This window comes from Girardinichthys multiradiatus, chromosome 14 (assembly GCF_021462225.1).
Source record: "Girardinichthys multiradiatus isolate DD_20200921_A chromosome 14, DD_fGirMul_XY1, whole genome shotgun sequence".
In the NCBI taxonomy this organism is placed as follows: Eukaryota; Metazoa; Chordata; class Actinopteri; order Cyprinodontiformes; family Goodeidae; genus Girardinichthys; species Girardinichthys multiradiatus.
In genome coordinates this window covers 18,388,847-18,460,935 of record NC_061807.1, presented here as the reverse complement: position 1 = coordinate 18,460,935, position 72,089 = coordinate 18,388,847, and the positions used below count along the sequence as shown (strand labels likewise).

Genomic DNA, 72,089 nt, shown 5'->3' with positions numbered 1-72,089 from the left:
TCACAGAGCTGGTCAGCACATGACCTCAGGCAGGTCATGTTAATCAAAAAAAGTGCTATAGTTAGAAATGCTACCAATTGTCCTATAAATTATTTCATGTCCTTGACATAATTTAATGGTACATTGTTCCCTGTCCTTTGTATAATGAAATGTTTCTGTGTCAACAGGCTATATACAGGTCCTTCTCAAAATATTAGCATATTGTGATAAAGTTCATTATTTTCCATAATGTCATGATGAAAATTTAACATTCATATATTTTAGATTCATTGCACACTAACTGAAATATTTCAGGTCTTTTATTGTCTTAATACGGATGATTTTGGCATACAGCTCATGAAAACCCAAAATTCCTATCTCACAAAATTAGCATATCATTAAAAGGGTCTCTAAACAAGCTATGAACCTAATCATCTGAATCAACAAGTTAACTCTAAACACCTGCAAAAGATTCCTGAGGCCTTTAAAACTCCCAGCCTGGTTCATCACTCAAAACCCCAATAATGGGTAAGACTGCCGACCTGACTGCTGTCCAGAAGGCCACTATTGACACCCTCAAGCAAGAGGGTAAGACACAGAAAGAAATTTCTGAACGAATAGGCTGTTCCCAGAGTGCTGTATCAAGGCACCTCAGTGGGAAGTCTGTGGGAAGGAAAAAGTGTGGCAGAAAACGCTGCACAACGAGAAGAGGTGACCGGACCCTGAGGAAGATTGTGGAGAAGGGCCGATTCCAGACCTTGGGGGACCTGCGGAAGCAGTGAACTGAGTCTGGAGTAGAAACATCCAGAGCCACCGTGCACAGGCGTGTGCAGGAAATGGGCTACAGGTGCCACATTCCCCGGGTCAAGCCACTTTTGAACCAGAAACAGCGGCAGAAGCGCCTGACCTGGGCTACAGAGAAGCAGAACTGGACTGTTGCTCAGTGGTCCAAAGTACTTTTTTCAGATGAAAGCAAATTCTGCATGTCATTCGGAAATCAAGGTGCCAGAGTCTGGAGGAAGACTGGGGAGAAGGAAATGCCAAAATGCCAGAAGTCCAGTGTCAAGTATCCACAGTCAGTGATGGTCTGGGGTGCCGTGTCAGCTGCTGGTGTTGGTCCACTGTGTTTTATCAAGGGCAGGGTCAATGCAGCTAGCTATCAGGAGATTTTGGAGCACTTCATGCTTCCATCTGCTGAAAAACTTTATGGAGATAAAGATTTCATTTTTCAGCACGACCTGGCACCTGCTCACAGTGCCAAAACCACTGGTAAATGGTTTACTGACCATGGTATCACTGTGCTCAATTGGCCTGCCAACTCTCCTGACCTGAACCCCATAGAGAATCTGTGGGATATTGTGAAGAGAACGTTGAGAGACTCAAGACCCAACACTCTGGATGAGCTAAAGGCCGCTATCGAAGCATCCTGGGCCTCCATAAGACCTCAGCAGTGCCACAGGCTGATTGCCTCCATGCCACGCCGCATTGAAGCAGTCATTTCTGCCAAAGGATTCCCGACCAAGTATTGAGTGCATATCTGTACATGATTATTTGAAGGTTGACGTTTTTTGTATTAAAAACACTTTTCTTTTATTGGTCGGATGAAATATGCTAATTTTGTGAGATAGGAATTTTGGGTTTTCATGAGCTGTATGCCAAAATCATCCGTATTAAGACAATAAAAGACCTGAAATATTTCAGTTAGTGTGCAATGAATCTAAAATATATGAATGTTAAATTTTCATCATGACATTATGGAAAATAATTAACTTTATCACAATATGCTAATATTTTGAGAAGGACCTGTAGTTGGAATGGACCTAAAGTTAAGTTCTCAGAGATATCTGTCAGAATCAGAGATAGAAGATGTTCTAGCAGAGGTGAGTCTAACCTTTGCTAAAGTTTCTATTTTTGGAGGTTTTACAGATCATTTCACATTAATTTTAAAGACTTTGATAATATTGTTTTGTGGTAAAATAACTTGCTTGGCTTTTATTGTGTTTCAGTTCTATAAACAACATGGCCTGTCGCAGTTTTCTCTGAAAGTCCGTAAGGTCAAGCCATAATGATGAAGAAAGTCAAGGATGAAATCCTGGAGGATCAACCTGCTGTAGTTTCTTTAATCTACCTTTGTCTTGTCTTTGTGTTCTCTTGAATAGAATATATACTTACTCACAGCATGCATTGAATTTCTTTGTATTTTAAATATAGCTAAAAGAAACTCATATCATTCATGATATGCAGTATAATATGTAGTTCATCTATTTTTGTCTAACCGGTGGTTAGGCTTCTTGACCTTTCGCTGACCACAGGCTCAGTTCAATTTTCAGGGTTGCTTTAATAATTTTCATATAAACATAGGGTGTTGGATTATTATTAAGCTTAAAAAAGGCCAGAAACTTTGTATATTGGAGGAAAAAATTGTTAAAACTGAAAAAGATAATAGTTGAAACTGAAATTTAGACCTTGAAACAAAAAAATATATGTATGATAAAAAGAATTAATTAATATTTTAATTTAACTTTTTTATATTTAAATGTTTGCTTTTTTAAGTTTCAAATTCTGAGCTCAGCTCAATCTTCCACCTGTTGCAGCTCATACATGTATCACTGTACAGTGTACACCCCTCATATGTCCTGAAAGTTTTAACATTCTCTTTATCACTCCCAGTCTGTCGCCACAGAAGTACTTGCAATATTATGGCTCCCATTGAAGTCTTTGTCACAGGAAGCCATTGTGGTGCTGTGGTTCCGTCGGGGCTGTCTTTCTCCCACTACACAGCGTCCCTGTTGGCAACCTTAAAAGACTGTTTGAAACTTTCAGTATACATGAATCCATGCAGCAATTATTAAATTCTCACAATTAAATCGGATAAATATAACTCAGTGAATGTTCACATTCTGAAGCTGTAAAGGCTGTGGAGGCCCTTTTGGAGTTATGTATTAATTCTCTTTCCTTTTGCAGAAGTGTACTATTATGATAGAGACTAAAGAGCTTATATTTGATGAAATGAGAAATTAAACTTTAGAGTGTAAGAGTAATAATTATACTACATGAATAAAGATGTGATCATCTCTTTGACAATCATGTGAAACATATCAGTGTGGTGTGATTGAATTGTGATCATATACTGATTATACTGGTGATTGATGAAGAAAAAATGCAATATTTGATCTTTATGATGATGACGTTTTATGAAACTATGTTAATCAAGTTTATACTGTATGTAAGGACGTTGTTAATCCACTGCAATGTATGAATAGGTAACAGGTGACATTTAGACAAGAAACTGCTTTAAAGTGTATCTTTTGTGATACTTATACATTTAAAATTGCATGTATTCTAACCCATTAAAGCTACTGAAAATGTCTCACATGCTTATTAAATAAAAACCAAATTCTTTTCACTTATGCACTAGGATGTTTCAATGTTGCCTACAGGAACCCAAAAACTTCAAAAAAGTCTAGATTATTTTTAGTTAGTCTATTTTCAGGCAAAAACATCCTTCAGTAGCAAAATAATATTTACCATAGAGGCATGATTCATAGCTAATACTGTTTCATGTCTTCAGTGCATTATTGTCTCTTATAATAGCTTGTTTTATAGCTGTACAAATGATTAATTAACCAATGTGGGAAACTACAAGTTTGTAATTGTATATAGCTGTGTAGAATAATTAGGTATGTATAGCATGAATAAATAATAAATCAAATAATAAATAAGTAAGAATAAATAATAAATCGTGCTAATAAACAAAAGATGTAAAAATTAAATATAATCCAGAAATTGTAAAAATTAACAACTGCACTCTGAGGTTACCTGTTACTTTGAGTATTTGTTTTTGCATGGTTTTGTTTAATAAAGCTAGATTTAATCCGATTTCGATTTTGGGGCTTTATATTAAAGTTCCTCTTTCTCATATTTTCTACTACTCTGACAACTGGAAACATAAGCTGTAAATAGAAACATTAAAACTCTCTCCATCAATCCTGTCACAGTGAAATCTGCCTTAGAGGGGAAAATGTTGATGTTTAGGAGGAACTCCAAAAATTATTTTCCTTCTTAGAGTTTTAAAGAAATTTTTAAAGTGGAAAAGCTACTTCTCTGTTCAGCAAGAGACAATCCAAGAGACAGTCTAATAGGACTGGACAATATTAGAAAAACACGGGATGTGTTTTTCTGATATTGTAAATGTAAATATAGTAAATGTTACAATAACAATGTGGCTTGCTATATATAAACAAATTATTTGAAATTGTTAACATCTTTCTGGATTTGGTTTATAGCTCACTATCTAGGTTCTGGAGTAAAAACACAATTCAACATTTCCATCTCAATGACAAGGTTTGTATTAAAAAAGCAGCTTCTGGCCGACATAAACTTAGTTGCAGTTTCTTAATGTTTTGACTCCCAAACCACCTCTTTACCTTTAAAAAACGTTTCATGTTGGATTAAAAAAGTGACAGTACATATTTAACACACGGTACTTGAATTATTAGCCAACACTTATTACAATGTGCAATATTCATATTGCGTACAGGGATAGTGTGATAAATACAAAATGGAATTTAAACAAAAATTCAACATGGAAGACTCACCATCACCTCAAGCTTCATCTAATTACTCCTCCATGGGGCTCTGCTCCACCAATCAATGTTAAGTCTGCATTTCTCCCTGGCCAATCATCCTTCAAGGCTCCGCTTTAAAATATCTTCTTCCATGGAACCCTCCTTTCTGCAGCTGAACTTTGACCCTACTCCACCCCATCTCCATCATTTGGCTTCCAAACTCCTTCCAAATCTCCTCAGGCCTCCACTCCACCACCAGGATCGGATCCCAGTGGGGGAAGACATCTTTAAATCTAACCCTAAGATGTTCATTCAAACACATGTCATTCTCAGCATTCACGTCTTCCACTGGGGTCTGAGCGCCAAAGAAATAAACATTCACAAAGAAACTTTGAAACTTTCTAATTGCATCCCTGTCTTCTCTTTGTGGGTATTTCCAGGTTGAACTGTCGATATGTTGTACAGCCTATGTGGCTTAATAATTAGAAATACTTGAGAAAACTAGTTAAATGAGTTTCTCAAGACACTGATATACTACAGGCTGTCAACACTAAAAACACATTTGTCAAGAATTGTTATTGCAATAGGAATAAGATAATATATAATAAGAAAAATATCTTGCTAACTCACATCAGCTCAATCTGCAGTTAGGGCATATTTATTTTCCTCTGTGTATTGCTGTCTGTTGTTACCCTATCTACATTCTGGTCTCCCATTTCCTTTGTCTGTTGTCTTTGTTGTGAAAGATGAGTTTGTCATTTTACATCTGTGATGTTTATTGGCAAACTTTATTTACATAGCTGCAGTAAAATGTTATGGGCGTCAGGAGAACACAAGAAGCAGGCCCTAATGTTAAATAGTTGCATTTAGGTAGCTGCTTGATTCTGATTTAGTCAACTCTATTTATTATATTTATATACATTTGCAACAAGTATAGGCGTATGAACAAGGGGGGACGGGTCCCTACCAATATTGGAGACAGGTGCATTTGTCCTCCCAAAAATGATACCCCTTGGCTGCTCTGTTTGTAAAGCGGGGCAGACGCAGAAGACTGCGCTATCAGCTACAGTCTGATCAGAGACCTCTGAATGAGCTAAAAATGCTTCAGTCCTGGATGCAGCAGTCCTCTGGTTTGAGTCCCTGTGCTGTATGTCTTCCCCCTGTCTTCAACCCATTTCCTGTCTGCCTACTTTTCATAAAATTACAAAATAAAGGCCACTAGCACCGCAAAACAGTAAAGAACAACACTGACCATTTTCAAGTGGTTTTATTGTTGTAAAATGGTTTTATTAATTTATCAAATTTAACCAAATATTCTATCAGTTCTGGCCACTTATTAAATGCAAGAACATATTGTTGAAGTCAAATTATTGTCTGAAAGGTTAAAGATTATTGTTGATCAAATGAAACAAATGTCAATATTTGTTTCTATTGATTGAAATATACCAAAAGTATACCATAAACTGACTTAAACCGAGGTGCATTCCGGCCTGTGATTTCTGTGTACCATCACACAGCGAGTCTTTTCTTCGCATGTTTTTTCAGGCTTTTGTATGGGGTAAGAACACTGTCAAAAACAATGTGTATGTAAAGACAAAAATGTGTGCATATTAGTCAATAGTTGTGCATAAGTAAAGTCAAAAAGAGGTATTGTATATTTTCTCTATAAGAATACAAAATAAAATGTTACAACTTCAAGAAATGACATATGTTGCACCCTTAAAACAACTTAAGGAGATTCCACACAGATCTTCATTTTTGTGCAACTATATTAGAACAAAACCCACGGTTCGAGCGTACAGCGTGTGTAGTTCTTTTTAATTATCCAACAAAACTGGTCATGAACTTTCTACGTCATGTCGCTCTTAAAGAAATAGTACTATATATCAAAATATATGAAATAGAATAAGGTAACTTAAGTGTATATTTAAACATAAACTAAACAAACTGTTCAGACCACTACTAAATTAAATGAGTGCTTGACCCATGACATCAATACACCATCACTTAGGCATTATTACATTCTGAACATATTTTCAGGGTGTTACACCCTCCCCCACTAAAATAATAAAATGTTTGTAGAACATTTTATACTTTGGAACTTAAAGAAATATATCTTTACCAATAACTCCTAGCACACTCATTCTGGTCATATTCAGCTAGATGGTGCTTTTTCAGAGTAATAACCAATACTACACATCAAATGACTACAATTGCATGTATACAGAAAAAGTAAATTTTACTAATATTCCTGCTTCAGTGTATTATCTTACGTTTTTGGTACATTGGTAAGCCTCCCAAGTCCATTAAGTTACATATGGCTAAAACTGCCATTCCACCTTATTAAATGTATCCACATTTAACATGCCCTGAAATGTAGTACAACTTCTTACAGACTACTTTGACGTTACCTTTTAGAACGCACACTTCCTTCTGTAAATACACCACTGACTTGTAAGTGTAGCTTTAGTCACCAGAAATACATCTCTGAAAAATGACTATTACACATAACTGAATATTAGCACCAAATGAATAATGAAATATTTACAATTAACTTTAACCGCCATGCGAAACCTTTTCCCTATTTCTGCAAAAATATGAATCTAGGTTTCCCTAACTCATCATAGGTGAAGATGGGTTTTGGTTGATGTGTCCTTGAGGAGCGTCGCTCTCGTTCCACCTCCTGATCACTCTCTGAAGACTCATTCGCATTCTCCTCAGGCATTTCGAGCTCTGATGTCCGACCCTCAGTATCCATGTCTGGATCTTGGTCTATATCTTGGTCCTGTATGTTTCCTCCCTCATCTCCCTCACATACTTGACTATCGACCTCAGCGAAACCACTTCCATCCTGGAGCTGATTTTGTTTCTGTCCAAGTCCCCTAGTTTGTGTATCCTCCAGCGGTCGGCTTGGTCTGGACTGAAAAACTGGGGCCTGAGGGTTGAGGCGGGGATTGCCTCCCTGACGAGCAACAAAGACAGAATATTCATCCTCACTATAACCGTCAGAATCCTCATGTACCCTGTCCCAAGTTCGTCATGATTGTCTGTTTGCTGGTTTGTTCTGGATGCATTTATTCTTTGGATCCCCAGCGTTCGGATGGGTTAGACTGTGGATGGTACGGCATTGTCCTCGACGGCTGTATCCCACTGTAACTTTGCAGTTTCCTGAACAGCTCATTCTCAAATTCCTTTCCCTGATCATGATGGATCCTAGCAGGGTATCCGAATCTGGGGATAAAGTCATCAAATATTTTGCGTGCGGCTGTTTTTCCAGACTTATTAGGTGTTGCATAAGCCTGTGCAAACTTGGTGAAGTGATCCACTATCACAAGAATATACTCTACTCCACCTTTGCTTCTCTCGAGATGCAGATAATCGATTGAAATCAGTTCAAAAGGTGTGGAGGTTGTAATCGTTTGTAGCGGAGTTTTAGTTTTCCGGTTGGGTTTCTTTTGTTTCAAGCAGCGACAAACTCTTGTGACATAATGTTCAATCTCTTCCCGCATTTGTGGCCAAAAAAATCTCTCTCGGGCCAACGCGATCATTCTGTCCGCTCCCAAATGACCCATTTCCTCATGTAGCTGCTGATAGATCAATGGCTTGAGCTTCGCAGGAACTACAAGCTGGTTTCTGATTTTTGTTTCTCGACGTAGAACTCCATGTTCATCCAGGTAAAGATGAGGCCACTCCCTCAGAAGTCGTTTAACCTCAGTTTGTTCCCTTATTTTGTCCCTATATTTAAGCCTTTCATTTGTTTGTTTTAATGCACTCACTCTTTGTATCACATGATCCTCTTGTTGGGCAATTTGAATATCTTTAGCTGCCACCGGCTCCACCGGGTTTGCATATTGAACAGTTAGCTGTGACAGTACGTCTGCATTACAGGTGATAGCTGAAATCCATTTAGTATCGCCCCTGCGATCTGCTTTGAGTCCTTGTTGTAGTGCTGTTATGTCATTTGACTTGTATTCCTCTGTACATGCTGACATTATTTTGTCCATTTCTGCTGGTTTGCGGGACAGGAAGTCAGCGTCTCGGTTCACTTTACCAGGCCTGTACTTCAGAGTGAAGTGAAAATCCGCTAGTTCTGAGACCCAGCGATGTCCCACCGCATTCAGTTTAGCGCTCTTCATCACATATGTCAAGGGATTGTTATCGCTGTATACTGTAAAATGGGGTGCATTCAGGAGGTAATCTCGAAATCGCTCAATGACAGCCCACTTCAGAGCTAAAAACTCAAGCTTCCCGGAGTGAAGTCTGTAATTTTTTTCAGCTGGAGTGAGTGTCCGTGAACCGTAGCCGATGACTCTAAGTACTCCCTCCTGCCGTTGACACAAGACAGCCCCAAGACCCCCCTCTGACGCATCCACCTGTAACACAAATGGTTTTTCGAGGTCTGGGTAAGCCAGTACTGGTGGATCTGATAAAGCATCCACAAGACTCTCCAGCGCCTGCTGTTGTGATGCTGTCCATTCCACAGATTGAGATGATGGCAACTGTGAAGAATTTTTTTTTGATGACTTGTTCCTCGTCTTTGGGTGTGCTAACAAGTCATAAAGTGGTTTGGCAATCCTCGAGAAGTCAACAATAAATGATCGGTAGTAGCCTAAAAAGCCTACAAGGGATCTTACTTCTCTGACTGTTTTGGGGTTTGACTTTTTCAGAGCTTGAACAGCTTCCACTTCTTTTGGGTTCAACCGATATCCATCCTTTGAAATGACTCGACCAACATAGCATACTTCCCTTTTAAAGAAATCACATTTATTTGCTCTGAGTTTGATTCCACACTCCCTCTGTCTTTGCAAGACTTTTCTCACATTCTCCACATGTTGGTCAAAGTCTTGGCTAAAAACTAAAATGTCATCAAGGTAAGGCACGCACACTTCATCCCTGAGGTCCCCAAGGCAACTTTCCATATACCTCTGGAAGGCAGCTGGGGCATTTGTTAGTCCAAAGGGTATCCTCAGCCATTCATAAAGGCCCCATGGCGTGATGAAGGCAGTGCATGCTCGGCTCTCCGGACTAATAAAGCCCTGATGGTAGGCTTTGCCTTGATCTAAAACTGTGAACCAGGAGTTTCCACCAAGATTTTCCAGGATTTCTTGTATCCTTGGAATCGGATGTCTGTCAGGGTGTGTCTTTTCATTTAATTGCCTATAGTCCACACAGAGTCGAATGGTAGAATCTTTTTTTCTCTCTATTACTATTGGTGATGAGTACGAAGAAGTTGACTCCTGTATCCATCCTCTACTGAGTAAATCTTGAATGTGTTTTTTCACTTCTTGGTACAAATGTCGAGGGATTGAATTGTATGTTTTTGTCACTGGAACACTGTCTTTGAGATGTATTTTCATCTGCAGGTCGGGTATGCACCCTGTATCCCACTCATTTTGTGCAAAAACATCACTTTCCTCCCTTAGCATCTTTCTCACTTTGTCTTGTTGTTCTATTGTTAGGTGTGAAATATAAACTGGCGGATCCCATGTTTGGTTATAAGGTTTCCCTTCATTTTCTGGCGTCACTTTCATATCTTTGGTATGTGAATGTCTATTTTCACTTTGTGGACTCTTTGTGACTTCTTTTGTCTCTTGTATTTTATCCACTGTGTAAATGGGCCAAGTATTGTCCTGTTTTGTAGTCTCATCTCATTGTCTGTGTTGTATTAGTTGCTGTTGTATTTGTACTCCTTCTGGACATGGTGTGTTTTCATTTGGTTCTAATATTGCGTATTGTCCTTTTAGCACATTCTTTCTGACTTTCCCACCAATCACTTTGAACATTTGACGTTTTGGGATAATAACATCGTGTCTCCCTAGCCTTACTATTTGATTTTCCCACATAGCTCTACTTAACACAGAAAACACTGCTTTTGCCTTTTTGTGACTTACATCTAATGCTGATCCAAGACTACATAGAAACTTGTGGGAGAGCGTTCTATCTGCTGATATGTTAGTCTTGGCGAGCTCCTCTATGACATTGAACCCCACTATTGGCTTGGTGATTGGCTGAGAGCTTACAAGAAATGGCACTAACAGCTCACTGTCTCTGTCCTCTGTAAGGCTGAACTTTACTCCCACCCAACCCTCATAAGGTATCTCAGTCCCATTTGCTGCGGAGAGATCTAACATACCCTCATCAAGAAGCTCTTCCACTGATCGAACCTCGGCGTCCGGTAGATGTTCTCTTCTCCAGTTTAAATCCGCAATTGACACTTGTGATCCTGTGTCTCAGAGGGCTGTGACAAGAACACCTCCAATGTTGCACTGGACAAGGCTTTTGCGTCCTATTAGTTTTGCTGTCTTTTCTTGTTTTTTTGACATGGGCACTTCCTTTTGTGGAACAACATTGTCAATATAATTTATAGTATGGACTTCAATTTTATTGACATTCACTGTTGCATCTTTTTTTTTCCGACAACCAATAGCCCAATGTTCGCCGCTTCCACACTTGTAGCAATGTGTGCATTTTCCTTCTGGGTTTAACTGTTCACATTGATGACATTTTCTCGGGCTCCTTCTCACAACGCTTGGATAGTATTGTTTGCGTTTTATGTCTTTGTCATCAGTTTTCACTTTCGTCTGAGTCAAATTAGCGACTTGTGCGGAAAGATTTTGGATGGCATCACAAATAACTTTGTTATTGGTTTCCAGCTTTTCCACAATAGGATTTGACTTTACTGTCTGGTTTTTGTTTCTTTTTGAGCTCTCATTATTTTCATGTTTACAGTCGTCGCCTTCCTGAACTGAAGCCACTTTAATGTTCTTTTGTCTGGTTGACAATTTACTCCTTCTTTCAAGTTCAACACTGTAGGCTGCACTCATTTTTTCCAATAGTATTTCATCCTCTACAGATATATCCTGTAGGTAAGGTTGAATGTCCATCATCACCGCATCATCCTGCAACCCAGTCAGAATAGTCTGCAAAAACTGTGTCTGCACCAGCTCAGGATTGTATTTCAGTCCAACTTTGGTTCTGTCAGATGCAGCCATCGCTTTTTGCCTAAGGTCCATTGTGCGTATGAGAAACTGAACAGGAGTTTATTTGGGATCTTGCACTGCACGTGTCAAGGCAAGATAGAGTTCTGTTGCATCTTTCTCTATGAAGTGTGTCCTAAGCATTTGCCTGAGAGAGTTTAAGGATAGTTCTGTTCTATTCTCTAGATAACTTTTTAATTTCACATCAGGTGCAATGGCTTGGATCACTGCTTCAACAATTTCATCCTCATCATATCCTTTTTTTAGTCCACGTTCAATTTGTCTTTCAAGGCTTGTAAAGTTCAGTTTATTCTTTTGTCCAACATCACCGATTTGTCCAATAATCCGAAAGTCCTTTCTGTAGATAGGGTGTAAGTTCAGTTTGTCTTTACCTTGCCACGACTCCCTTTCAGAGCTCATTGAGCCACCCGACCTCTGTGGTAGTACAACTGTCAGTGTAATACCGGTTTCTGCCGGCAGAGGTTGCTCAACGACCACTTGTGGTTCGGCCGCGGTGCTCTGTGACGTAGCACCCACCAAGTCGCTTGTGCCAGTTCTCTTGTCCATGTCCTCTATTAAATCATTAATGGTTAACAGCACTGATAATCCACTGTCCTCCAAAGACGTAACATCCTCGCTTTCCAGGTGTCTAAGCATCTGCCTTCTTATTAACCGACATGACGACTTTGCCTCCTCACTCAGCTGTAGGCCTAACGCTTCGCTTAGGGCCTCTAGCTCGTCCCGTGACAAGGTCAAAAGCTTTTTCTCAATGTCAGCCAGTAGAGATTCCCACTCACTGTTCATGGTGCTTTGGCTTTGCTCGATCCACCCCTTGAAAAGATGTATGTCTGTTTCTTCCTCCGGCTATGCGTCGGAACCGCCGCGTTGCTATTTAGCTTAGCCGCTTAGCATATTTGCTTAGCTCACCTTGCTCCGCCGAGTAATCCTCTTCATAAAAAAAAACTTCTCATTACAGAGAACTTTCGCTGAACCGGACGGAAACACCAAAATTTATGTTGCACCCTTAAAACAACTTAAGGAGATTCCACACAGATCTTCATTTTTGTGCAACTATATTAGAACAAAACCCACGGTTCGAGCGTACAGCGTGTGTAGTTTTTTTAATTATCCAACAAAACTGGTCATGAACTTTCTACGTCATGTCGCTCTTAAAGAAATAGTACTATATATCAAAATATATGAAATAGAATAAGGTAACTTAAGTGTATATTTAAACATAAACTAAACAAACTGTTCAGACCACTACTAAATTAAATGAGTGCTTGACCCATGACATCAATACACCATCACTTAGGCATTATTACATTCTGAACATATTTTCAGGGTGTTACACAAACACAAAGTTCAAGTTTACAGTTGTGGTTTATTCTTTATGAATACAATATGCTATAAAAGTTTGTGAATACGATTTCTATGAGAATACGAATTTACATCAGCGACTTGGTGTCACGTGATCTCAGGCTCAGGATATAGTGGGTGGAGTTATACAATGATGTACAATAGGTGGCAGTGTGCACTTCTGAATTTGTTGCGAACCGCCAGCAGAAGAAGAGAAGAAGAAGAAGTAGCAGCACTAGCGCCAAAAGAAGGGACCAAGAGCATATATTAACGACATTAAGACATATATAAACTTTTCAACATTACCTGACTTTGTACCGTAGTCTCTTGGTCCGTTCTTTTGGCGCTAGTGCTGCTTCTTCTTCTTCTTCTGCTGGCGGTTTAGGATTTTACTTATGCACAACTATTGACTAATATGCACACATTTCCGTCTTTACATACACGTTGTTTTTGAAAGCGTTCTTACCCCATACTTTTGCATCTAGATTTTCAGTATTTCCTCTGGTCATTTTTTCCAGCACAAAGCAAACAATTCATATTTCCCAAAACTTTATTTAAAGGCAACAAAATCACAAAACGTATGTATATACATAACCTATGACAATCCAACAAGATCTTAAGTGAAGCTTTGATTAACAAAAACAATTAAAAATGTCCCACCAGAGAAAAACTGTAAATGACAAGCTACATCAATTTCAAAATTTGTACATAATCTAAACCAGTTCAGATTTTATATTAGGGAAAAGAAACACAATAATGTTGATGATGAATTCTCCGTCATTTTACTCTTCCAGTGGTTTCATGGTCTTGAAGAAACAATTTTTAATGAAAACTGTGGCGGCAAATTATATTTTCTGAAGAGCTGGATTTAAAAACACAAAAATACATGGGTCAAAGGGTAATAAAGACATAAACATCAAATGAAGTCAAAAAGTTGAAAGTAATACTGGTCTCACCTCTACCAAAGCATCTTCAACCTCTGATTCTGACATTGTGCTGCGACGTCTTAACCTCAAGTTCACTGACAAAACATAGTCTGTTGACAAGAAAATACACAATTCTAAGTAAAATAAAATTTTATAACATGATAGAAATCCAATAAACTGCATAAAAAAGCATGATATAATAATTGTTTTTACATAAAATATAAATGTCTGCAACTCAAATATTTCTAAATAAAAATATCATTATTTAAATAAGAAAAAGAAAAAGCAAGAAAAGACAACAAATTAATTTACTCACTTGGACCTGTTTGTTGGTTGTTTTTTGTTGACATAAAAAGAAAGGAAAACATTTAGGTTTGAATTCAGATCTTTTTCCTTAATTTAAATCCCAACATGTTAACTAATCCATATTAAAATGAGAATCAATTGAAGAACCACTGAAAGATACTGCTCAGCACATAATGATTGTGGGTGCTGCAAAGAAGACTTTAAACAACAGTTTCTAGCTTCACAAATCATTCACAAAGAGCTACAGTGAAATTCAAGCCATTAAAACCAATTCAACTTTCAATTCATGACAAATAATAATTAGATCTGTTGCACATCATGCTGATGTTAAACATCTTACCAGTAGCTGCAGCAATGCTGACTCCACTGCTACTGATGTTCTCAAACACAGAGAAGAGAGTGAATGTGTAGTTTGTACGAGCAGTGAGAGATGAGACTGTGTGAGTTACTGGTCCATCTCCATCTGGTGCTCTGATGAATGTTTCTGTGCCGTTAAACTGGAGAACAAAGCTGGTGATGTTCACTTTATTCCAACGCAGAGTGATACTGGTCTCATTTTGTGCTGATGGTCTGAAGCCTTTTGCATTTGAAGGAGCTGGAAAAATGATACCCAAGTTACAAACAGATCACCACCATATCTACATTTCTGGTTATACAATAATTTTACTTTGCTGTAGATTGTTTTTAGTTTTTTTACTACCTCCATATCAAAACTAACCGAGCTGTTAATGAACTAATTTTAAACGCCATTATTTCAGGTTAAGATACCTTTAGAATAGAGTGCAATAAGGCTATATATGAAATCAAGTTTAGGGACTGAACCACATGTTAATTGGCTTTGAATGTTGTACGTAAAGATAAAAAAGAGAAAAGAATGGACATACTTATGAAACAATGGTCAGGAGGATCTTACCAGTTACTATGATAATGCTGACTCCACGGCTTCTCATGTTGTCAAACACAGAGAAGAGAGTGAATGTGTATTTAGTTCCAGCAGTGAGAGATGAGACTGTGTACGTTACTGGTCCAGCTCCATCTGGTGCACTGATGTATCTCTCTAAACCGTTAAACTGGAGAACAAAGCTGGTATTGTTGTTGATTTTATTCCACTGCAGAGTGATGCTGGTCTCATTCTGTCCTGATGTTGTGAAGTCTTCTATATTTTGAGGAACTGTCAGAGAAAGCAATAAAACCTGGGATAGTCAGTTCAGCACAAAGTAGGCTAAAAATACATCATGAATCCATTATAATTGTATATCAAACACAAACATGTTGCTGCCATTAAAATGGAAAGTAAATTTACAGTTACTGAAGAAACCCATTCACACATTTTCATATGTGTGATGTGGATGAACCCTTGGAACAAAAGCATTCTTATGAATGACAGCTGCATTAGGTGTGTGTATTATCCATGTGTCACTGTTTGTGTGAATGAAAGTATACACAATCTGTCATTGAATATATAAAGCATGTGCTGAGTATTTACCCCTGGGATAGTCTGAGGAAGGCAATCATGTAATCGTAGCTGAGAGCAGAAATAGTGTGTAAATGAAAAAGAGGACGTAGTAATTAATACACTTAGGGTAGGAATTCAAGTTGAAACCTGGTAAAAATGCAAGAGATGGAAAATTCACAAAGAAGTTGCAATACTGAATTTAAATGCAAGATGATCCTAATAGATATGTATAAAAATAGGGAGATTGGGTATTCAATGCACAAAAGAAGAACTTTTAGGGTTGTGTCACTGAAACATTCTGCCTGTGGTGCAAAGATGAGAACCTGTTAGCGCCTCATTCCTCTAGAAAATCGTTTCTGTTAAATGCCTCTGTTTTTACCACTAATATAGCTGTAAGTCTTTTGAACATTTTTAAGTTCTTATTGGTCCTTGAGCCAGAAGATCTAAAGTGATCTAGACTTAATGCGTGTCCTACAACATGTATGATGGATTTATTGTCATTATCCTACCAGTAACAGCTGGGAGCTGAACTCCACTACTTCTGACGTTCTCAAACACAGAGAAGAGAGTAAATGTGTATCTAGTTCCAGCAGTGAGAGATGAGACTGTGTGAGTTACTGGTCCATCTCCATCTGGTGAACTGATGTTTGTCTCTGTGTCGTTAAACTGGAGAACAAAGCTGGTGTTGTTGTTGACTTTATTCCACTGCAGAGTGATGCTGGTCTCATCTTGTTTTGATGCCCTGAAGCCTTCAGCATTTTCAGGAGCTAAGAAGAACAATAAGATTAGAAGTTATTCAATTTATAGTCTCAGATTCTGACAACAGAAATTATTCTGTGCTTTTAACTGTTAAGATTAATGCATGTAATAGTCGTTTCAATGTGAGATGTTCAGATATCAAGTCAGAACTCTCCAACATAACTAACTGTGAAACATTTCAAAGCTTTAATGAAAGTAAATATCTTACCAGTCACTGCAGCAATGCTGACTCCACTGCTTCTGATGTTCTCAAACACAGAGAAAAGAGTGAATGTGTATCTAGATCCAGCAGTGAGAGATGGGACTGTCAGAGCTAGTGGTCCATTTCCAGTTGGTGCCGCTACATTCAACTCTGTTCCATTATATCGGAGGTTGAAGCTGACATTGTTATTGACTGGATCCCACTGTAGAGTGATACTGGTCTCATCCTGTCTCAACGATCTGAAGCCTTCTGCATTTTGAGGGGCTGAAAGAAATCAAAATGATCTAAGTTTTCTCTTAATTTCATTCAACTCGTGACGTCAGCAGCTTTCAATCCCTGCTGGTTGAAGCCTCTATTTTCTGGTTGTTGTTTCTCTCTCAGCGCTATGAAACTCTTTCAACATCTACTAACAATCTGGTAATAAATTCCCTGATTATAACCAAGGTGCCTCAAAGGACGGTTAAAGATTTGGGAAGTAAAATAGTTTTCCTTGATTGTTGACATATTAACGTGCTGAATATTCTTACCAGTAACAGCTGGGAGCTGAACTCCACTGCTTCTGACGTTCTCAAACACAGAGAAGAGAGTGAATGTGTATCTAGTTCCAGCAATGAGAGATGAGACTGTGTGAGTTACTGGTCCATCTCCATCTGGTGAACTGATGAATGTTTCTGTGCCGTTAAACTGGAGAACAAAGCTGGTGTTGTTGTTGACTTTATTCCACTGCAGAGTGATGCTGGTCTCATCTTGTGATGATGGTCTGAAACCTTCTGCATTTTCAGGAGCTACAAGAGAAAATAAAAGATACAAGTTGTTAACAGCTAAATAATATGTATTATTTTGAAATTGCTCTCTTTATTTAGCGTGTTTTGAGATTGACATCAAAACATTCATGTGAGATCTGAGTATATTCTTAGCATCTAACTGGATGAAATAAATAACTGAGAAAACTAGTCTAAACCCACGTAAAAACTGTTCATTTGCTTCATTGTTTCATTAAAGACTCGTCTAATTGGATGGACGGATGGACAATTTGACCTTTCTCATCTCTTTCAACTTATTTCAGTGGGACAACTCCTGACTTTACTTTTTTGGTTCTTTATTGTTGTAGTTTTGCTTGGTTTAAGGTTCCACTCACCCTGGAAATAATTGATTTATTCCGGTATAACAGTACTGTGAATATTTGAAAGGACAGGTTCAAACCCCTGCTGGTTCCAACTAATGCTTTCTGGTTGTTTGCTCTCACCAAACACTGTAAAAATCTTAGTGAACAATGGCAATCTTGGTGATAAATCTTTTGTTCTCAACTACGGGGCACCATCAGGACCTTCAAGATCTGCTAGACACAAAACATTAGTTTAATTGTTGACACTTTAATTAAATAAAGTCTCTCACCAGTAACAGCTGGGAGCTGAACTCCACTGCTTCTGACGTTCTCAAACACAGAGAAGAGAGTAAATGTATATTTAGTTCCAGCAGTGAGAGATGAGACTGTGTGAGTTACTGGTCCATCTCCATCTGGTGAACTGATGAATGTTTCTGTGCCGTTAAACTGGAGGAAAAAGCTGGTGTTGTTGTTGACTTTATTCCACTGCAGAGTGATGCTGGTCTCATCTTGTGATGATGGTCTGAAGCCTTCAGCATTTAAAGGAGCTGAGACAAAATAAAAGTCGATTACTTTATGAAATATGTTTTAAATTATCAGCCTATAAAAGTTTTATATAACATAAAATACATGAAACTAGTAAAAATGTTATACTATATTAAGTAAACTAGTGACTACGTTAAAAAGGAAACATCAGGAAGAAACAACACTTCATTGAATTCTAGTAGAGGAAACAAGTCTGGTTATGAAAAGAATAATACGTTCAGATTTTATACAATGCAAGAAAGAAGGATTCGAGTGAAGTTTTCAGATATGCTGCCAAAACAAAACAAAGTTTGATTTTCAACCTTGTTGCATAATACACATCCTCATATAAGAAATGCTCCTGAAGTCTCTGATTAAATTATTTCAGCAAGTAGACAAAGAATATGTATGTAGACACTGTAAGTAATGTTTTATCTTTTAACCACCAATGTCTCTAGTTCTTTAAGACAAAATCACAGAGTTGCTATCAATATGAATATCTGTGGCTCACTGGATTTTATTAACAGCAGAAAGGAACTGGTTCATAATCTCTAAAGTACATAGAAAATATGAGTTTAGTGTAAAACTAAGAGTTATCTCACCAGTAGCAACGGTGATGTTTACAGCACTGCTTCTAACATTCATAAACACATGGTAGAGTATGAATGTATATCTAGTTCCAGCAGTGAGAGATGAGACTGTATGGTTCACTGGTCCATCTCCATCTGGTGAACTGATGTTTGTCTCTGTGTCGTTAAACTGGAGAACAAAGCTGGTGTTGTTGTTGACTTTATTCCACTGCAGAGTGATGCTGGTCTCATCTTGTTTTGATGATCTGAAGCCTTCAGCATTTTCAGGAGCTAAGAAGAACAATAAGATTAGAAATTATTCAACATATAGTCTCAGATTCTGACAACAGAAATTATTCTGTGCTTTTAACTGTTAAGATTAATGCATGAAATAGTCGTTTCAATGTGAGATGTTCAGATTTCAAGTCAGAACTCTCCAACAACATAACTAACTGTGAAACATTTCAAAGCTTTAATGAAAGTAAATATCCTACCAGTCACTGCAGCAATGCTGACTCCACTGCTTCTGATGTTCTCAAACACAGAGAAAAGAGTGAATGTGTATCTAGATCCAGCAGTGAGAGATGGGACTGTCAGAGTTACTGGTCCATTTCCAGTTGGTGCCGCTACATTCAACTCTGTTCCATTATATCGGAAGATGAAGCTGACAATGTTATTGACTGGATCCCACTGTAGAGTGATACTGGTCTCATCCTGTCTCAACGATATGAAGCCTTCTGCATTTTGAGGGGCTGAAAGAAATCAAAATGATCTAAGTTTTCTCTTAATTTCATTCAACTCGTGACGTCAGCAGCTTTCAATCCCTGCTGGTTGAAGCCTCTATTTTCTGGTTGTTGTTTCTCTCTCAGCGCTATGAAACTCTTTCAACATCTACTAACAATCTGGTAATAAATTCCCTGATTATAACCAAGGTGCCTCAAAGGACAGTTAAAGATTTGGGAAGTAACATAGTTTGCCTCGGTTGTTGACATATTAACGTGCTGAATATTCTTACCAGTAACAGCTGGGAGCTGAACTCCACTACTTCTGACGTTCTCAAACACAGAGAAGAGAGTAAATGTGTATCTAGTTCCAGCAGTGAGAGATGAGACTGTGTGAGTTACTGGTCCATCTCCATCTGGTGAACTGATGAATGTTTCTGTGCCGTTAAACTGGAGGACAAAGCTGGTGTTGTTGTTGACTTTATTCCACTGCAGAGTGATGCTGGTCTCATTTTGTGATGATGGTCTGAAACCTTCTGCATTTTCCGGAGCTACAAGAGAAAAGAAAAGATACATGTTGTTAACACCTAAATAATATGTATTATTTTGAAATTGCTCTCTTTATTTAGCGTGTTTTGAGATTGACATCAAAACATTCATGTGAGATCTGAGTATATCCTGAGCATCTAACTGGATGAAATAAATAACTGAGAAAACAAGTCTAAACCCACGTAAAAACTGTTCATTTGCTTCATTGTTTCATTAAAGACTCGTCTAATTGGATGGACGGATGGACAATTTGACCTTTCTCATCTCTTTCAACTTATTTCAATGGGACAACTCCTGACTTTACTTTTTTGGTTCTTTATTGTTGTAGTTTTGCTTGGTTTAAAGTTCCACTCACCCTGGAAATAATTGACTTATTCCGGTATAACAGTACTGTGAATATTTGAAAGGACAGGTTCAAACCCCTGCTGGTTCCAACTAATGCTTTCTGGTTAGTTTGCTCTCACCAAACACTGTAAAAATCTTAGTGAACAATGGCAATCTTGGTGATAAATCTTTTGTTCTCAACTACGGGGCACCATCAGGACCTTCAAGATCTGCTAGACACAAAACATTAGTTTAATTGTTGACACTTTAATTAAATAAAGTCTCTCACCAGTAACAGCTGGGAGCTGAACTCCACTACTTCTGACGTTCTCAAACACAGAGAAGAGAGTAAATGTGTATCTAGTTCCAGCAGTGAGAGATGAGACTGTGTGAGTTACTGGTCCATCTCCATCTGGTGAACTGATGAATGTTTCTGTGCCGTTAAACTGGAGGAAAAAGCTGGTGTTGTTGTTGACTTTATTCCACTGCAGAGTGATGCTGGTCTCATCTTGTGATGATGGTCTGAAACCTTCAGCATTTAAAGGAGCTGAGACAAAATAAAAGTCGATTACTTTATGAAATATGTTTTAAATTATCAGCCTATAAAAGTTTTATATAACATAAAATACATGAAACTAGTAAAAATGTTATACTATATTAAGTCAACTAGTGACTAAGTTAAAAAGGAAACATCAGGAAGAAACAACACTTCATTGAATTCTAGTAGAGGAAACAAGTCTGGTTATGAAAAGAATAATACGTTCAGATTTTATACAATGCAAGAAAGAAGGATTCGAGTGAAGTTTTCAGATATGCTGCCAAAACAAAACAAAGTTTGATTTTCAACCTTGTTGCATAATACACATCCTCATATAAGAAATGCTCCTGAAGTCTCTGATTAAATTATTTCAGCAAGTTGACAAAGAATATGTATGTAGACACTGTAAGTAATGTTTTATCTTTTAACCACCAATGTCTCTAGTTCTTTAAGACAAAATCACAGAGTTGCTATCAATATGAATATCTGTGGCTCACTGGATTTTATTAACAGCAGAAAGGAACTGGGTCATAATCTCTAAAGTACATAGAAAATATGAGTTTAGTGTAAAACTAAGAGTTATCTCACCAGTAGCAACGGTGATGTTTACAGCACTGCTTCTAACATTCATAAACACATGGTAGAGTATGAATGTATATTTAGTTCCAGCAGTGAGAGATGAGACTGTATGGTTCACTGGTCCATCTCCATCTGGTTCACTGATTAATGTCTCTGTGTCGTTAAACTGGAGAACAAAGCTGACGTTGTTGTTGACTTTATTCCACTGCAGAGTGATGCTGGTCTCATCTTGTTTTGATGATCTGAAGCCTTCAGCATTTTCAGGAGCTATTAAGAACAATAAGATTAGAAATTATTCAACATAGAGTCTCAGATTCTGACAACAGAAATTATTCTGTGCTTTTAACTGTTAAGATTAATGCATGAAATAGTCGTTTCAATGTGAGATGTTCAGATTTCAAGTCAGAACTCTCCAACAACATAACTAACTGTGAAACATTTCAAAGCTTTAATGAAAGTAAATATCTTACCAGTCACTGCAGCAATGCTGACTCCACTGCTTCTGATGTTCTCAAACACAGAGAAAAGAGTGAATGTGTATCTAGATCCAGCAGTGAGAGATGGGACTGTCAGAGTTACTGGTCCATTTCCAGTTGGTGCCGCTACATTCAACTCTGTTCCATTATATCGGAGGATGAAGCTGACATTGTTATTGACTGGATCCCACTGTAGAGTGATACTGGTCTCATCCTGTCTCAATGATCTGAAGCCTTCTGCATTTTGAGGGGCTGAAAGAAATCAAAATGATCTAAGTTTTCTCTTAATTTCATTCAACTCGTGACGTCAGCAGCTTTCAATCCCTGCTGGTTGAAGCCACTATTTTCTGGTTGTTGTTTCTCTCTCAGCGCTATGAAACTCTTTCAACATCTACTAACAATCTGGTAATAAATTCCCTGATTATAACCAAGGTGCCTCAAAGGACGGTTAAAGATTTGGGAAGTAAAATAGTTTGCCTTGATTGTTGACATATTAACGTGCTGAATATTCTTACCAGTAACAGCTGGGAGCTGAACTCCACTGCTTCTGATGTTCTCAAACACAGAGAAGAGAGTAAATGTGTATCTAGTTCCAGCAGTGAGAGATGAGACTGTGTGAGTTACTGGTCCATCTCCATCTGGTGAACTGATGAATGTTTCTGTGCCGTTAAACTGGAGAACAAAGCTGATGTTGTTGTTGACTTTATTCCACTGCAGAGTGATGCTGGTCTCATCTTGTTCTGATGGTCTGAAACCTTCTGCATTTTCAGGAGCTACAAGAGAAAAGAAAAGATACATGTTGTTAACAGCTAAATAATATGTATTATTTTGAAATTGCTCTCTTTATTTAGCGTGTTTTGAGGTTGACATCAAAACATTCATGTGAGATCTGAGTATATCCTGAGCATCTAACTGGATGAAATAAATAACTGAGAAAACTAGTCTAAATCCACGTAAAAACTGTTAATTTGCTTCATTGTTTCATTAAAGACTCGTCTAATTGGATGGACGGATGGACAATTTGACCTTTCTCATCTCTTTCAACTTATTTCAATGGGACAACTCCTGACTTTATTTTTTGGGTTCTTTATTGTTGTAGTTTTGCTTGGTTTAAAGTTCCACTCACCCTGGAAATAATTGACTTATTCCGGTATAACAGTACTGTGAATATTTGAAAGGACTGGTTCAAACCCCTGCTGGTTCCAACTAATGCTTTCTGGTTGTTTGCTCTCACCAAACACTGTAAAAATCTTAGTGAACAATGGCAATCTTGGTGATAAATCTTTTGTTCTCAACTACGTGGCACCATCAGGACCTTCAAGATCTGCTAGACACAAAACATTAGTTTAATTGTTGACACTTTAATTAAATAAAGTCTCTCACCAGTAACAGCTGGGAGCTGAACTCCACTACTTCTGACGTTCTCAAACACAGAGAAGAGAGTAAATGTGTATCTAGTTCCAGCAATGAGAGATGAGACTGTGTGAGTTACTGGTCCATCTCCATCTGGTGAACTGATGAATGTTTCTGTGCCGTTAAACTGGAGGAAAAAGCTGGTGTTGTTGTTGACTTTATTCCACTGCAGAGTGATGCTGGTCTCATCTTGTGATGATGGTCTGAAACCTTCAGCATTTAAAGGAGCTGAGACAAAATAAAAGTCGATTACTTTATGAAATATGTTTTAAATTATCAGCCTATAAAAGTTTTATATAACATAAAATACATGAAACTAGTAAAAATGTTATACTATATTAAGTCAACTAGTGACTAAGTTAAAAAGGAAACATCAGGAAGAAACAACACTTCATTGAATTCTAGTAGAGGAAACAAGTCTGGTTATGAAAAGAATAATACGTTCAGATTTTATACAATGCAAGAAAGAAGGATTCGAGTGAAGTTTTCAGATATGCTGCCAAAACAAAACAAAGTTTGATTTTCAACCTTGTTGCATAATACACATCCTCATATAAGAAATGCTCCTGAAGTCTCTGATTAAATTATTTCAGCAAGTAGACAAAGAATATGTATGTAGACACTGTAAGTAATGTTTTATCTTTTAACCACCAATGTCTCTAGATCTTTAAGACAAAATCACAGAGTTGCTATCAATATGAATATCTGTGGCTCACTGGATTTTATTAACAGCAGAAAGGAACTGGGTCATAATCTCTAATGTACATAGAAAATATGAGTTTAGTGTAAAACTAAGAGTTATCTCACCAGTAGCAACGGTGATGTTTACAGCACTGCTTCTAACATTCATAAACACATGGTAGAGTATGAATGTATATTTAGTTCCAGCAGTGAGAGATGAGACTGTATGGTTCACTGGTCCATCTCCATCTGGTGAACTGATGAATGTCTCTGTGTCGTTAAACTGGAGAACAAAGCTGGTGTTGTTGTTGACTTTATTCCACTGCAGAGTGATGCTGGTCTCATCTTGTTTTGATGCCCTGAAGCCTTCAGCATTTTCAGGAGCTATTAAGAACAATAAGATTAGAAATGATTCAACATAGAGTTTCAGATTCTGACAACAGAAATTATTCTGTGCTTTTAACTGTTAAGATTAATGCATGAAATAGTCGTTTCAATGTGAGATGTTCAGATTTCAAGTCAGAACTCTCCAACAACATCACTAACTGTGAAACATTTCAAAGCTTTAATGAAAGTAAATATCTTACCAGTCACTGCAGCAATGCTGACTCCACTGCTTCTGATGTTCTCAAACACAGAGAAAAGAGTGAATGTGTATCTAGATCCAGCAGTGAGAGATGAGACTGTCAGAGTTACTGGTCCATTTCCAGTTGGTGCCGCTACATTCAACTCTGTTCCATTATATCGGAAGATGAAGCTGACATTGTTATTGACTGGATCCCACTGTAGAGTGATACTGGTCTCATCCTGTCTCAATGATCTGAAGCCTTCTGCATTTTGAGGGGCTGAAAGAAATCAAAATGATCTAAGTTTTCTCTTAATTTCATTCAACTCGTGACGTCAGCAGCTTTCAATCCCTGCTGGTTGAAGCCTCTATTTTATGGTTGTTGTTTCTCTCTCATCGCTATGAAACTCTTTCAACATCTACTAACAATCTGGTAATAAATTCCCTGATTATAACCAAGGTGCCTCAAAGAACGGTTAAAAATTTGGGAAGTAAAATAGTTTGCCTTGCTTGTTGACATATTAATGTGCTGAATATTCTTACCAGTAACAGCTGGGAGCTGAACTCCACTACTTCTGATGTTCTCAAACACAGAGAAGAGAGTAAATGTGTATCTAGTTCCAGCAGTGAGAGATGAGACTGTGTGAGTTACTGGTCCATCTCCATCTGGTGAACTGATGAATGTTTCTGTGCCGTTAAACTGGAGGAAAAAGCTGGTGTTGTTGTTGACTTTATTCCACTGCAGAGTGATGCTGGTCTCATCTTGTGATGATGGTCTGAAACCTTCAGCATTTAAAGGAGCTGAGACAAAAGTACAGTCGATTACTTTATTAAATATGTTTTAAATTATCAGCCCATAAAAGTTTTATATAACATAAAATACATGAAACTAGTAAAAATGTTATACTATATTAAGTAAACTAGTGACTAAGTTAAAAAGGAAACATCAGGAAGAAACAACACTTCATTGAATTCTCGTATAGGAAACAAGTCTGGTTATGAAAAGAATAATACGTTCAGATTTTATACAATGCAAGAAAGAAGGATTCGAGTGAAGTTTTCAGATATGCTGCCAAAACAAAACAAAGTTTGATTTTCAACCTTGTTGCATAATACACATCCTCATATAAGAAATGCTCCTGAAGTCTCTGATTAAATTATTTCAGCAAGTAGACAAAGAATATGTATGTAGACACTGTAAGTAATGTTTTATCTTTTAACCACCAATGTCTCTAGTTCTTTAAGACAAAATCAAAGAGTTGCTATCAATATGAATATCTGTGGCTCACTGGATTTTATCAACAGCAGAAAGGAATTGGGTCATAATCTCTAATGTACATAGAAAATATGAGTTTAGTGTAAAACTAAGAGTTATCTCACCAGTAGCAACGGTGATGTTTACAGCACTGCTTCTAACATTCATAAACACATGGTAGAGTATGAATGTATATTTAGTTCCAGCAGTGAGAGATGAGACTGTATGGTTCACTGGTCCATCTCCATCTGGTGAACTGATGAATGTCTCTGTGTCGTTAAACTGGAGAACAAAGCTGGTGTTGTTGTTGACTTTATTCCACTGCAGAGTGATGCTGGTCTCATCTTGTTTTGATGCTCTGAAGCCTTCAGCATTTTCAGGAGCTAAGAAGAACAATAAGATTAGAAATTGTTCAACTTATAGTCTCAGATTCTGACAACAGAAATTATTCTGTGCTTTTAACTGTTAAGATTAATGCATGTAATAGTCGTTTCAATGTGAGATGTTCAGATTTCAAGTCAGAACTCTCCAACATAACTAACTGTGAAACATTTCAAAGCTTTAATGAAAGTAAATATCTTACCAGTCACTGCAGCAATGCTGACTCCACTGCTTCTGATGTTCTCAAACACAGAGAAGAGAGTGAATGTGTATCTAGATCCAGCAGTGAGAGATGGGACTGTCAGAGCTAGTGGTCCATTTCCAGTTGGTGCCGCTACATTCAACTCTGTTCCATTATATCGGAGGATGAAGCTGACATTGTTATTGACTGGATCCCACTGTAGAGTGATACTGGTCTCATCCTGTCTCAACGATCTGAAGCCTTCTGCATTTTGAGGGGCTGAAAAAAATCAAAATGATCTAAGTTTTCTCTTAATTTCATTCAGCTCGTGACGTCAGCAGCTTTCAATCCCTGCTGGTTGAAGCCTCTATTTTCTGGTTGTTGTTTCTCTCTCAGCGCTATGAAACTCTTTCAACATCTACTAACAATCTGGTAATAAATTCCCTGATTATAACCAAGGTGCCTCAAAGGACGGTTAAAGATTTGGGAAGTAACATAGTTTGCCTTGCTTGTTGACATATTAATGTGCTGAATATTCTTACCAGTAACAGCTGGGAGCTGAACTCCACTACTTCTGACGTTCTCAAACACAGAGAAGAGAGTAAATGTGTATCTAGTTCCAGCATTGAGAGATGAGACTGTGTGAGTTGCTTGTCCATCTCCATCTGGTGAACTGATAAATGTTTCTGTTCCGTTAAACTGGAGAACAAAGCTGGTGTTGTTGTTGACTTTATTCCACTGCAGAGTGATGCTGGTCTCATCTTGTTCTGATGGTCTGAAGCCTTCTGCATTTTCCGGAGCTACAAGAGAAAAGAAAAGATACAAGTTGTTAACAGCTAAATAATATGTATTATTTTGAAATTGCTCTCTTTATTTAGCGTGTTTTGAGATTGACATCAAAACATTCATGTGAGATCTGAGTATATCCTGAGCATCTAACTGGATGAAATAAATAACTGAGAAAACAAGTCTAAATCCACGTAAAAACTGTTCATTTGCTTCATTGTTTCATTAAAGACTCATCTAATTGGATGGACGGATGGACAATTTGACCTTTCTCATCTCTTTCAACTTATTTCAATGGGACAACTCCTGACTTTATTTTTTGGGTTCTTTATTGTTGTAGTTTTGCTTGGTTTAAAGTTCCACTCACCCTGGAAATAATTGACTTATTCCGGTATAACAGTACTGTGAATATTTGAAAGGACAGGTTCAAACCCCTGCTGGTTCCAACTAATGCTTTCTGGTTGTTTGCTCTCACCAAACACTGTAAAAATCTTAGTGAACAATGGCAATCTTGGTGATAAATCTTTTGTTCTCAACTACGGGGCACCATCAGGACCTTCAAGATCTGCTAGACACAAAACATTAGTTTAATTGTTGACACTTTAATTAAATAAAGTCTCTCACCAGTAACAACTGGGAGCTGAACTCCACTGCTTCTGACGTTCTCAAACACAGAGAAGAGAGTGAATGTATATTTAGTTCCAGCATTGAGAGATGAGACTGTGTGAGTTACTGGTCCATCTCCAGCTGGTGAACTGATGAATGTTTCTGTGCCGTTAAACTGGAGGAAAAAGCTGGTGTTGTTGTTGACTTTATTCCACTGCAGAGTGATGCTGGTCTCATCTTGTGATGATGGTCTGAAGCCTTCAGCATTTAAAGGAGCTGAGACAAAATAAAAGTCGATTACTTTATGAAATATGTTTTAAATTATCAGCCTATAAAAGTTTTATATAACATAAAATACATGAAACTAGTAAAAATGTTATACTATATTAAGTAAACTAGTGACTAAGTTAAAAAGGAAACATCAGGAAGAAGCAACACTTCATTGAATTCTAGTAGAGGAAACAAGTCTGGTTATGAAAAGAATAATACGTTCAGATTTTATACAATGCAAGAAAGAAGGATTCGAGTGAAGTTTTCAGATATGCTGCCAAAACAAAACAAAGTTTGATTTTCAACCTTGTTGCATAATACACATCCTCATATAAGAAATGCTCCTGAAGTCTCTGATTAAATTATTTCAGCAAGTAGACAAAGAATATGTATGTAGACACTGTAAGTAATTTTTTATCCTTTAACCACCAATGTCTCTAGTTCTTTAAGACAAAATCAAAGAGTTGCTATCAATATGAATATCTGTGGCTCACTGGATTTTATCAACAGCAGAAAGGAATTGGGTCATAATCTCTAATGTACATAGAAAATATGAGTTTAGTGTAAAACTAAGAGTTATCTCACCAGTAGCAACGGTGATGTTTACAGCACTGCTTCTAACATTCATAAACACATGGTAGAGTATGAATGTATATCTAGTTCCAGCAGTGAGAGATGAGACTGTATAATTCACTGGTCCATCTCCATCTGGTGAACTGATGTTTGTCTCTGTGTCGTTAAACTGGAGAACAAAGCTGGTGTTGTTGTTGACTTTATTCCACTGCAGAGTGATGCTGGTCTCATCTTGTTTTGATGCCCTGAAGCCTTCAGCATTTTCAGGAGCTAAGAAGAACAATAAGATTAGAAGTTATTCAATTTATAGTCTCAGATTCTGACAACAGAAATTATTCTGTGCTTTTAACTGTTAAGATTAATGCATGTAATAGTCGTTTCAATGTGAGATGTTCAGATATCAAGTCAGAACTCTCCAACATAACTAACTGTGAAACATTTCAAAGCTTTAATGAAAGTAAATATCTTACCAGTCACTGCAGCAATGCTGACTCCACTGCTTCTGATGTTCTCAAACACAGAGAAAAGAGTGAATGTGTATCTAGATCCAGCAGTGAGAGATGGGACTGTCAGAGCTAGTGGTCCATTTCCAGTTGGTGCCGCTACATTCAACTCTGTTCCATTATATCGGAGGTTGAAGCTGACATTGTTATTGACTGGATCCCACTGTAGTGTGATACTGGTCTCATCCTGTCTCAACGATCTGAAGCCTTCTGCATTTTGAGGGGCTGAAAGAAATCAAAATGATCTAAGTTTTCTCTTAATTTCATTCAACTCGTGACGTCAGCAGCTTTCAATCCCTGCTGGTTGAAGCCTCTATTTTCTGGTTGTTGTTTCTCTCTCAGCGCTATGAAACTCTTTCAACATCTACTAACAATCTGGTAATAAATTCCCTGATTATAACCAAGGTGCCTCAAAGGACGGTTAAAGATTTGGGAAGTAAAATAGTTTTCCTTGATTGTTGACATATTAACGTGCTGAATATTCTTACCAGTAACAGCTGGGAGCTGAACTCCACTACTTCTGACGTTCTCAAACACAGAGAAGAGAGTGAATGTGTATCTAGTTCCAGCAATGAGAGATGAGACTGTGTGAGTTACTGGTCCATCTCCATCTGGTGAACTGATGAATGTTTCTGTGCCGTTAAACTGGAGAACAAAGCTGGTGTTGTTGTTGACTTTATTCCACTGCAGAGTGATGCTGGTCTCATCTTGTGATGATGGTCTGAAACCTTCTGCATTTTCAGGAGCTACAAGAGAAAATAAAAGATACAAGTTGTTAACAGCTAAATAATATGTATTATTTTGAAATTGCTCTCTTTATTTAGCGTGTTTTGAGATTGACATCAAAACATTCATGTGAGATCTGAGTATATTCTTAGCATCTAACTGGATGAAATAAATAACTGAGAAAACAAGTCTAAATCCACGTAAAAACTGTTCATTTGCTTCATTGTTTCATTAAAGACTCATCTAATTGGATGGACGGATGGACAATTTGACCTTTCTCATCTCTTTCAACTTATTTCAGTGGGACAACTCCTGACTTTACTTTTTTGGTTCTTTATTGTTGTAGTTTTGCTTGGTTTAAGGTTCCACTCACCCTGGAAATAATTGATTTATTCCGGTATAACAGTACTGTGAATATTTGAAAGGACAGGTTCAAACCCCTGCTGGTTCCAACTAATGCTTTCTGGTTGTTTGCTCTCACCAAACACTGTAAAAATCTTAGTGAACAATGGCAATCTTGGTGATAAATCTTTTGTTCTCAACTACGGGGCACCATCAGGACCTTCAAGATCTGCTAGACACAAAACATTAGTTTAATTGTTGACACTTTAATTAAATAAAGTCTCTCACCAGTAACAGCTGGGAGCTGAACTCCACTGCTTCTGACGTTCTCAAACACAGAGAAGAGAGTAAATGTATATTTAGTTCCAGCAGTGAGAGATGAGACTGTGTGAGTTACTGGTCCATCTCCATCTGGTGAACTGATGAATGTTTCTGTGCCGTTAAACTGGAGGAAAAAGCTGGTGTTGTTGTTGACTTTATTCCACTGCAGAGTGATGCTGGTCTCATCTTGTGATGATGGTCTGAAGCCTTCAGCATTTAAAGGAGCTGAGACAAAATAAAAGTCGATTACTTTATGAAATATGTTTTAAATTATCAGCCTATAAAAGTTTTATATAACATAAAATACATGAAACTAGTAAAAATGTTATACTATATTAAGTAAACTAGTGACTACGTTAAAAAGGAAACATCAGGAAGAAACAACACTTCATTGAATTCTAGTAGAGGAAACAAGTCTGGTTATGAAAAGAATAATACGTTCAGATTTTATACAATGCAAGAAAGAAGGATTCGAGTGAAGTTTTCAGATATGCTGCCAAAACAAAACAAAGTTTGATTTTCAACCTTGTTGCATAATACACATCCTCATATAAGAAATGCTCCTGAAGTCTCTGATTAAATTATTTCAGCAAGTAGACAAAGAATATGTATGTAGACACTGTAAGTAATGTTTTATCTTTTAACCACCAATGTCTCTAGTTCTTTAAGACAAAATCACAGAGTTGCTATCAATATGAATATCTGTGGCTCACTGGATTTTATTAACAGCAGAAAGGAACTGGTTCATAATCTCTAAAGTACATAGAAAATATGAGTTTAGTGTAAAACTAAGAGTTATCTCACCAGTAGCAACGGTGATGTTTACAGCACTGCTTCTAACATTCATAAACACATGGTAGAGTATGAATGTATATCTAGTTCCAGCAGTGAGAGATGAGACTGTATGGTTCACTGGTCCATCTCCATCTGGTGAACTGATTAATGTCTCTGTGTCGTTAAACTGGAGAACAAAGCTGGTGTTGTTGTTGACTTTATTCCACTGCAGAGTGATGCTGGTCTCATCTTGTTTTGATGATCTGAAGCCTTCAGCATTTTCAGGAGCTAAGAAGAACAATAAGATTAGAAATTATTCAACATAGAGTCTCAGATTCTGACAACAGAAATTATTCTGTGCTTTTAACTGTTAAGATTAATGCATGAAATAGTCGTTTCAATGTGAGATGTTCAGATTTCAAGTCAGAACTCTCCAACAACATAACTAACTGTGAAACATTTCAAAGCTTTAATGAAAGTAAATATCCTACCAGTCACTGCAGCAATGCTGACTCCACTGCTTCTGATGTTCTCAAACACAGAGAAAAGAGTGAATGTGTATCTAGATCCAGCAGTGAGAGATGGGACTGTCAGAGTTACTGGTCCATTTCCAGTTGGTGCCGCTACATTCAACTCTGTTCCATTATATCGGAAGATGAAGCTGACAATGTTATTGACTGGATCCCACTGTAGAGTGATACTGGTCTCATCCTGTCTCAACGATATGAAGCCTTCTGCATTTTGAGGGGCTGAAAGAAATCAAAATGATCTAAGTTTTCTCTTAATTTCATTCAACTCGTGACGTCAGCAGCTTTCAATCCCTGCTGGTTGAAGCCTCTATTTTCTGGTTGTTGTTTCTCTCTCAGCGCTATGAAACTCTTTCAACATCTACTAACAATCTGGTAATAAATTCCCTGATTATAACCAAGGTGCCTCAAAGGACAGTTAAAGATTTGGGAAGTAACATAGTTTGCCTCGGTTGTTGACATATTAACGTGCTGAATATTCTTACCAGTAACAGCTGGGAGCTGAACTCCACTACTTCTGACGTTCTCAAACACAGAGAAGAGAGTAAATGTGTATCTAGTTCCAGCAGTGAGAGATGAGACTGTGTGAGTTACTGGTCCATCTCCATCTGGTGAACTGATGAATGTTTCTGTGCCGTTAAACTGGAGGACAAAGCTGGTGTTGTTGTTGACTTTATTCCACTGCAGAGTGATGCTGGTCTCATTTTGTGATGATGGTCTGAAACCTTCTGCATTTTCCGGAGCTACAAGAGAAAAGAAAAGATACATGTTGTTAACACCTAAATAATATGTATTATTTTGAAATTGCTCTCTTTATTTAGCGTGTTTTGAGATTGACATCAAAACATTCATGTGAGATCTGAGTATATCCTGAGCATCTAACTGGATGAAATAAATAACTGAGAAAACAAGTCTAAACCCACGTAAAAACTGTTCATTTGCTTCATTGTTTCATTAAAGACTCGTCTAATTGGATGGACGGATGGACAATTTGACCTTTCTCATCTCTTTCAACTTATTTCAATGGGACAACTCCTGACTTTACTTTTTTGGTTCTTTATTGTTGTAGTTTTGCTTGGTTTAAAGTTCCACTCACCCTGGAAATAATTGACTTATTCCGGTATAACAGTACTGTGAATATTTGAAAGGACAGGTTCAAACCCCTGCTGGTTCCAACTAATGCTTTCTGGTTGTTTGCTCTCACCAAACACTGTAAAAATCTTAGTGAACAATGGCAATCTTGGTGATAAATCTTTTGTTCTCAACTACGGGGCACCATCAGGACCTTCAAGATCTACTAGACACAAAACATTAGTTTTAATTGTTGACACTTTAATTAAATAAAGTCTCTCACCAGTAACAGCTGGGAGCTGTACTCCACTACTTCTGACGTTCTCAAACACAGAGAAGAGAGTAAATGTGTATCTAGTTCCAGCAGTGAGAGATGAGACTGTGTGAGTTACTGGTCCATCTCCATCTGGTGAACTGATGAATGTTTCTGTGCCGTTAAACTGGAGGAAAAAGCTGGTGTTGTTGTTGACTTTATTCCACTGCAGAGTGATGCTGGTCTCATCTTGTGATGATGGTCTGAAACCTTCAGCATTTAAAGGAGCTGAGACAAAATAAAAGTCGATTACTTTATGAAATATGTTTTAAATTATCAGCCTATAAAAGTTTTATATAACATAAAATACATGAAACTAGTAAAAATGTTATACTATATTAAGTCAACTAGTGACTAAGTTAAAAAGGAAACATCAGGAAGAAACAACACTTCATTGAATTCTAGTAGAGGAAACAAGTCTGGTTATGAAAAGAATAATACGTTCAGATTTTATACAATGCAAGAAAGAAGGATTCGAGTGAAGTTTTCAGATATGCTGCCAAAACAAAACAAAGTTTGATTTTCAACCTTGTTGCATAATACACATCCTCATATAAGAAATGCTCCTGAAGTCTCTGATTAAATTATTTCAGCAAGTTGACAAAGAATATGTATGTAGACACTGTAAGTAATGTTTTATCTTTTAACCACCAATGTCTCTAGTTCTTTAAGACAAAATCACAGAGTTGCTATCAATATGAATATCTGTGGCTCACTGGATTTTATTAACAGCAGAAAGGAACTGGGTCATAATCTCTAAAGTACATAGAAAATATGAGTTTAGTGTAAAACTAAGAGTTATCTCACCAGTAGCAACGGTGATGTTTACAGCACTGCTTCTAACATTCATAAACACATGGTAGAGTATGAATGTATATTTAGTTCCAGCAGTGAGAGATGAGACTGTATGGTTCACTGGTCCATCTCCATCTGGTTCACTGATTAATGTCTCTGTGTCGTTAAACTGGAGAACAAAGCTGACGTTGTTGTTGACTTTATTCCACTGCAGAGTGATGCTGGTCTCATCTTGTTTTGATGATCTGAAGCCTTCAGCATTTTCAGGAGCTATTAAGAACAATAAGATTAGAAATTATTCAACATAGAGTCTCAGATTCTGACAACAGAAATTATTCTGTGCTTTTAACTGTTAAGATTAATGCATGAAATAGTCGTTTCAATGTGAGATGTTCAGATTTCAAGTCAGAACTCTCCAACAACATAACTAACTGTGAAACATTTCAAAGCTTTAATGAAAGTAAATATCTTACCAGTCACTGCAGCAATGCTGACTCCACTGCTTCTGATGTTCTCAAACACAGAGAAAAGAGTGAATGTGTATCTAGATCCAGCAGTGAGAGATGGGACTGTCAGAGTTACTGGTCCATTTCCAGTTGGTGCCGCTACATTCAACTCTGTTCCATTATATCGGAGGATGAAGCTGACATTGTTATTGACTGGATCCCACTGTAGAGTGATACTGGTCTCATCCTGTCTCAATGATCTGAAGCCTTCTGCATTTTGAGGGGCTGAAAGAAATCAAAATGATCTAAGTTTTCTCTTAATTTCATTCAACTCGTGACGTCAGCAGCTTTCAATCCCTGCTGGTTGAAGCCACTATTTTCTGGTTGTTGTTTCTCTCTCAGCGCTATGAAACTCTTTCAACATCTACTAACAATCTGGTAATAAATTCCCTGATTATAACCAAGGTGCCTCAAAGGACGGTTAAAGATTTGGGAAGTAAAATAGTTTGCCTTGATTGTTGACATATTAACGTGCTGAATATTCTTACCAGTAACAGCTGGGAGCTGAACTCCACTGCTTCTGATGTTCTCAAACACAGAGAAGAGAGTAAATGTGTATCTAGTTCCAGCAGTGAGAGATGAGACTGTGTGAGTTACTGGTCCATCTCCATCTGGTGAACTGATGAATGTTTCTGTGCCGTTAAACTGGAGAACAAAGCTGATGTTGTTGTTGACTTTATTCCACTGCAGAGTGATGCTGGTCTCATCTTGTTCTGATGGTCTGAAACCTTCTGCATTTTCAGGAGCTACAAGAGAAAAGAAAAGATACATGTTGTTAACAGCTAAATAATATGTATTATTTTGAAATTGCTCTCTTTATTTAGCGTGTTTTGAGGTTGACATCAAAACATTCATGTGAGATCTGAGTATATCCTGAGCATCTAACTGGATGAAATAAATAACTGAGAAAACTAGTCTAAATCCACGTAAAAACTGTTAATTTGCTTCATTGTTTCATTAAAGACTCGTCTAATTGGATGGACGGATGGACAATTTGACCTTTCTCATCTCTTTCAACTTATTTCAATGGGACAACTCCTGACTTTATTTTTGGGTTCTTTATTGTTGTAGTTTTGCTTGGTTTAAAGTTCCACTCACCCTGGAAATAATTGACTTATTCCGGTATAACAGTACTGTGAATATTTGAAAGGACTGGTTCAAACCCCTGCTGGTTCCAACTAATGCTTTCTGGTTGTTTGCTCTCACCAAACACTGTAAAAATCTTAGTGAACAATGGCAATCTTGGTGATAAATCTTTTGTTCTCAACTACGTGGCACCATCAGGACCTTCAAGATCTGCTAGACACAAAACATTAGTTTAATTGTTGACACTTTAATTAAATAAAGTCTCTCACCAGTAACAGCTGGGAGCTGAACTCCACTACTTCTGACGTTCTCAAACACAGAGAAGAGAGTAAATGTGTATCTAGTTCCAGCAATGAGAGATGAGACTGTGTGAGTTACTGGTCCATCTCCATCTGGTGAACTGATGAATGTTTCTGTGCCGTTAAACTGGAGGAAAAAGCTGGTGTTGTTGTTGACTTTATTCCACTGCAGAGTGATGCTGGTCTCATCTTGTGATGATGGTCTGAAACCTTCAGCATTTAAAGGAGCTGAGACAAAATAAAAGTCGATTACTTTATGAAATATGTTTTAAATTATCAGCCTATAAAAGTTTTATATAACATAAAATACATGAAACTAGTAAAAATGTTATACTATATTAAGTAAACTAGTGACTAAGTTAAAAAGGAAACATCAGGAAGAAACAACACTTCATTGAATTCTAGTAGAGGAAACAAGTCTGGTTATGAAAAGAATAATACGTTCAGATTTTATACAATGCAAGAAAGAAGGATTCGAGTGAAGTTTTCAGATATGCTGCCAAAACAAAACAAAGTTTGATTTTCAACCTTGTTGCATAATACACATCCTCATATAAGAAATGCTCCTGAAGTCTCTGATTAAATTATTTCAGCAAGTAGACAAAGAATATGTATGTAGACACTGTAAGTAATGTTTTATCTTTTAACCACCAATGTCTCTAGATCTTTAAGACAAAATCACAGAGTTGCTATCAATATGAATATCTGTGGCTCACTGGATTTTATTAACAGCAGAAAGGAACTGGGTCATAATCTCTAATGTACATAGAAAATATGAGTTTAGTGTAAAACTAAGAGTTATCTCACCAGTAGCAACGGTGATGTTTACAGCACTGCTTCTAACATTCATAAACACATGGTAGAGTATGAATGTATATTTAGTTCCAGCAGTGAGAGATGAGACTGTATGGTTCACTGGTCCATCTCCATCTGGTGAACTGATGAATGTCTCTGTGTCGTTAAACTGGAGAACAAAGCTGGTGTTGTTGTTGACTTTATTCCACTGCAGAGTGATGCTGGTCTCATCTTGTTTTGATGCCCTGAAGCCTTCAGCATTTTCAGGAGCTATTAAGAACAATAAGATTAGAAATGATTCAACATAGAGTTTCAGATTCTGACAACAGAAATTATTCTGTGCTTTTAACTGTTAAGATTAATGCATGAAATAGTCGTTTCAATGTGAGATGTTCAGATTTCAAGTCAGAACTCTCCAACAACATCACTAACTGTGAAACATTTCAAAGCTTTAATGAAAGTAAATATCTTACCAGTCACTGCAGCAATGCTGACTCCACTGCTTCTGATGTTCTCAAACACAGAGAAAAGAGTGAATGTGTATCTAGTTCCAGCAGTGAGAGATGGGACTGTCAGAGTTACTGGTCCATTTCCAGTTGGTGCCGCTACATTCAACTCTGTTCCATTATATCGGAGGTTGAAGCTGACATTGTTATTGACTGGATCCCACTGTAGAGTGATACTGGTCTCATCCTGTCTCAACGATCTGAAGCCTTCTGCATTTTGAGGGGCTGAAAGAAATCAAAATGATCTAAGTTTTCTCTTAATTTCATTCAACTCGTGACGTCAGCAGCTTTCAATCCCTGCTGGTTGAAGCCTCTATTTTCTGGTTGTTGTTTCTCTCTCAGCGCTATGAAACTCTTTCAACATCTACTAACAATCTGGTAATAAATTCCCTGATTATAACCAAGGTGCCTCAAAGGACGGTTAAAGATTTGGGAAGTAAAATAGTTTGCCTTGATTGTTGACATATTAACGTGCTGAATATTCTTACCAGTAACAGCTGGGAGCTGAACTCCACTGCTTCTGACGTTCTCAAACACAGAGAAGAGAGTGAATGTGTATCTAGTTCCAGCAATGAGAGATGAGACTGTGTGAGTTACTGGTCCATCTCCATCTGGTGAACTGATGAATGTTTCTGTGCCGTTAAACTGGAGAACAAAGCTGGTGTTGTTTTTGACTTTATTCCACTGCAGAGTGATGCTGGTCTCATTTTGTGATGATGGTCTGAAAACTTCTGCATTTTCAGGAGCTACAAGAGAAAAGAAAAGATACAAGTTGTTAACAGCTAAATAATATGTATTATTTTGAAATTGCTCTCTTTATTTAGCGTGTTTTGAGATTGACATCAAAACATTCATGTGAGATCTGAGTATATCCTGAGCATCTAACTGGATGAAATAAATAACTGAGAAAACAAGTCTAAACCCACGTAAAAACTGTTCATTTGCTTCATTGTTTCATTAAAGACTCGTCTAATTGGATGGACGGATGGACAATTTGACCTTTCTCATCTCTTTCAACTTATTTCAATGGGACAACTCCTGACTTTATTTTTTGGGTTCTTTATTGTTGTAGTTTTGCTTGGTTTAAAGTTCCACTCACCCTGGAAATAATTGACTTATTCCGGTATAACAGTACTGTGAATATTTGAAAGGACAGGTTCAAACCCCTGCTGGTTCCAACTAATGCTTTCTGGTTAGTTTGCTCTCACCAAACACTGTAAAAATCTTAGTGAACAATGGCAATCTTGGTGATAAATCTTTTGTTCTCAACTACGGGGCACCATCAGGACCTTCAAGATCTGCTAGACACAAAACATTAGTTTAATTGTTGACACTTTAATTAAATAAAGTCTCTCACCAGTAACAGCTGGGAGCTGAACTCCACTACTTCTGACGTTCTCAAACACAGAGAAGAGAGTAAATGTGTATCTAGTTCCAGCAGTGAGAGATGAGACTGTGTGAGTTACTGGTCCATCTCCATCTGGTGAACTGATGAATGTTTCTGTGCCGTTAAACTGGAGGAAAAAGCTGGTGTTGTTGTTGACTTTATTCCACTGCAGAGTGATGCTGGTCTCATCTTGTGATGATGGTCTGAAACCTTCAGCATTTAAAGGAGCTGAGACAAAATAAAAGTCGATTACTTTATGAAATATGTTTTAAATTATCAGCCTATAAAAGTTTTATATAACATAAAATACATGAAACTAGTAAAAATGTTATACTATATTAAGTCAACTAGTGACTAAGTTAAAAAGGAAACATCAGGAAGAAACAACACTTCATTGAATTCTAGTAGAGGAAACAAGTCTGGTTATGAAAAGAATAATACGTTCAGATTTTATACAATGCAAGAAAGAAGGATTCGAGTGAAGTTTTCAGATATGCTGCCAAAACAAAACAAAGTTTGATTTTCAACCTTGTTGCATAATACACATCCTCATATAAGAAATGCTCCTGAAGTCTCTGATTAAATTATTTCAGCAAGTTGACAAAGAATATGTATGTAGACACTGTAAGTAATGTTTTATCTTTTAACCACCAATGTCTCTAGTTCTTTAAGACAAAATCACAGAGTTGCTATCAATATGAATATCTGTGGCTCACTGGATTTTATTAACAGCAGAAAGGAACTGGGTCATAATCTCTAAAGTACATAGAAAATATGAGTTTAGTGTAAAACTAAGAGTTATCTCACCAGTAGCAACGGTGATGTTTACAGCACTGCTTCTAACATTCATAAACACATGGTAGAGTATGAATGTATATTTAGTTCCAGCAGTGAGAGATGAGACTGTATGGTTCACTGGTCCATCTCCATCTGGTTCACTGATTAATGTCTCTGTGTCGTTAAACTGGAGAACAAAGCTGACGTTGTTGTTGACTTTATTCCACTGCAGAGTGATGCTGGTCTCATCTTGTTTTGATGATCTGAAGCCTTCAGCATTTTCAGGAGCTATTAAGAACAATAAGATTAGAAATTATTCAACATAGAGTCTCAGATTCTGACAACAGAAATTATTCTGTGCTTTTAACTGTTAAGATTAATGCATGAAATAGTCGTTTCAATGTGAGATGTTCAGATTTCAAGTCAGAACTCTCCAACAACATAACTAACTGTGAAACATTTCAAAGCTTTAATGAAAGTAAATATCTTACCAGTCACTGCAGCAATGCTGACTCCACTGCTTCTGATGTTCTCAAACACAGAGAAAAGAGTGAATGTGTATCTAGATCCAGCAGTGAGAGATGGGACTGTCAGAGTTACTGGTCCATTTCCAGTTGGTGCCGCTACATTCAACTCTGTTCCATTATATCGGAGGATGAAGCTGACATTGTTATTGACTGGATCCCACTGTAGAGTGATACTGGTCTCATCCTGTCTCAATGATCTGAAGCCTTCTGCATTTTGAGGGGCTGAAAGAAATCAAAATGATCTAAGTTTTCTCTTAATTTCATTCAACTCGTGACGTCAGCAGCTTTCAATCCCTGCTGGTTGAAGCCACTATTTTCTGGTTGTTGTTTCTCTCTCAGCGCTATGAAACTCTTTCAACATCTACTAACAATCTGGTAATAAATTCCCTGATTATAACCAAGGTGCCTCAAAGGACGGTTAAAGATTTGGGAAGTAAAATAGTTTGCCTTGATTGTTGACATATTAACGTGCTGAATATTCTTACCAGTAACAGCTGGGAGCTGAACTCCACTGCTTCTGATGTTCTCAAACACAGAGAAGAGAGTAAATGTGTATCTAGTTCCAGCAGTGAGAGATGAGACTGTGTGAGTTACTGGTCCATCTCCATCTGGTGAACTGATGAATGTTTCTGTGCCGTTAAACTGGAGAACAAAGCTGATGTTGTTGTTGACTTTATTCCACTGCAGAGTGATGCTGGTCTCATCTTGTTCTGATGGTCTGAAACCTTCTGCATTTTCAGGAGCTACAAGAGAAAAGAAAAGATACATGTTGTTAACAGCTAAATAATATGTATTATTTTGAAATTGCTCTCTTTATTTAGCGTGTTTTGAGGTTGACTTCAAAACATTCATGTGAGATCTGAGTATATCCTGAGCATCTAACTGGATGAAATAAATAACTGAGAAAACAAGTCTAAATCCACGTAAAAACTGTTAATTTGCTTCATTGTTTCATTAAAGACTCGTCTAATTGGATGGACGGATGGACAATTTGACCTTTCTCATCTCTTTCAACTTATTTCAATGGGACAACTCCTGACTTTATTTTTTGGGTTCTTTATTGTTGTAGTTTTGCTTGGTTTAAAGTTCCACTCACCCTGGAAATAATTGACTTATTCCGGTATAACAGTACTGTGAATATTTGAAAGGACTGGTTCAAACCCCTGCTGGTTCCAACTAATGCTTTCTGGTTGTTTGCTCTCACCAAACACTGTAAAAATCTTAGTGAACAATGGCAATCTTGGTGATAAATCTTTTGTTCTCAACTACGTGGCACCATCAGGACCTTCAAGATCTGCTAGACACAAAACATTAGTTTAATTGTTGACACTTTAATTAAATAAAGTCTCTCACCAGTAACAGCTGGGAGCTGAACTCCACTACTTCTGACGTTCTCAAACACAGAGAAGAGAGTAAATGTGTATCTAGTTCCAGCAATGAGAGATGAGACTGTGTGAGTTACTGGTCCATCTCCATCTGGTGAACTGATGAATGTTTCTGTGCCGTTAAACTGGAGGAAAAAGCTGGTGTTGTTGTTGACTTTATTCCACTGCAGAGTGATGCTGGTCTCATCTTGTGATGATGGTCTGAAACCTTCAGCATTTAAAGGAGCTGAGACAAAATAAAAGTCGATTACTTTATGAAATATGTTTTAAATTATCAGCCTATAAAAGTTTTATATAACATAAAATACATGAAACTAGTAAAAATGTTATACTATATTAAGTCAACTAGTGACTAAGTTAAAAAGGAAACATCAGGAAGAAACAACACTTCATTGAATTCTAGTAGAGGAAACAAGTCTGGTTATGAAAAGAATAATACGTTCAGATTTTATACAATGCAAGAAAGAAGGATTCGAGTGAAGTTTTCAGATATGCTGCCAAAACAAAACAAAGTTTGATTTTCAACCTTGTTGCATAATACACATCCTCATATAAGAAATGCTCCTGAAGTCTCTGATTAAATTATTTCAGCAAGTAGACAAAGAATATGTATGTAGACACTGTAAGTAATGTTTTATCTTTTAACCACCAATGTCTCTAGTTCTTTAAGACAAAATCAAAGAGTTGCTATCAATATGAATATCTGTGGCTCACTGGATTTTATCAACAGCAGAAAGGAATTGGGTCATAATCTCTAATGTAAATAGAAAATATGAGTTTAGTGTAAAACTAAGAGTTATCTCACCAGTAGCAACGGTGATGTTTACAGCACTGCTTCTAACATTCATAAACACATGGTAGAGTATGAATGTATATTTAGTTCCAGCAGTGAGAGATGAGACTGTATAATTCACTGGTCCATCTCCATCTGGTTCACTGATTAATGTCTCTGTGTCGTTAAACTGGAGAACAAAGCTGGTGTTGTTGTTGACTTTATTCCACTGCAGAGTGATGCTGGTCTCATCTTGTTTTGATGCCCTGAAGCCTTCAGCATTTTCAGGAGCTAAGAAGAACAATAAGATTAGAAATTATTCAACTTATAGTCTCAGATTCTGACAACAGAAATTATTCTGTGCTTTTAACTGTTAAGATTAATGCATGAAATAGTCGTTTCAATGTGAGATGTTCAGATTTCAAGTCAGAACTCTCCAACAACATCACTAACTGTGAAACATTTCAAAGCTTTAATGAAAGTAAATATCTTACCAGTCACTGCAGCAATGCTGACTCCACTGCTTCTGATGTTCTCAAACACAGAGAAGAGAGTGAATGTGTATCTAGATCCAGCAGTGAGAGATGGGACTGTCAGAGTTACTGGTCCATTTCCAGTTGGTGCCGCTACATTCAACTCTGTTCCATTATATCGGAGGATGAAGCTGACATTGTTATTGACTGGATCCCACTGTAGAGTGATACTGGTCTCATCCTGTCTTAACGATATGAAGCCTTCTGCATTTTGAGGGGCTGAAAGAAATCAAAATGATCTAAGTTTTCTCTTAATTTCATTCATCTCGTGACGTCAGCAGCTTTCAATCCCTGCTGGTTGAAGCCACTATTTTCTGGTTGTTGTTTCTCTCTCAGCGCTATGAAACTCTTTCAACATCTACTAACAATCTGGTAATAAATTCCCTGATTATAACCAAGGTGCCTCAAAGGACAGTTAAAGATTTGGGAAGTAAAATAGTTTGCCTTGATTGTTGACATATTAACGTGCTGAATATTCTTACCAGTAACAGCTGGGAGCTGAACTCCACTACTTCTGACGTTCTCAAACACAGAGAAGAGAGTAAATGTGTATCTACTTCCAGCAGTGAGAGATGAGACTGTGTGAGTTACTGGTCCATCTCCATCTGGTGAACTGATGAATGTTTCTGTGCCGTTAAACTGGAGGACAAAGCTGGTGTTGTTGTTGACTTTATTCCACTGCAGAGTGATGCTGGTCTCATTTTGTGATGATGGTCTGAAACCTTCTGCATTTTCCGGAGCTACAAGAGAAAATAAAAGATACAAGTTGTTAACAGCTAAATAATATGTATTATTTTGAAATTGCTCTCTTTATTTAGCGTGTTTTGAGGTTGACATCAAAACATTCATGTGAGATCTGAGTATATCCTGAGCATCTAACTGGATGAAATAAATAACTGAGAAAACTAGTCTAAACCCACGTAAAAACTGTTCATTTGCTTCATTGTTTCATTAAAGACTCGTCTAATTGGATGGACGGATGGACAATTTGACCTTTCTCATCTCTTTCAACTTATTTCAATGGGACAACTCCTGACTTTACTTTTTTGGGTTCTTTATTGTTGTAGTTTTGCTTGGTTTAAAGTTCCACTCACCCTGGAAATAATTGATTTATTCCGGTATAACAGTACTGTGAATATTTGAAAGGACTGGTTCAAACCCCTGCTGGTTCCAACTAATGCTTTCTGGTTGTTTGCTCTCACCAAACACTGTAAAAATCTTAGTGAACAATGGCAATCTTGGTGATAAATCTTTTGTTCTCAACTACGGGGCACCATCAGGACCTTCAAGATCTGCTAGACACAAAACATTAGTTTAATTGTTGACACTTTAATTAAATAAAGTCTCTCACCAGTAACAGCTGGGAGCTGAACTCCACTACTTCTGACGTTCTCAAACACAGAGAAGAGAGTAAATGTGTATCTAGTTCCAGCAGTGAGAGATGAGACTGTGTGAGTTACTGGTCCATCTCCATCTGGTGAACTGATGAATGTTTCTGTGCCGTTAAACTGGAGGAAAAAGCTGGTGTTGTTGTTGACTTTATTCCACTGCAGAGTGATGCTGGTCTCATCTTGTGATGATGGTCTGAAACCTTCAGCATTTAAAGGAGCTGAGACAAAATAAAAGTCGATTACTTTATGAAATATGTTTTAAATTATCAGCCTATAAAAGTTTTATATAACATAAAATACATGAAACTAGTAAAAATGTTATACTATATTAAGTCAACTAGTGACTAAGTTAAAAAGGAAACATCAGGAAGAAACAACACTTCATTGAATTCTAGTAGAGGAAACAAGTCTGGTTATGAAAAGAATAATACGTTCAGATTTTATACAATGCAAGAAAGAAGGATTCGAGTGAAGTTTTCAGATATGCTGCCAAAACAAAACAAAGTTTGATTTTCAACCTTGTTGCATAATACACATCCTCATATAAGAAATGCTCCTGAAGTCTCTGATTAAATTATTTCAGCAAGTAGACAAAGAATATGTATGTAGACACTGTAAGTAATGTTTTATCTTTTAACCACCAATGTCTCTAGTTCTTTAAGACAAAATCAAAGAGTTGCTATCAATATGAATATCTGTGGCTCACTGGATTTTATCAACAGCAGAAAGGAACTGGTTCATAATCTCTAATGTACATAGAAAATATGAGTTTAGTGTAAAACTAAGAGTTATCTCACCAGTAGCAACGGTGATGTTTACAGCACTGCTTCTAACATTCATAAACACATGGTAGAGTATGAATGTATATTTAGTTCCAGCAGTGAGAGATGAGACTGTATGGTTCACTGGTCCATCTCCATCTGGTGAACTGATGAATGTCTCTGTGTCATTAAACTGTAGGACAAAGCTGACGTTGTTGTTGACTTTATTCCACTGCAGAGTGATGCTGGTCTCATCTTGTTTTGATGCCCTGAAGCCTTCAGCATTTTCAGGAGCTAAGAAGAACAATAAGATTAGAAATGATTCAACATAGAGTCTCAGATTCTGACAACAGAAATTATTCTGTGCTTTTAACTGTTAAGATTAATGCATGAAATAGTCGTTTCAATGTGAGATGTTCAGATTTCAAGTCAGAACTCTCCAACAACATCACTAACTGTGAAACATTTCAAAGCTTTAATGAAAGTAAATATCTTACCAGTCACTGCAGCAATGCTGACTCCACTGCTTCTGATGTTCTCAAACACAGAGAAAAGAGTGAATGTGTATCTAGATCCAGCAGTGAGAGATGGGACTGTCAGAGTTACTGGTCCATTTCCAGTTGGTGCCGCTACATTCAACTCTGTTCCATTATATCGGAAGATGAAGCTGACATTGTTATTGACTGGATCCCACTGTAGAGTGATACTGGTCTCATCCTGTCTCAACGATCTGAAGCCTTCTGCATTTTGAGGGGCTGAAAGAAATCAAAATGATCTAAGTTTTCTCTTAATTTCATTCAACTCGTGACGTCAGCAGCTTTCAATCCCTGCTGGTTGAAGCCACTATTTTCTGGTTGTTGTTTCTCTCTCAGCGCTATGAAACTCTTTCAACATCTACTAACAATCTGGTAATAAATTCCCTGATTATAACCAAGGTGCCTCAAAGGACAGTTAAAGATTTGGGAAGTAAAATAGTTTGCCTTGATTGTTGACATATTAACGTGCTGAATATTCTTACCAGTAACAGCTGGGAGCTGAACTCCACTGCTTCTGACGTTCTCAAACACAGAGAAGAGAGTAAATGTGTATCTAGTTCCAGCAATGAGAGATGAGACTGTGTGAGTTACTGGTCCATCTCCATCTGGTGAACTGATGAATGTTTCTGTGCCGTTAAACTGGAGGACAAAGCTGGTGTTGTTGTTGACTTTATTCCACTGCAGAGTGATGCTGGTCTCATTTTGTGATGATGGTCTGAAACCTTCTGCATTTTCCGGAGCTACAAGAGAAAAGAAAAGATACAAGTTGTTAACACCTAAATAAAATGTATTATTTTGAAATTGCTCTCTTTATTTAGCGTGTTTTGAGATTGACATCAAAACATTCATGTGAGATCTGAGTATATCCTGAGCATCTAACTGGATGAAATAAATAACTGAGAAAACAAGTCTAAACCCACGTAAAAACTGTTCATTTGCTTCATTGTTTCATTAAAGACTCGTCTAATTGGATGGACGGATGGACAATTTGACCTTTCTCATCTCTTTCAACTTATTTCAATGGGACAACTCCTGACTTTACTTTTTTGGTTCTTTATTGTTGTAGTTTTGCTTGGTTTAAGGTTCCACTCACCCTGGAAATAATTGACTTATTCCGGTATAACAGTACTGTGAATATTTGAAAGGACAGGATCAAACCCCTGTTGGTTCCAACTAATGCTTTCTGGTTGTTTGCTCTCACCAAACACTGTAAAAATCTTAGTGAACAATGGCAATCTTGGTGATAAATCTTTTGTTCTCAACTACGGGGCACCATCAGGACCTTCAAGATCTGCTAGACACAAAACATTAGTTTAATTGTTGACACTTTAATTAAATAAAGTCTCTCACCAGTAACAGCTGGGAGCTGAACTCCACTACTTCTGACGTTCTCAAACACAGAGAAGAGAGTAAATGTGTATCTAGTTCCAGCAGTGAGAGATGAGACTGTGTGAGTTACTGGTCCATCTCCATCTGGTGAACTGATGAATGTTTCTGTGCCGTTAAACTGGAGGACAAAGCTGGTGTTGTTGTTGACTTTATTCCACTGCAGAGTGATGCTGGTCTCATCTTGTTCTGATGATCTGAAGCCTTCAGCATTTTCAGGAGCTAAAACAAAAGACGTTTTTTGATACTCTTTCCAAACTAGAATATTTGGTGGTAATATGCCTTATCCAAACACATGAACTATTTATAAAAGCAATTATTTGCCAAATATCCATTTTCTTCCATGTGATGTCAGTACAACTTGTGCTACGTTGGCAGGACATGCTTGTTTAGCACAAATGGTGAGATTCTCATGAAACAATTTAAACACACCTGAAGACTCACGAATAATTAGATTTTTATTCACGAGGAAATAATCTGAAAGCTTTGTCCATTCTTTAAAACTCAGGTGGTTGTGCTTTGGTTGAAGAACAATCCACTCTAGTGGATGGAAATAAATTTTATAATTTGGTGGTACTGCAAAAAGTAACATTATTCCTAAATTAGGATCCTCATATTGGATCATTTAATACATGGGTTTACACAATATTTGAAAGTAACGATAACCACCTTTTTAAGACACACCTCTAGCTACTTGAAAAAAGCAGATTGTTACATGTTTGTACTCTAGCATGTGATATGTGTATATTACAGTAATGCAAAGTTAAAAACAAATAATAACGATGTAAAACATCTCACCAGTAACAGCTGGGAGCTGAACTCCACTGCTTCTGATGTTCTCAAACACAGAGAAAAGAGTGAATGTGTATCTAGATCCAGCAGTGAGAGATGGGACTGTCAGAGTTACTGGTCCATTTCCAGTTGGTGCCGCTACATTCAACTCTGTTCCATTATATCGGAGGATGAAGCTGACATTGTTATTGACTGGATCCCACTGTAGAGTGATACTGGTCTCATCCTGTCTCAATGATCTGAAGCCTTCTGCATTTTGAGGGGCTGAAAGAAATCAAAATGATCTAAGTTTTCTCTTAATTTCATTCAACTCGTTGACGTCAGCAGCTTTCAATCCCTGCTGGTTGAAGCCACTATTTTCTGGTTGTTGTTTCTCTCTCAGCGCTATGAAACTCTTTCAACATCTACTAACAATCTGGTAATAAATTCCCTGATTATAACCAAGGTGCCTCAAAGGAGGGTTAAAGATTCGGGAAGTAAAATAGTTTACCTTGATTGTTGACATATTAACGTGCTGAATATTCTTACCAGTAACTGCTGGGAGCTGAACTCCACTACTTCTGACGTTCTCAAACACAGAGAAGAGAGTAAATGTGTATCTAGTTCCAGCAGTGAGAGATGAGACTGTGTGAGTTACTGGTCCATCTCCATCTGGTGAACTGATGAATGTTTCTGTGCCGTTAAACTGGAGAACAAAGCTGGTGTTGTTGTTGACTTTATTCCACTGCAGAGTGATGCTGGTCTCATTTTGTGATGATGCTCTAAAGAGTGGAAGTTCTAAAACAAATAGATACAACATGTGTTGCAAAAATTAAACAATTATTTTTACCAAACCTAGAACGAATGTTCGGCCTTATGTGTAGACATTAACATTTATGAAAACTTAGGGAAGAGGTAATATATATATATATATATATATATATATATATATATATATATATATATATATATATATATATATATATATATATATTCACATTACATTACATTTACAATTTTATTGATTATAAAAGGAAAGCAAGTTATTCTTAATACTTTTTAAGTTATTGAAGTGGAACAGTACCTGCACAATATGCCAGCCAGCATGTAGATGGCTGTTGAAGTTTGTAGACGTAGTATCCATAACAAAGTTTGATCTGGATGGTGTGTGAGGTAAAACGGCAGCAGGAACCCAACCAGGCATTACACACAGTGCGAGTTACAATTTCATTAAATTGCACTGGATGAGTCCCGTTTATCCACAAAGGAGCATGGGTTCCACATCTACGTTCTGCTACACATTTCTCTGGAATCTGAGCGCTGCTTTGCCCCAAATAAAAGCGATACCAGCCATTCCAGGTAATAGACTTGTCGCACTGTAAGAAATTTTGGTCTGTGTTATCTGTTGAACGCCATGTATCATTCAGTATAGTGTAGTTGGCACAGGGGTTGAGACATTGAACAGCTCCATTGGTGGTGATGCACTCTGTGCCGGAGGGACAACACTGACAGCCAGCACAAGAGGGAGCTTCAAATATAACATGTGGGAAAAAAACAGAAGACAAACATAATACATTTAAAGTCACCAAATACTTTTGTTTTTATTTTTACCAGTTGTTACATTTGAGCACATTCTGCATCACAAGTATATGTGTTTTTTGGTAATGTCTACTGCATGAGGCACTCTTCCAGCCATATGTTTTTAAAAAATCACCACAAGATGGCAGAAAGAGGAGTGCAGAGGGACAGCAATGTCAGCAAGGCGTGGATGAACTAACACATGAGCAATTTGAAACATCAGACAATAACAACATTTTATTCTTGGAATAAGTCAACCATGAAAAAAACGGTAAGAAATCACAAAGGGTCAAAATGACCAGAATATGTACAAAATCCGAAACAGCAGCAGCAGTGATTTTCAGACTAAAAATCTGTCCATTAGTTTGGGAACCCTTTGGATTTTAAGACACAGATGAAAAACACATGATGTGCAAAGTCTGACACTGGTTGGTGAAGGGCACTAAATTGCAGCTCCTGAGCTACTAAGGCCTTGTGTGTCTCATCAAACTACCTGCAACTCTTCAAAATAAATGTTAAACATTTATTGGCAGAGTCCTTCATATTTCACCAAACACAGGCTTAATTTATAGCGTTTAGAAATTTAAAAGCCAAAGTTTAATATATTAGAATTTCAGTATGTTACCAGTGACTGCAGTGATGCTGACTCCACTGCTTCTGATGCTCTCAGACACGGAGAAGAGAGTGAATGTGTATCTAGTTCCAGCAGTCAGGGAGGAGACTGTGTGAGTTACTGGTCCTGGTCCATCTGGTGAACTGATGAATGTCTCAGTGCCGTTAAACTGGAGAATAAAGCTGGTGTTGTTGTTGACTTTATTCCACTGCAGAGTGATGCTGGTCTCATTTACTCTTGACTTTGTCAATCCTTCTGCATTAAGAGGAGCTGATATAAAAAAGAAAATATTCAGAAATTATAAAGTTCAGGCAACTGCAGTTGCATTTTCTAGAAGCCAGTTTCATAACTGGAGTTCACAGAAAAACCATGTCCATGTCAAACATTTACTTAGAACAAGAGGTATTCATCACAGCTTCTCCCCACCTACTTTTTAAACACATCTGTCAAATATTTTTACCTTACAAAAGTATTTCATGTCATTTTATGTTTTCATCCATCTGTCTATCCATCCATTCATTGTTCTTATTGAAAGCAAGAACAGGATGTTTTACAATAAGCAACTAAAGACAACTTAGAAATATGAAAAGGGGTAAATGAAAGAGAGAGGTAAATTATTCCAAGCTGAAAGAACTTTAAAATGAAATGCACAAAGCAACATTTCTTTCCTAAATTACTGTTGCAGGAAACAAAAAGATAACTGATCAGTATTTCTCAGGCTATATTCTGAACGAAATGGGATTAAATATTGTTTTCAATACAGAGAAAAATTAAAATAGATACATTTAAAAGTAAATAGCAACCAATGAAGTTTTCTTCTGATATAGAGAGCTAACCAGTTCAAGGAATTGTACATAAGGCAGTGATGAGTCCTAAAGAGACACCACAAAAAAGAGAATCTACAGAGACTATTATATACAGCATTGAGAGGATAATAATATCCTATATTTAAGATTTGGTTTTTCACTGAAAGTGGTAGGTGCATTAAATGATACACTTGATTTAATTGATGGCATGAAAAACAATTGCACAGACTATTTATGCATAAATAGATTAATTGTGACAGGCTTAAATATGAATTTAACTTAATAGGAATGAATAACTATGAATAACTACATGGTATGATTGTGGTTGTCCAGAATATGAAAATGACTTTTATCCAGTATTGGGGGTAAATGCTTCTTTGTTCTCTTTGTGTCTCTGCTCTGTTCTCTCAAACCCCCGGTCGGTTGTGGCAGATGGTCGCTCACACTGAGCCGGTTCTGCTGGAGGTTTCTTCCTGTTAAAAGGGAGTGTTTCCTCTCCACTGTCTCTACATACTCATCCGGGAGGAGGGAATGCTGCAAGTCACTGACTGGATGCAATCTGCTGGGTTTCCTTAGATGGAAAAACTTTTTATCCATTTTGAATAAATAACTAACTCTGACTGCACTGTTCAATGGTTAGGATTAATTGGAATGTATGTAACTGACTGTTGTGAAGTGCCTCGAGACAACATGTGCTGTGAATTGGCGACCTGTCCTGGGTGTACCCTGTCTCCTGCCAATAGACAGCTGGAGATATTCACCAGCTCCCCTGTGACCCAAGAAGCGGTATAGAAAATGAATGAATGAACCTGTTAACTTCAAACTAGATTGGTTTATGGAAAAGACAAGATGACTCCTTTCTGGGCATAGGAAGGCTGTTAAGAGACATTTGTGTTGACGAAATTAGCTTCCTTGATTAAATGATGGGGGACGATATGACTAATGGAGTCTGTAGTATTAATAATAGATCCGCTGTTCAACAAACACAGAGGTGGTTCTTAAGAATCTTGTTTTCAAACAGGGAGGGGATAGTGCTTATGAGTAACAGTCATAAAGGGGTTTTTCATGTTCAGAGGATAAGCTAATCTGACCTAAAATCCCTATATATATATGGGCTGGAGATTGAACCAAGCTGCACAGAACAACAGTGATGAGGATTCGGTTCAATTAGGTTAAAATTAATAAGTAATTAAAATTCAGAGTCAAAGTGAATGGAATGTGTAATGTCACGTGTAATATGTGTTATAAATTAGTTTGTGTGTCTGTTTTAGTGTGTATAAGGCTAGATGGGGTGTCAAAAAAAAGGAAATAATTAAGAATTGAGTAAATGAAGTTAGATTATATATGATATCAGGGTGGATTTATGAATGGTTCCTTTACCTCGGACCCCTCAGAGCTGGAAGTGTTTAGACCGGCCAAATATGAAGAAATTGTTTTTCATTATTTCTGTGTTAACTTCCTTCAACAGGAACCAATGTGACAGAAGGTAGTTTTACATTTACAGTAAGGTTTGCAGTTGTCACAAGTCCAATATATAGCTTATTAAACCCAGTAGAGCTGGCGGGAATGTGTTTTTCTTCTAACTTTCATTGCTTGAATATAAGTGTTAAGAGAATATAACAGTCTGAGAGTCATTCCTTTTAAGAGAAAGTTATTGTAAGTAGAGGTGACGCATAGACATACTGAAACATTTTTTTGAACACCTCCTAGAACAACAAGTGTGCTCTCATTGTTCAGGGGACTTGAAAAAAACATGAGCTTGTGATAATTAACATGAAGCAATTACTCATAAGTCTTTGTGACATTTTGAAGATGGTGATATTGGTCACAGGTTAGGTCTGAAATTTGTATTCACTCATGTGAGACATTTTTTGAAATTCCCATAATTTCTAAAGATAAGTTGTTTTAGTTTGAATTCATGGTTTTTCTTTTAGCAGCTACATACATAAATTAAATGCTGCTATAATCCTACACGGTATACAAGGTATAATACTACACATAGACAGGGATAAAACAGAATGCTTAATATTTTTACAGTTTGTATGATTTAACAAATGATGACAAACAAAGGATAACTAAAAAGGGATGATTGTGCAAAAACTCACTTTGTACTTTAAGGATGCAGTGAAACATCTTACCAGTGAAGGCTATAAGTTGAACTCCACTGCTTCTGACGTTCTCAAACACAGAGAAGAGAGTAAATGTGTATCTAGTTCCAGCAGTGAGAGATGAGACTGTGTGAGTTACTGGTCCATCTCCATCTGGTGAACTGATGAATGTTTCTGTGCCGTTAAACTGGAGAACAAAGCTGGTGTTGTTGTTGACTTTATTCCACTGCAGAGTGATGCTGGTCTCATTTTGCAATGATTGTCTGAAACTGTCTGTGTTTAGAGGAACTGAAAAAGAGAAAAGGGAGATGGGAGATGTCTTAAATAGTTTATAATGATGCATATTAAAATGCTGGAGTTATTTATCTAATTGGAAATCATAATATTGTTTGTATTAAACTTTATGCATTTTGAGAAGCAGAGGCGAAAGAGTCATCAGTCTAACTCTTCTTAGTTGATTAAAATAATTGGAAAAACATTTCTCTAACAGGTTTGTGAGTCATGTAAGCTTCTGGTGCCCCATTAACAAAGCTGCTTTCTTTTTTTATGTTTGTTTGTTTCTTTCATTTGCAGCACAAGTGGCCTTTTTTGCTTATTTTTTCGACAGTCAGTTGACAGGGAAGGGGTAGAGAGAGGGGAGCGTCAAGACTGAAGCCTCTGTGTGTTTGACCCCTGCACCCCCTCCCCACCTACAAAGCTGCTTTCTTTATACATCATTATAATATTTTACAATAGCATATTTTCTTTTTATTGATAAGCATATTTATTCAGTCTGTCAGGATAAAGTAAAAGAGGACATAATATGCACCTATATTCACATAAGCTGAAACAACAGAACAATGTAAACACCAGCATTACTGTTTCTATGCTTTTCAGTCTTAGTTCTACTTTTCTTTTGAAAAACGTTGAATGAGAAGAGACTAACTCTAGCTGATCTGTTAACTGTATGTACTATAACAGGGGATTATCTCCTGGATCACAGTAATGTCCTCTGATGAGTAAATATTGTCCTCTTAATAGTCCCACAGTAAAATACTACATGAATATATTGTTAAGGCCTAAATTAAGTACACAACTGGCATATTGAGGTATATCAAATTATTTTCAATTAACCAAGAAGTTTGTTTCTGATAGAAGATGAAACAGATAACTCCCAAACACATTAAAACAATGTAAAAAAGTTGTTATTGTGATGAAACTATAGTAAATCTTACAGAGACAGAAAATGTACAATGTAAACTCATTGCACAAGCATTAATCTGAGAACTACAGCATGTTTAAAATGCAGTCTATTTAACAAAAATGTTCTTCTAATAATGAAACAGAAAGAGTTGCAATTGTATTTTGTCTAGTCAACCCTTTCCATAGAAATGTGAAAATTATTCATGTTTAATGCAGATTTTGCTTATTTAGAAGGCATACTGCCTAAAGTTGCTGCTGATTTGATCCATGTTACCAAATTACATCCAAGTCTTAAATAGTAAATAAATGCTTCAGCGATATAGTTCAAACAAGGCTGTGAGTCACCACTGACATCTAAAAGTTGTTTGAATATAAAAACAAGGCAAGTAATTAAAATATCTTACCAGTAGCAGCTACAATGCTGACTCCACTACTTCTCAAATTCTCAAGGACAGAGAAGGCAGTGAATGTGTATCTAGTTCCAGCAGTGAGAGATGAGACTGTTGCCCATCCATATCTATATCCATATCCATATCTATATCCTAATCCATATGATGCACTGATGTTTGTCTCTGTGCCGTTAAACTGGAGAATAAAGTGGCTGACATAGTAGTTTACATATAACCGCAGAGTGATGCTGGTCTCATTTTGTTGGTATGTTGATATGTCGATGTATGGATTTGAAGGTACTGAGAAAGAATATTAACAGCAGTGGTTATGATCATTAAGAACAAACAAATACTGGGGTCATTTAATAACTTCTTATGTGACATCAACTTTTTAAAATTAAAGGTAAAGACAATAAACAAATGTGTCCTGCAACAAAATTTACTAAATGTATTATTCACTTGTTAACTTTTAAATTAAAAACATTTCAAAAAGCTTAATATACATACATTGTATTTATTAAAAATACACAGAAATGTTTGTATCCTTAAGAATAAATGTATTATAGCTCCGGTGCTGCAGTGTCTCATTAAATATTTAAACTCTTCCTAAAAACTAATCAGGTGGAAGAATTTAAATTGATAATTTAATTTCTTCTTCATCACATATTTAAATAAACATAGATACATAACCTTAAAAGTGTATATTTTATTTAATGACATATTTATTTATTTGGTATGAAATGTAAGCTTTCTGTGTTTTAAGGAGATTAGAACAGGAATAAAAACTTTTGTAAAATGTTCTGACCATCATGCAAAAATACATGTTTTATATTTGATCCTTCTTCCTTGATATAAAGTTATTAAGGTGGAGTTCTTTATATTTCTCCAAATACAAGTTTAATTGATAAGGTTTAAAAATTTAAAAGCTGAAATTAAATATATTCGACTTTCCATATCTTACCAGTAACAGCTGGGAGCTGAACTCCACTGCTTCTGACGTTCTCAAACACAGAGAAGAGAGTAAATGTGTATCTAGTTCCAGCAGTGAGAGATGAGACTGTATAGTTCACTGGTCCATCTCCATCTGGTGAACTGATGTTTGTCTCTATGTAGTAAAACTGGAGAACAAAGCTGGTGTTGTTTTTGACTTTATTCCACTGCAGAGTGATGCTGGTCTCATTTTGTTTTGATGCCCTGAAGCCTTCAGCATTTTCAGGAGCTATTAAGAACAATAAGATTAGACATTATTCAACATAGAGTCTCAGATTCTAACTATAGAAATTATTCTGTGCTTTCAAATTTTAATATTAATGCATGAAACAGTCGTTTCATTGTGAGAAGTTCAGACATCAAGTCAGAACTCTCCAACAACATCACTAACTGTGAAACATTTCAAAGCTTTAATGAAAGTAAATATCTTACCAGTCACTGCAGCAATGCTGACTCCACTGCTTCTGATGTTCTCAAACACAGAGAAGAGAGTGAATGTGTATCTAGTTCCAGCAGTGAGAGATGGGAGTGTCAGAGTTACTGGTCCATTTCCAGTTGGTGCCGCTACATTCAACTCTGTTCCATTATATTGGAGGATGAAGCTGACATTGTTATTGACTGGATCCCACTGTAGAGTGATACTGGTCTCATCCTGTCTCAATGATCTGAAGCCTTTTGCATTTTGAGGGGCTGAAAGAAATCAAAATGATCTAAGTTTTCTCTTCAATTCATTCAACTCTTAGTGTAAAGTATTTGGTTCCATTAGATTGTAACATGTTTTATCTTAAAATGCGACGTCAGCAGGTTTCCATCCCTACTGGTTGAAGCCACTATTTTCTCTCTTTACTCTTTAAACATCTACTAACAATCTGGTAATAAATTCCCTGATTATAACCAAGGTGCCTCAAAGGAAGGTTAAAGATTTGGGAAGTAAAATAGTTTGCCTCGGTTGTTGAGATATTAATGTGCTGAATATTCTCACCAGTAACAGCTGGGAGCTGAACTCCACTGCTTCTGACGTTCTCAAACACAGAGAAGAGAGTAAATGTGTATCTAGTTCCAGCAATGAGAGATGAGACTGTGTGAGTTACTGGTCCATCTCCATCTGGTGAACTGATGAATGTTTCTGTGCCGTTAAACTGGAGAACAAAGCTGGTGTTGTTGTTGACTTTATTCCACTGCAGAGTGATGCTGGTCTCATTTTGCAATGATTGTCTGAAACTGTCTGTGTTTAGAGGAACTGAAAAAGAGAAAAGGGAGATGGGAGATGTCTTAAATAGTTTATAATGATGCATATTAAAATGCTGGAGTTATTTATCTAATTGGAAATCATAATATTGTTTGTATTAAACTTTATGCATTTTGAGAAGCAGAGGCGAAAGAGTCATCAGTCTAACTCTTCTTAGTTGATTAAAATAATTGGAAAAACATTTCTCTAACAGGTTTGTGAGTCATGTAAGCTTCTGGTGCCCCATTAACAAAGCTGCTTTCTTTTTTATGTTTGTTTGTTTCTTTCATTTGCAGCACAAGTGGCCTTTTTTGCTTATTTTTTCGACAGTCAGTTGACAGGGAAGGGGTAGAGAGAGGGGAGCGTCAAGACTGAAGCCTCTGTGTGTTTGACCCCTGCACCCCCTCCCCACCTACAAAGCTGCTTTCTTTATACATCATTATAATATTTTACAATAGCATATTTTCTTTTTATTGATAAGCATATTTATTCAGTCTGTCAGGATAAAGTAAAAGAGGACATAATATGCACCTATATTCACATAAGCTGAAACAACAGAACAATGTAAACACCAGCATTACTGTTTCTATGCTTTTCAGTCTTAGTTCTACTTTTCTTTTGAAAAACGTTGAATGAGAAGAGACTAACTCTAGCTGATCTGTTAACTGTATGTACTATAACAGGGGATTATCTCCTGGATCACAGTAGTGTCCTCTGATGAGTAAATATTGTCCTCTCAATAGTCCCACAGTAAAATACTACATGAATATATTGTTAAGGCCTAAATTAAGTACACAACTGGCATATTGAGGTATATCAAATTATTTTCAATCAACCAAGAAGTTTGTTTCTGATAGAAGATGAAACAGATAACTCCCAAACACATTAAAACAATGTAAAAAAGTTGTTATTGTGATGAAACTATAGTAAATCTTACAGAGACAGAAAATGTACAATGTAAACTCATTGCACAAGCATTAATCTGAGAACTACAGCATGTTTAAAATGCAGTCTATTTAACAAAAATTTTCTTCTAATAATGAAACAGAAAGAGTTGCAATTGTATTTTGTCTAGTCAACCCTTTCCATAGAAATGTGAAAATTATTCATGTTTAATGCAGATTTTGCTTATTTAGAAGGCATACTGCCTAAAGTTGCTGCTGATTTGATCCATGTTACCAAATTACATCCAAGTCTTAAATAGTAAATAAATGCTTCAGCGATATAGTTCAAACAAGGCTGTGAGTCACCACTGACATCTAAAAGTTGTTTGTATATAAAAACAAGGCAAGTAATTAAAATATCTTACCAGTAGCAGCTACAATGCTGACTCCACTACTTCTCAAATTCTCAAGGACAGAGAAGGCAGTGAATGTGTATCTAGTTCCAGCAGTGAGAGATGAGACTGTTGCCCATCCATATCTATATCCATATCCATATCTATATCCTAATCCATATGATGCACTGATGTTTGTCTCTGTGCCGTTAAACTGGAGAATAAAGTGGCTGACATAGTAGTTTACATATAACCGCAGAGTGATGCTGGTCTCATTTTGTTGGTATGTTGATATGTCGATGTATGGATTTGAAGGTACTGAGAAAGAATATTAACAGCAGTGGTTATGACCATTAAGAACAAACAAATACTGGGGTCATTTAATAACTTCTTATGTGACATCAACTTTTTAAAATTAAAGGTAAAGACAATAAACAAATGTGTCCTGCAACAAAATTTACTAAATGTATTATTCACTTGTTAACTTTTAAATTAAAAACATTTCAAAAAGCTTAATATACATACATTGTATTTATTAAAAATACACAGAAATGTTTGTATCCTTAAGAATAAATGTATTATAGCTCCGGTGCTGCAGTGTCTCATTAAATATTTAAACTCTTCCTGAAAACTAATCAGGTGGAAGAATTTAAATTGATAATTTAATTTCTTCTTCATCACATATTTAAATAAACATAGATACATAACCTTAAAAGTGTATATTTTATTTAATGACATATTTATTTATTTGGTATGAAATGTAAGCTTTCTGTGTTTTAAGGAGATTAGAACAGGATTAAAAACTTTTGTAAAATGTTCTGACCAACATGCAAAAATACATGTTTTATATTTGATCCTTCTTCCTTGATATAAAGTTATTAAGGTGGAGTTCTTTATATTTCTCCAAATACAAGTTTAATTGATAAGGTTTAAAAATTTAAAAGCTGAAATTAAATATATTCGACTTTCCATATCTTACCAGTAACAGCTGGGAGCTGAACTCCACTGCTTCTGACGTTCTCAAACACAGAGAAGAGAGTAAATGTGTATCTAGTTCCAGCAGTGAGAGATGAGACTGTATAATTCACTGGTCCATCTCCATCTGGTGAACTGATGTTTGTCTCTATGTAGTAAAACTGGAGAACAAAGCTGGTGTTGTTTTTGACTTTATTCCACTGCAGAGTGATGCTGGTCTCATTTTGTTTTGATGCCCTGAAGCCTTCAGCATTTTCAGGAGCTATTAAGAACAATAAGATTAGAAATTATTCAACATAGAGTCTCAGATTCTAACTATAGAAATTATTCTGTGCTTTTAAATTTTAATATTAATGCATGAAACAGTCGTTTCATTGTGAGAAGTTCAGATTTCAAGTCAGAACTTTCCAACAACATCACTAAATGTGAAACATTTCAAAGCTTTAATGAAAGTAAATATTCTTACCAGTAACTGCAGCAATGCTGACTCCACTGCTTCTGATGTTCTCAAACACAGAGAAGAGAGTGAATGTGTATCTAGTTCCAGCAGTGAGAGATGAGACTGTGTGAGTTACTGGTCCATCTCCATCTGGTGAACTGATGAATGTCTCTGTGCCGTTAAACTGGAGAACAAAGCTGGTGTTGTTGTTGACTTTATTCCACTGCAGAGTGATGCTGGTCTCATCTTGTGATGATGCTCTAAAGAGTGGAAGTTCTAAAACAAATAGATACAACATGTGTTGCAAAAATTAAACAATTATTTTTACCAAACCTAGAACGAATGTTCGGCCTTATGTGTAGACATTAACATTTATGAAAACTTAGGGAAGAGGTAATATATATATATATATATATATATATATATATATATATATATATATATTCACATTACATTACATTTACAATTTTATTGATTATAAAAGGAAAGCTAGTTATTCTTAATACTTTTTAAGTTATTGAAGTGGAACAGTACCTGCACAATATGCCAGCATGCATGTAGATGGCTGTTGAAGTTTGTAGACGTAGTATCCATAACAAAGTTTGATCTGGATGGTGTGTGAGGGAAAAAGGCAACAGGAACCCGACCAGGCATTACACACAGTCCGAGTTACAATTTCATTAAATTGCACGGGATGAGTCCCGTTTATCCACAAAGGAGCATGGGTTCCACATCTACGTTCTGCTACACATTTCTCTGGAATCTGAGCGCTGCTTTGCCCCAAATAAAAGCGATACCAGCCATTCCAGGTAATAGACTTGTCGCACTGTAAGAAATTTTGGTCTGTGTAATCTGTTGAACGCCATGTATCATTCAGTATAGTGTAGTTGGCACAGGGGTTGAGACATTGAACAGCTCCATTGGTGGTGATGCACTCTGTGCCGGAGGGACAACACTGACAGCCAGCACAAGAGGGAGCTTCAAATATAACATGTGGGAAAAAAACAGAAGACAAACATAATACATTTAAAGTCACCAAATACTTTTGTTTTTATTTTTACCAGTTGTTACATTTGAGCACATTCTGCATCACACGTATATGTGTTTTTTGGTAATGTCTACTGCATGAGGCACTCTTCCAGCCATATGTTTTTAAAAAATCACCACAAGATGGCAGAAAGAGGAGTGCAGAGGGACAGCAATGTCAGCAAGGCGTGGATGAACTAACACATGAGCAATTTGAAACATCAGACAATAACAACATTTTATTCTTGGAATAAGTCAACCATGAAAAAAACGGTAAGAAATCACAAAGGGTCAAAATGACCAGAATATGTACAAAATCCGAAACAGCAGCAGCAGTGATTTTCAGACTAAAAATCTGTCCATTAGTTTGGGAACCCTTTGGATTTTAAGACACAGATGAAAAACACATGATGTGCAAAGTCTGACACTGGTTGGTGAAGGGCACTAAATTGCAGCTCCTGAGCTACTAAGGCCTTGTGTGTCTCATCAAACTGCCTGCAACTCTTCAAAATAAATGTTAAACATTTATTGGCAGAGTCCTTTATATTTCACCAAACACAGGTTTAATTTATAGCGTTTAGAAATTTAAAAGCCAAAGTTTAATATATTAGAATTTCAGTATGTTACCAGTGACTGCAGTGATGCTGACTCCACTGCTTCTGATGCTCTCAGACACGGAGAAGAGAGTGAATGTGTATCTAGTTCCAGCAGTCAGGGAGGAGACTGTGTGAGTTACTGGTCCTGGTCCATCTGGTGAACTGATGAATGTCTCAGTGCCGTTAAACTGGAGAATAAAGCTGGTGTTGTTGTTGACTTTATTCCACTGCAGAGTGATGCTGGTCTCATTTACTCTTGACTTTGTCAATCCTTCTGCATTAAGAGGAGCTGATATAAAAAAGAAAATATTCAGAAATTATAAAGTTCAGGCAACTGCAGTTGCATTTTGTAGAAGCCAGTTTCATAACTGGAGTTCACAGAAAAACCATGTCCATGTCAAACATTTACTTAGAACAAGAGGTATTCATCACAGCTTCTCCCCACCTACTTTTTAAACACATCTGTCAAATATTTTTACCTTACAAAAGTATTTCATGTCATTTTATGTTTTCATCCATCTGTCTATCCATCCATTCATTGTTCTTATTGAAAGCAAGAACAGGATGTTTTACAATAAGCAACTAAAGACAACTTAGAAATATGAAAAGGGGTAAATGAAAGAGAGAGGTAAATTATTCTAAGCTGAAAGAACTTTAAAATGAAATGCACAAAGCAACATTTCTTTCCTAAATTACTGTTGCAGGAAACAAAAAGATAACTGATCAGTATTTCTCAGGCTATATTCTGAACGAAATGGGATTAAATATTGTTTTCAATACAGAGAAAAATTAAAATAGATACATTTAAAAGTAAATAGCAACCAATGAAGTTTTCTTCTGATATAGAGAGCTAACCAGTTCAAGGAATTGTACATAAGGCAGTGATGAGTCCTAAAGAGACACCACAAAAAAGAGAATCTACAGAGACTATTATATACAGCATTGAGAGGATAATAATATCCTATATTTAAGATTTGGTTTTTCACTGAAAGTGGTAGGTGCATTAAATGATACACTTGATTTAATTGATGGCATGAAAAACAATTGCACAGACTATTTATGCATAAATAGATTAATTGTGACAGGCTTAAATATGAATTTAACTTAACAGGAATGAATAACTATGAATAACTACATGGTATGATTGTGGTTGTCCAGAATATGAAAATGACTTTTATCCAGTATTGGGGGTAAATGCTTCTTTGTTCTCTTTGTGTCTCTGCTCTGTTCTCTCAAACCCCCGGTCGGTTGTGGCAGATGGTCGCTCACACTGAGCCGGTTCTGCTGGAGGTTTCTTCCTGTTAAAAGGGAGTGTTTCCTCTCCACTGTCTCTACATACTCATCCGGGAGGAGGGAATGCTGCAAGTCACTGACTGGATGCAATCTGCTGGGTTTCCTTAGATGGAAAAACTTTTTATCCATTTTGAATAAATAACTAACTCTGACTGCACTGTTCAATGGTTAGGATTAATTGGAATGTATGTAACTGACTGTTGTGAAGTGCCTCGAGACAACATGTGCTGTGAATTGGCGACCTGTCCTGGGTGTACCCTGTCTCCTGCCAATAGACAGCTGGAGATATTCACCAGCTCCCCTGTGACCCAAAAAGCGGTATAGAAAATGAATGAATGAACCTGTTAACTTCAAACTAGATTGGTTTATGGAAAAGACAAGATGACTCCTTTCTGGGCATAGGAAGGCTGTTAAGAGACATTTGTGTTGACGAAATTAGCTTCCTTGATTAAATGATGGGGGACGATATGACTAATGGAGTCTGTAGTATTAATAATAGATCCGCTGTTCAACAAACACAGAGGTGGTTCTTAAGAATCTTGTTTTCAAACAGGGAGGGGATAGTGCTTATGAGTAACAGTCATAAAGGGGTTTTTCATGTTCAGAGGATAAGCTAATCTGACCTAAAATCCCTATATATATATGGGCTGGAGATTGAACCAAGCTGCACAGAACAACAGTGATGAGGATTCGGTTCAATTAGGTTAAAATTAATAAGTAATTAAAATTCAGAGTCAAAGTGAATGGAATGTGTAATGTCACGTGTAATATGTGTTATAAATTAGTTTGTGTGTCTGTTTTAGTGTGTATAAGGCTAGATGGGGTGTCAAAAAAAAGGAAATAATTAAGAATTGAGTAAATGAAGTTAGATTATATATGATATCAGGGTGGATTTATGAATGGTTCCTTTACCTCGGACCCCTCAGAGCTGGGAGTGTTTAGAGCGGCCAAATATGAAGAAATTGTTTTTCATTATTTCTGTGTTAACTTCCTTCAACAGGAACCAATGTGACAGAAGGTAGTTTTACATTTACAGTAAGGTTTGCAGTTGTCACATGTCCAATATATAGCTTATTAAACCCAGTAGAGCTGGCGGGAATGTGTTTTTCTTCTAACTTTCATTGCTTGAATATAAGTGTTAAGAGAATATAACAGTCTGAGAGTCATTCCTTTTAAGAGAAAGTTATTGTAAGTAGAGGTGACGCATAGACATACTGAAAAATTTTTTTGAACACCTCCTAGAACAACAAGTGTGCTCTCATTGTTCAGGGGACTTGAAAAAAACATGAGCTTGTGATAATTAACATGAAGCAATTACTCATAAGTCTTTGTGACATTTTGAAGATGGTGATATTGGTCACAAGTTAGGTCTGAAATTTGTATTCACTCATGTGAGACATTTTTTGAAATTCCCATAATTTCTAAAGATAAGTTGTTTTAGTTTGAATTCATGGTTTTTCTTTTAGCAGCTACATACATAAATTAAATGCTGCTATAATCCTACACGGTATACAAGGTATAATACTACACATAGACAGGGATAAAACAGAATGCTTAATATTTTTACAGTTTGTATGATTTAACAAATGATGACAAACAAAGGATAACTAAAAAGGGATGATTGTGCAAAAACTCACTTTGTACTTTAAGGATGCAGTGAAACATCTTACCAGTGAAGGCTATAAGTTGAACTCCACTGCTTCTGACGTTCTCAAACACAGAGAAGAGAGTAAATGTGTATCTAGTTCCAGCAGTGAGAGATGAGACTGTGTGAGTTACTGGTCCATCTCCATCTGGTGAACTGATGAATGTTTCTGTGCCGTTAAACTGGAGAACAAAGCTGGTGTTGTTGTTGACTTTATTCCACTGCAGAGTGATGCTGGTCTCATTTTGTGATGATGCTCTAAAGAGTGGAAGTTCTAAAACAAATAGATACAACATGTGTTGCAAAAATTAAACAGTTATTTTTACCAAACATAGAACGAATGTTCGGCCTTATGTGTAGACATTAACATTCATGAAAACTTAGGGAACAGGTAATAAATAAATAAATATATATATATATATATATATATATATATATATATATATATATATATTCACATTACATTACATTTACAATTATAATGATTATAAAAGGAAAGCAAGTTATTCTTAATACTTTTTAAGTTATTGAAGTAGAACAGTACCTGCACAATATGCCAGCCAGCATGCAGATGGCATTTGAAGTTTGTAGACGTAGTATCCATAACAAAGTTTGATCTGGATGGTGTGTGAGGGAAAACGGCAGCAGGAACCCGACCAGGCATTACACACAGTGCGAGTTACAATTTCATTAAATTGCACGGGATGAGTCCCGTTTATCCACAAAGGAGCATGGGTTCCACATCTACGTTCTGCTACACATTTCTCTGGAATCTGAGCGCTGCTTTGCCCCAAATAAAAGCGATACCAGCCATTCCAGGTAATAGACCTGTCGCAGTTGATGACACTTTGGTCTATGTTATTGTTTTTATTTTTACCAGTTGTTACATTTGAGCACATTCTGCATCACAAGTATACGTGTTTTTTCATAATGTCTACTGCATGAGGCACTCTTCCAGCCATATGTTTAGGGCACTTGTGTTTTAAAAAATCACCACATGATGGCAGAAAGAGGAGCGCAGAGGGACAGCAGTGTCAGCAAGTGTTTTTTCGTAATGTCTACTGCGTGAAACACCAAGACTTCCCTCTCACCAGACACCTCCTCCAGCTCTTCCGGGGGGAGCTCAAAGCGTTCCAAGGCCAGCCGAGAGACATAGTCCCTCCAGCGTGTCCTGGGCTGTCCCCTGGGCCTCCTCCCGGTGGGACGTGCCTGACACACCACCCGAGGGAGGCGTCCAGGAGGCATCTGGTATGGATGCTCGAGCCACCCCAACTGGCTCCACTCGATGTGGAGGAGCAGCAGCTCTACTCCGAGCTCCTCCTGGATGGCCAAGCTCCTCACCCTATCTCTAAGGGAGTACCCAGCCACCCAACAGAGGAAGCTCATTTCAGCTGCTTGTATCCTGGATCTCGTTCTATCGGTCATGACCCAAAGTTCATGGCCATAGGTGAGCGTAAGAACGTAGGCCAACCGGTAATCCCAGGGCTTTGCTTTTCCGCTCAGCTCTATCTTCACCACAACGGACCGACACATTGACCCTATTACTGTGGCTGCCGCAGCAATCAGTCTGTCAATCTCCCACTCCATTCTCCCGTCACTCGTGAACAAGACCCCGAGATGAACTCCTCCACTTGAGACAGGAACTCCCCTCCAACCTGAAGAGGGCAAGCCACCCTTTTCCAGTTGAGAACCATAGCCTCGGACGTGGTGGAGCTGATCTTCATCCCAGCCGCTTCACAATCGGCTGCAATCCACCCCAGTGCATGCTGTAGGTCTTGGCTAGAGGGGGCCAGCAGGACCACGTCATCTGCAAAAAGAAGAGACAAAATCTACAAGTCTCTAAACCAGACCCCCTCTGGCCCGTGGCTGCACCTAGAAATCCTGTCCATAAAAGTTACCGGACCGGATGGCCCCTAATAAAGGACCCCAGACTCATTATTCCTGGAGCACCCCCCCCCCCCCCCCCCCATGTAACAGGTAACTGAGGACCTGAAATTTCAGCCAGACACAGCAGATCAGATTCAAAGGTTTATTAAAAGATCTGGATGGCGATCGGCAGGAAATCCCCAGCGGCAGACTCAGGAACCTCTGAAGGCAGACAGATAGGTTAGTGGCTGAGCAGAGAACTGAGAATAATATTTCTAACCTTCTCAGAATCCGTAAAGGAACCAGGAAGCTGATTTTCGGCTCCTCAGAGTGTTTGCAGGGCAGTGTATGAGCAGGTAGCAGTGGTCAGGGGACAGAAACTGGGTCAGAGCCATGAGAAGAGATATGGGCAACAGGATCCGAGGAGAAGCTTGAATTGTGGTCCAGGCCATAGAAACAAGGTCATGCACGGGGAGGCACATAAAGGCAAACAGGTCCAGGGATTAGGCAGGGAGAGGTGGCCAGGAGGCAGAACCAAGGTCAATGTCCAGAAAGCAAAAGCCAGTAAGACAACATGGGCAAGGCAAAGCAGAGAAATCCAAAAGACAAAAATGAGATTAGATCAGGAAGACAGACAAGGAAGGAACGCTGGACACTACTCGCACAAAGGCTTTCGATAATCTGGGGCTGTTTGTCTGTTGGCATGCTGCTTATAAAGCTAGATGTGCAGGTGAAACGGGTAAGGTCTGATTATGAGCAGGCTGGGAAGGAGCAGGTGAAAGTAATTGTAACCCCCTGGGTTCCCCGGAATATAATTATATTATTGTTGTTTTGAAAAATAACAAATTTAATGTATGCAGCTTAATATCTTAAAATAAGATATAAGAATTTCCAAGTCTTTTGGTAGGAGTTTGAAATGAGCAAGAGTCCATTAAAAAGACAATAAACAGTTGAAGTAAGAAGTCTAATAAAATATTGTGTTCTGTCACTTTAAGAACGAATGATATAGTGTAGTTTGTATGAAAAGTACAGCTCAACACAAGGTGTGAAAGACTAGAGAGCTGCGTATATGTTTTTTGGTTGTTCTACCTAAAGTCAGATGCTATTGGGGGATTACACTTTGCTGAAGTCTGATTGTGTGGGGCGGGACTAACCAGAGGGAAGAAAAAGAGAGAGACGAGGTGTCTGTGTGGAGTTTGCCGGAACCTTTTTGTGAGCCGGTTTGGGAAAAGCCAGGGAAACCAACAGAAAAAGTGCAACCACTGAACTGTGCACTAGCGCCGAGGGACAGTGGATGGATCGAGGAAGAAGCGGGCGGTGTGCTGGATGCTGGAGGTCAGCACCGGAGCCTGTGGATAGGGGAAGACTAGTTGCACCCGCGCTGGGCCCGCTGTTTGGATTTGGCTGCGGTGTCTTCCGCCTTTACCGAGAAAGGTGGGGATTAACTGTGGGTTACCTGGCGAGATGAGTCGTCAGGACCTTATCTAAATCCGTCACTGTGGATTGAGGACCAAGGGTGAGTGTCTTCAGTAACAGGCCTGCACTGGGGGTTTATGGACTATATTGCCGGCTTCTATTTTTTTTATATATATTTTTTTTTTCTGGGCCCACAAATTAAAATTATCCTTTAATTTCTGTGTACTGAATTAAGACTAAAGGACTCTTATGTGTTCGGTACTGTTCAAAATAAGTTCATTTAGAGCTCAATAAGCATTTAAACGGACGGGGAAGTCCTTATCTATAACTCAGGTGGTTGACAAAGTTTGTTGTATATTTATTTGCGTTTTCTGTTGGGGTATTGGAGAGGTTAAAGAAAACTGCAAACAGATAGTACCTGTTTTGATTTATAAGCATTCAGTCCAACATAAGGTCGGTTACACTATTCAGTGTGATGGTATATTCCACTAGTTCACATGTGGTCTACTTTAATGTTCATTTCGAAGTTTGGGAAATAAATACTTTAAACTTATAAAGCCTCGTTATTTATGGGTCAGACATAGGCAGTTTACTAAGTTTAATTATTTATGACAACTCAGTACCTGGTGGTTCATGGGAGGTGTAGTAAAACCAGTTCTTGGGGTGTGACCTTAAATAAGTAGAACCCAGAGTGCTAAATCTAGCCTTAGATACAAGAAAGCGCTACATAATCATCGTAGTTAGAGCAGCAGATAGACAGAGATGATGCAGACAAACAGCCCAGAATAATGACACCGCGGACCTTACGGCCACAGCTACGGACGGCAGCATCGACAATGGACGCAGAGAACACGGTCCACTTGGACTCTATGTCTCCAGCCTCCCCCGGAATCTGGTCAAAGCTCTCCCCGAGCTGAGAATTGAATACATCCCTGGCCAAGGGCTCCGCCAGACGTTCCCAGCAGACCCTCACTATATGCTTGGGCCTGCCAAGTCTGTCCGGCTTTGTCCTCTTCCAGCGGATCAAACTCACCACCAGTGGTGATCAGTGGATAGCTCAGCCCCTCTCTTCACCCGAGTGTCCAAAACATGCGGCCGAAGGTCTGAAAACACGACAACAAAGTCAATCATCGATGTCCTGCCTAGGGTGTCTTGTTGCCAAGTGCACTTATGAACACCCTTATGCTTGAACATGGTGTTCATTATGGGCAATCCGTGGCTAGCACAGAAGTCCAATAAGGAAACACCACCCGGATTCAAATCGGGGAGGCCATTCCTCCCAATCATGCCTCTCCAGGTGTCACTCCCAGCCCAGGAGGGGCACTATGCAGCACCACCGACAGGAACTCCAAGAAGACCGGGTGATACGACAGGCTGATACGACAGTCAGAGACCTGTCCCCAACCCGAAGGCTCAGGGATGCGACTTGCTCATCCACTGGGGTATACCCCAACACAAGACGGCTGAGCTGGGGGGCAACAAGCAAACCCAGCCCAGCTTGCTGCCTCTCCCCACAGGCCACTCCAGAGTAGAAGAGAGTCCAGCCTCTCTCGAGGAGCTGGGTTCCAGTGTCCACGCATTGCGTGGAGGTGAGCCTGACTATTTCTAGTTGATATCTCTCAACCTCCCGCACAACTTCAGGCTCCTTCCCCCCCAGCGAGGTGACATTCCATGTCCCTAGAGCCAGCCACTGTATACAGTTAATATTATTACACTCTTTTCTGATCCAATACAGTTTGTTTGATTACATTTGATTCTCCTGTAATTCTTTTGCTAACAAACAGTCTTCTTTCCAGAATAAAAGATCCACGATTGAGGGATGAGATGTTCCCTCCAACAAGAGAAACTCATTGTTCTTCAAGAGCAATAAATAAATAGATTTTTCTAACTCAATGAGTACTTGTTCTAAATAACTGTATTCATTAATGTGGACCAAAGTAATCATTATTAGTTTTCTGTAATCATGCAGCCCTACTCTTTTGTGTTTTCACCATGCTCTACACATCAATACGCCCACAATCACATCGCATTTTGCCCCTTACCTGGGAAGTTATATGCTAGAACAGCAATGTCCAGTGGCATTCATAAAGGGCTGGATTGATGCATGGTTTAACAAATCTAAATCAAATTATTTGGTCATTAGCTGTGTTGGGACCACAGCCATGGATTAAAACATGGATTGAACATGGATGAACATTACACAATCAAAGGCCGTAATGAACTTCTCTGCACCTTCAAATAAACACTAATCTACATTCTAGCATCCCAGGAAGAGGAGGAGTCAGAGCTGGAATCCCTGAACAAAAACACGTTCCCCTCTATCCGGCTGCAGACTGCAGCTAATGGAGAGGTACACACGTCAGCTGAAGGTCTTTAAACTCACATGACGAGTATAAGACCACCTTTTGAAGAATTCTTGGATCCAAAGTGACTACAACCTGACAGTTGAATTCTTGCCACTTAAAAGCAACTACAAAGTTAAGTATTGATCAACTGCTCATATAATCCAGCCTTCATATGAAAGGGGTCATGGGACAAGTGTTGGCTTGACTGTTCTTCCTGAAGCCTACACAGAAGAAACCTGTGTTCCAGAGAGCTCCCAGCAGAGACGTCGTCTCTAATTGAAGTGGTTTACCCACATAGCGTCTACAAAGCAGGCGCAACAGTGCCTTTTGTTAATGCCCACCAGGAGGCCAGGACATCTTTTCTTCGGAACGGTTCAGGTAGGAGGTGGTGTTTGGGCAGAGAAAATTTATTCAGGATGAAATAAATGCTATTTTTTTATGATGTTTTTGCTTGTTTGTGGTGAAATATATCAAGAGCTAGCAGGCTGTCTGTCCAACTAACGTGAACAGATATTTCAGCCTGAGGCTAATTATTTGTTCTTTGCTGTGTTGTGAAGTAGACAAACTTTATTTAAAGGGTGGTTTTAGACACAGGTCGCCCATGACACGGCATCAATGCTTATGCACTTTAATCCTTTTTTTCATGGTATTTTAAAGGTACATGATTGACTTTAAGGAAACTATATTTGTTAGCTGAAACCACTAGCTAAGGCTAGGCAGTCCAGAGGTTTACACATGACTCGGGTGAGGGCTAGTTAAGAACCAACTGCTCAGAAAGGTTATTAGTTTCCGATCTAGGAAATAATATTGGTTGTTGGTTCCCATTCAAAATAATAATTCCTTAAAAATTATTTTACTAAATAAGGACAGCTAATTAAATACCATTAAGAGGTAATTATCCAAAAGGTTGTTTTTATTCAGCAAATCATTCTTGAAAATATTATTTATTAAAATAATGTTTTATCTGCTCTTCTGATCTTGCATTGTGAAAGGATTGCAAAATATTGTTCTTAGCTAGTTCTAAGACTAACTTAACCTTATCATTAATTTACTCAGGTTGTCAAAATATAACCAAATCAGAAGATGACACAGATTCGATGCACAGAATTAGATTGAAATGAGGTTTTATTGTTCCAACTTAGGTAGACCTTGATTAGAGTTGTTAGAAGCCAGAGGATGAGGAAGCCCCAAGGATCCGAGCAGAGAGAGAGTGTTCTGGCGGTGGAAATATTTACAGTGCAGATTTCCTGAAGAAGAGTTCCATATGGCGATAGGCAGGCAGACAGATGAGCAGATCGACAGGAAGGCAGGACAACAAGCGATCAGGCAGGCTGACAGAAGTCCACATAACAGAGACTATGTTCCAGCAACAGACTGTGTCAGCAGCTGTCTTAAAAAGCCATGAGCTCATTAGCTGGATGAGTTGCAGCTGAGAACAATGAAGTGCCAGAACCAGCCAGCAGAGATCTCACAAACCTTATTTCCAGGTTCCTCAAGATAATCATTGGTTCTCAAACATAAATAACCTTGAATGATAATGTTGCATAATATTATCAAAGTTATCATATATCATAATATCATAGTTTTTAAACATCTTTGTTTAAACCCTTGTTCATTTGTACATAGTTCATTGGTTTTTCTTACTCTTTTATTTTGCTTGGTAGTTTTAGTTTAGTTGTTCTAGTTTAGTAAATAGTTTGTTGATTGAAATATGTTTGACTTTGAGTTGAATTATTTTTGTTTATAAATTCTTATATTTTAGAAATTGTGTGAATTTATTCAATGTGTGTGCAGAGTTTTGCTGTCCAGTAATGCTAGAGCTCGTTTCACCCTTTCCTCTATTGTGCTAATACCACCGTCATATTGGGGTGGTATTCAACAGGCAACACTTAAAAGACCAAATTGTTATTTAATTAAATTTTAAATAACAGAATTGTAATATTAATCAAAACAGTTGGTTAAAACACCACTTAAAAACATGCTAAAGAGCCCTTGCAGGTATTTTAAAAAGCTACATTGGGGCAGGGACAGATCTTAAACATGCAGCAAAACAAGCATTGAGGATGGGAGTTGGACACCCCTACGCTAAAAGATACTGTTAAGCTAACTATAGATACATCTCAGAAAATTTGAATATCATGAACAAGTTCTGTATTTTATGTCACTTTTAAAAAAATGCTGCATTCCTCTTTTCAAGCCACTCCTGGACCAGAGACTGGACTGAGGCTCAGTGGTCCAAAGTCTTCTTTTCAGATTTAACATTTGCATTTCAGTTGAAAGTTAAGAGTCTGAAGGAAGAGTGGAGGGCCACAGAATCCACGTTTGAAGTTTAGTGTGAAGTTTCAACGGTGAGTGATGATTTGGAGAGCCATGCCATCTGCTGGTCTTGGTCCACTGTGATTTCTGAAGTCTACATTCAACGCAGCCATCTACCAGGATAGTTTAGAGCACTTTATGCTTACTTCTGCTGACAAGCTTTAAGGAAATGCTGATTATACTTTTCAGCAGGACTTGGCACCTGCTCAAACTGCCAAAGGTACCAAAAGCTGGTTCAATGACCATGGCCTGATCTGAACCCCTTAGAGAATTTATAAAGGAATTATCAAGAGGAAGACAATGAAAGAGACCCAACAATGCAGATGACCTATAGGCAGCTGGCAAGTTGGGCTTTCATTACTCCTAAGCAGAACCACAGGCTGGTCCCCTCCATGCCACACTGCATTGACAGAGTAATTCATGCACAAGGAGCTACAAACACGTTTTGAGTGCAAAGAAACTAACATACTTTTCAAAAACTTCACATTTTTGTTAGAAAAAATAAATAATACAAAATATGTATTCATGTTATGTAATAGAAAAAAATTTCTGACACTGAATTTTGGGTCTTCATTATCTGTA

The 72,089-nt window shown here is 37.6% G+C and overlaps 3 protein-coding genes across 3 annotated transcripts; all 3 read right to left on the bottom strand.

Moving 5' to 3' along the window:
• Positions 1-13,415: 13,415 nt before the first annotated feature.
• On the bottom strand, positions 13,416-31,940 carry LOC124880307 (tenascin-like). The gene is made up of 28 exons (XM_047385353.1): positions 31,931-31,940; positions 31,327-31,584; positions 30,490-30,747; positions 29,622-29,879; positions 29,101-29,358; positions 28,643-28,900; positions 27,806-28,063; positions 26,938-27,195; positions 26,417-26,674; positions 25,959-26,216; positions 25,122-25,379; positions 24,601-24,858; positions 24,140-24,397; positions 23,303-23,560; positions 21,914-22,171; positions 21,453-21,710; positions 20,616-20,873; positions 19,747-20,004; positions 19,226-19,483; positions 18,765-19,022; positions 17,928-18,185; positions 16,539-16,796; positions 16,081-16,338; positions 15,029-15,286; positions 14,456-14,710; positions 14,126-14,131; positions 13,840-13,919; positions 13,416-13,745 (listed from the first exon to the last, which is right to left on the bottom strand). Exons 1-28 carry the CDS (start codon positions 31,938-31,940, stop codon positions 13,683-13,685), a joined length of 6,348 nt encoding a protein of 2,115 aa, XP_047241309.1. The 3' UTR covers positions 13,416-13,682.
• Positions 31,941-33,044: 1,104 nt separating this feature from the next.
• LOC124880306 (tenascin-like) lies at positions 33,045-49,053 on the bottom strand. Its single transcript, XM_047385352.1, has 24 exons — positions 49,042-49,053; positions 48,505-48,925; positions 47,970-48,218; positions 47,448-47,705; positions 46,614-46,871; positions 45,746-46,003; positions 45,225-45,482; positions 44,764-45,021; positions 43,927-44,184; positions 43,058-43,315; positions 42,537-42,794; positions 42,076-42,333; positions 41,239-41,496; positions 39,850-40,107; positions 39,389-39,646; positions 38,552-38,809; positions 37,683-37,940; positions 37,162-37,419; positions 36,701-36,958; positions 35,864-36,121; positions 34,476-34,733; positions 34,015-34,272; positions 33,178-33,435; positions 33,045-33,088 (listed from the first exon to the last, which is right to left on the bottom strand). Exons 1-24 carry the CDS (start codon positions 49,051-49,053, stop codon positions 33,045-33,047), a joined length of 5,886 nt encoding a protein of 1,961 aa, XP_047241308.1.
• LOC124880461 (tenascin-like) lies at positions 49,024-64,288 on the bottom strand. Its single transcript, XM_047385583.1, has 13 exons — positions 64,109-64,288; positions 63,590-63,838; positions 60,658-60,915; positions 59,539-59,982; positions 59,032-59,280; positions 58,570-58,827; positions 57,624-57,908; positions 56,069-56,326; positions 55,519-55,776; positions 55,058-55,315; positions 54,112-54,396; positions 52,556-52,813; positions 49,024-49,881 (listed from the first exon to the last, which is right to left on the bottom strand). Exons 1-13 carry the CDS (start codon positions 64,140-64,142, stop codon positions 49,604-49,606), a joined length of 3,372 nt encoding a protein of 1,123 aa, XP_047241539.1. The 5' UTR covers positions 64,143-64,288; the 3' UTR covers positions 49,024-49,603.
• Between the last annotated feature and the right edge of the window lie 7,801 nt (positions 64,289-72,089).

Coding starts and splice junctions, on each gene's coding strand:
- LOC124880307 (XM_047385353.1), bottom strand. Junction 16,797..17,927: donor TCAGCTCCCAGCTGTTACTG/GTGAGAGACTTT, acceptor GATTTCTTTCAG/CCCCTCAAAATGCAGAAGGC. Junction 16,339..16,538: donor CAGCATTGCTGCAGTGACTG/GTAAGATATTTA, acceptor TGTTCTTCTTAG/CTCCTGAAAATGCTGAAGGC.
- LOC124880306 (XM_047385352.1), bottom strand. Junction 45,022..45,224: donor CAGCATTGCTGCAGTGACTG/GTAAGATATTTA, acceptor TGTTCTTCTTAG/CTCCTGAAAATGCTGAAGGC. Junction 44,185..44,763: donor AAACATCACCGTTGCTACTG/GTGAGATAACTC, acceptor ATTTTGTCTCAG/CTCCTTTAAATGCTGAAGGT.
- LOC124880461 (XM_047385583.1), bottom strand. CDS start 64,142: ATGCCATCTGCATGCTGGCTGGCATATTGTGCAG. Junction 55,316..55,518: donor CAGCATTGCTGCAGTGACTG/GTAAGATATTTA, acceptor TGTTCTTAATAG/CTCCTGAAAATGCTGAAGGC. Junction 54,397..55,057: donor TCAGCTCCCAGCTGTTACTG/GTAAGATATGGA, acceptor ATTCTTTCTCAG/TACCTTCAAATCCATACATC.